Raw genomic sequence first — 71,717 nt, forward strand, 5'->3', positions numbered from 1 at the left:
CTGATGGTTTAGTTTTTGCATTTGCTTCCACAAAACGAGTCCCCTTCCTCTTTGTCTCATGTCAGTTGTTTAAGCTTAAAATGTCCTCAGTTGCATTTGTTACTGTGAGGTGTCACAGTGGCTTGATTGAAAACAGGGGTTTTAACTGCAGAAAAATTTCCAATTATGTTAATCACTTTTTTAAAAGGCCTCTCAAAAGCTTCAATATGAAGTAACAGATAATTTCTTTTGAGGAAGAAAAAAAAAAGAGTCATACAGGAAATACTGTAACAATGGCAAAAATGAGGCAAAAATCTGATGATTTACTTTGAATAATATCCTGACACAGACAGACTGCAGGGAAGGTATTACTCTGCCCCATATGCAATACTTCCATCGTAGCAAAACACCAATCTCAAATTTTGAATTTCCACTTGTGAGTGGAAATCCTGCTTGTTGACGGACAGACTTCAGGGGGCTGTTGTGTCCATATGCCAGCCTGCCCATCACCGCAGGATCAGGCCTCGCGGAATAGCAGGTTTTAAAATCAAAACTCCTCTTGAGCATGCTAAAATGCTGCGGCGAAGTCACAGCTGCTGGAAATTACTGTAGCTCCATTAAGGGCGATGGTGTGATATTGATATGGCCCAGCTGAAGCCCTGCTCTGAGCAGCCCCAGCCCCGTCACCCCACTGCATCCCAGCCGTCAATGAGGACTGGCAGGGAAGGTAAGCAGGAATTCAGCATTTTCTGACATATATTTGAATTTGGCAGGATTTCCTATACTAGCTGCCTCTTGAGAGCTGTCTGGATGTGAGGTGGAGTATCGGCAAGGTATTGGCAAAGCTCCCCTTGGGGGGTGGTTTGGGGAATTTTGGCATGGCACGGCAGGAGCTGTGGAAGCTGCGCAAAGAGCCCGCGCTTTGGGCTTGGTTTCGAAAGTTATTTGAAAGCTTCTTAGATCTGGGAAGTGTGGGGTTTTCTGTTCCCCCTCCCCCTTTAACATGATGAACATCGATGGCAAATGTTCATCACCTGTTTATCAGAGCTCCGACTGCGTCGTCTCGCACAGTTGCAAGGACGTTATTTTTGCAAGAAGAGGGAAGCAGAAAAATGTAAATCAAATAAACATAACAAATGTAAGGCCAGGCATCAGGTTACCAGTCAGTTGTGAAAGGGGGTGGTGGGGGGGAAGCTAATGTGTTTTGAAGTAAAATGATATCTTCTTATGGTGTCGGAACAATAGTTCCCCAAATGGGGAAGCACCTCCACTGGGTGCGTAAGAACACGCCAGGCAGCTCTCTCGCTCGGATCAAGGGATACTTGTTCTCATTAACCAGCATTAGAAACCAGTGAGATGTGGCAACATACCATGCCTTTGTCAACTGTCATGCTAATACCTCACTTTAAACAATTGCTGGTCTTTCTTCTTCTTTCTTTTTTTTTTTAATAACCTTTCAAATGCACATTTTTGTCATACCAGCTCTATGGCACTCCGAGGCTGAGAAGCCTCAGATTTTTCTTCCTGCGTTTCTGATAGAAGGGGGAAGTGTTGATGAAGGTACAATAGGAAGAAACAAATAATGATAACAAAGAGCCATGCTTAGGGAATTCTTTTTGTTATCAGGTCAGGAAGAAGAAGAACAAAAAAAACCATTGCAACCCTCCAAGAATGGTAACACCACTTCAGGATTGATCCATATGAGCTTTCTATTTATAGAACACCTTTCATTCTGAGGCTGTGCGGTGTTTATAAATTAATAAACACATGTGCAAGAATCCCATCATCCATTATTGATGTATCAGCACTTTCAGTTTATGAGAAAGAATTATTATTTTTAACACCGTGAAAGTTTTGGAAAGAATCGCGAAATTACTCTTTGTGTCCCATTCTCTCTGCCCTACGATCAAGACTCTGAAGTGCTCAGTGGCCCCGCAGCTGAGCGTGAGGACACACTCTAAGGTAAATACTTTTGCAAAAGTACTTCTCAAAAAATTAACCGAAGTCACCACGTTCCTAGGGATTGCACCTGACAGAGCCTGGGGTAATCTTACATAAAATCCTTCATAAAATGAATGCTTCCTTAACTCTGAATTAATATGCACAGATGTCTTCAGTCTCTCTGCTGTCTTAAGGCAGATAACTTTGCTTCCTTGCCCGTGGGTCAGTTCTCAGGGATCTGCCTCCACATCACAGTTACAAGGGCGGTAACTGCCACCCTTTAAGGCAGTTTTGGTCTTAGAATGCACTTGGAACATGCCATAGAAAGTAAAGGAATTAATCTAGAGATGCCTTCTTCGGTCTGGGAACACCTTGTGAAACTCTGAGAGGTACTTCCATTGTTTTGATGATGCACTCCCTTGCAAATATTATTGCTGTGCCTGAAATCTCAATGCAATTTGTTGAAGATCAAAACAAAGGGAAGGCAAACTTCTTTACTGGTAGGCAAAATGGAAAATGAGCCCCAAAAGGAGAAGTGGAGAAAAAGCTGACATTTGAATTACACCTACAGCATAGCACAAGCGTCAGCACTGAAATGTGGCTGTAAAACTCTTGTTTTACAGACTTGGGGACTCTGTGAAATCTTGGATTTTTGGTGTAGATCAACTGAGTTTGTAACAAGCGTGAACAGAGCTTGCTAATGGAGCCAGGAAAGTTGTATTAACAAATACAGAATTTAAGCGTGTCATCGTACCAAAACAATGCATTTAGGCTTCAATTTTAGAACCTGTTCAGTGCACACCTACCCCTGCGTGTCTGAGTTGTCAGCTCAGGGTTGGGCATTTAATATTAGACTTTTTTTTTTTTAATTGAAGAATGAGTGGTGCCAGCTGCTGATTAGCACGGGTGAATATGCTCTTATTGGACCATACCCAAGCAATGGAAAGAAGCAGTTTATAGACTGAGAGTGAGAAGGCTGGAAGCTCAAACTAATCAAGGAAGGGAGAGGATTAACAGCCACTCTCTAGATCCAACTCTTGATATTCGGAGTAAAGGCCATGTGATACCGGGAGGGACAATTTGGAAAGTTACAACAAAAGTTTAGGGCTCCGGTGCTGATAACCGAGCCATTCTGGGCAGAGGGTATGACTTCGTTATCTTCGGTTTGTTTATCTTCTTAAGCAGCCTTTTTTACATCATTTCTATTTCACCGATGTATTTGTCTCCATTCACTGCACAGCACAAACGTACCCAGGCTTGAAGTTTGTTTCTGTTTTCCGTCCCGACGAAGGGCTTGCGTGCCTGAAAGCTTTTCTCTCTCCTCCACCTACATCTAATCAAAGATATTACTTCTCCATGCAAATCTTTATTCTCTTTTTACCACCACAGTAGCAAAATGCTGCTGTTACTGCATTGTGATATACTCCACCAAACAACTAACCTGTGCTGGAGTAAATAACAGTCAGATCCCACAGATCTTTCACCCCACGAGTTATAAGAAAAGAGAACATACACATCACGGTGTGCCGTCATTTTGAAAAGGATCCATTTGCAGAAAAAAGTACAAGAACAAAACTGTAGGTTGAGCAAAGTGAGCTTCGAGAAAGGGATATATTTTCTTTGAGAAATCTACATGCTATTGAACAAGCTTCTGTTTGCATGTCTTTTCCTACCCTACGTGTACGGTGATAAGTAAAAAGAGAAGACATGTCACGCTTCAAGTCTGTTAAAGTTCATACACAGCGAAAACAAAACAAAATCAAGGTCAAATAGAAAATCTTTAATAGCTGTACTGTCAACGTGCCTCGCAGGATTTGAAATCTATGAGTTTCTACAGACAGGATGTATAAAACAGTGAAAGAAAAACCCTGCAATTTCTTTCTCATTATAAAAATAAACTGCTCTGTGTTACATGTGCCGCTTAGAAAGTAACCAAACCTTCACATTTCAGCTGAGAGTAAAAATACCTACGACACTTTGGTCTAGGATGCAAAAAAGGAGGGGGAAAGGAGCTGGTGTTGATGAGCGCGAGGCTGGTAACCGAAGCTGGGCTGAGGAGACAGTTACGGATGCAGCAGCCGGGCGCGTTCTTGGGGGGGAGGGCGCGGGGGCCTTCTGCATGGCTACTGCGCCCGGTGGCTCCATGGATTATCTGGTGTTGCAAGAACCCGGCTGCTCGCAGCTTTCTCATCTGTGTCTTCGCGTAGTCAACCGAATCACGCGAGCACGTCGGGAGGGTGGCCGAGGACCAGGCTGCCCCTGCAGCAGGCGCTTCCTGTAAACACGCCGCTGCCGGGGCGAGCGCAGGGGAATCATCTGACACGGTGGGATTTCTCTTTCTTGCTGGTTGCTGAAATAATGCTGAAAGAAGTAATTTGTGCAAAGGGGAAATTCAAAAGCGAGACACAAAACACTGATAAAGCCTGCTCGCAAGAGATTCTCTGTTTTCTAGCCCGTCTCATCCGAACGTGGTGCAAACAGTTTATGAGCAATTTTGTAAGCAAAGAAGCAAAATGATCCTGCTTTTACAAAGAGAAATTGTTGCACAGAAATGAGGGCTGCAAAATTTTATATGGCCCCAAATAATTTTAAAAAGGACTTCTAAAATTTGCTGACTTCGAGCCATTATGTTACGCTCTGATCATGGTTTCAAGCTTATCTCCTTAAAAGCTAAAACACTGCGTATTTACTGTATTTATCTAGTCATGCCAGCGAACGGAGAATTTCATGTAATGACTTGACTGCTAGAGCAGGGGCTTAAAAAAAAACCCAAAAAACACCATCAACAAAAAAACCCTGCCAAATCGTGTGAGCCCCGTGCGAGGCCTTGCCCGAGATCCAAGATCACGCAGGAAGTCGGTGGCAGAGCTGGGACCGAGCCCAGATCCCTTAAATCCCATTTGTGCCTTAACCACACGACGGGCCAGATTTAATAGCTGCCTAAATATGAATCTAAAATGAGAGAGTCACCGTGCAAAAGAATAAAACTTGGTCGATCTCCCGCTGCCTGGTACAGGCTGGGTATTTTGCTGCTCAGGTCAGTGTTTTGAGACAAACATCCACGCTGACCCTCAAAAGACTTTACGTTTAGGTAAAAGCTTCCTGTGGCCCGATCAGCTCCGTTTTCATTCTCTCTGACAGCGAGGGGTTTCTCCTGTGCTCTGTGCGGAAGAGCAGGACTTGAGCCAGTTCATAAGACTTTTAGTATGGATTTTTACATAATGTAAATGCACCTAATGTAATTTAAAAGAACTTATAAATTTAAGTACATTAGGAGTTTGGGGACTGGAACGAAAGTTTTCAGCTTTTGGCAATGTTATTTTAGGGGTTTTTTTCTGTTGTCATGGAGGAGATTATCACAATTTTGGGCATGCTGCCTGGTTCCAAAGTCTACTTTGGGGCTAGGTTTAATATTGCGAGACTGTGTAGTAACATATAGTGCAGAACAGTAAACACGGGTCTGTCAGTCTTTCCTGTGCATTTGTTGTAGACGTTCTTACTTTATACGTAATACACGGATTGCTGAAGCTTCTCCAGAAAGGCAGCAAATATCCTCAACACAAGGCAAAACAGAGGAAGGAGAAAACATAAGATTTATTTTCACAAGGTGGCCCTTGCCTCATATCAAACATTTCCAGCGCCATGAGCGTAAATCACGGAGGTCATTGTGGCTAATCTGTAAAAATAAATTGGATGTTTTCATTTCGGTCATGTAATGTGGTATTATATGATGCATTTTGGGGGGGGGGGGAAGGGAAGGGATAAAAGAAGAAAAGTCTTAAGGTATTCTGAGCCTCTCATTTTTTCCTGAAACAGCCTTTTTATTTTCCTATGTTTTCCACAGAGGTACCATATCTCAGTGGATAAAAACCATAGGGCTTCTGTGCTCTCTGTTAAATCATGTTTACAGTTATCCAGAGTCCTAGCCCCAGTGAAACCCCCCTTGTGATCAAGAAGGTCAGTATATTTCACCTGAAAAAGTACAATCTTTAAAAAGGGGTAAAAAAAATCAAAGAAGGAGGGGAAAGTAATGGGGTTTGGTATGTCACGAGAAGAAGAAATATTGCAAAACCTGACTCTGCAAGTCTTTTAGGAGACATAGTTAAGAGCAAAAGCACAAGTTGAGTATTTTTAAAAGTTTGTGGGCCCTGAAGTTTTTTTTTTTTAAGTCTTCAATATAATGACTTCAAAATGCTAAAATCAGAAGACAATAAAAAGATCAATTTTTTAACAGTCATGAGTTTTAAGAGAGTCATGTGACTCGGGACCTTGGGTGTAGCAAACCTGGTAACTCCCACACCCATTTCCAGCAAAATTCTGCTTTGTTCTTCTCGCCATGCTGCCATTTGCAGGTAATCGATACTTAAACTGACGTAGCAAGTCCCCACTGAAGGGAACTGGCCTACTCCTGTGCTTAAACTTGGGAGTGTTTGTGGGATCAGGTTTGGTCACATAGTACAAATTAGCGTGCAGCAAGTTACGAAGAAATGTGAAGCTCTTGCAATAGAGCCGAATATTTTGCATGCGTGTATAAACACCTGGCTCGGAGGCATCATACTGCAAAAAAGAAGAAAAAAAAAATCGCACTGAAAAAAAAAAAACCCAACTGAAATTGCTCACTGTGCAGCAAGCCCCATACCAGTTTCCTCCTCTATCAGTTCAAAACTCTGACAGACCTAAAGCCCGAAATCCTGTGAAGAAGCAGACTAAGGCAAAACCCCGCGGTCTTGGCTCGCACAGCTGGTTCACGCTGACGTTTTTTAACTCTCAGGGAACTAGTGAGGGTGCACCGGCTACCTATATGACCAGTTGAAGGGCCACGTCTTAAACGTATATATTTTAAAAGTTTGACCTTATCAGTTCTGACCTTCTTTTCATGAAAAGAATTCTGTTTCAAGTTAGTGTGAGGCAAGATTGGAATTTGCCAACAAAGATATTTCATCTTCCAGAATTACCTGGTGAGTAAGTGTATTACCACATTCTGTAATGTTTTTGATTAATCTTTATTTGCCATGTAAGTGACCTAAATTTCAACCTGAGTAGCGTTGCTCATCTTAGACTGGGAGAATGTTTTGAGAAAACTTTAAAAACCACATTAAAAAAAAAAAAAAAGCCCCACATCATTTTAGTTGCAATTATTTTAGAAATGTCCTCCATTCAGGCAGGATGATTTTTATACTGAAGCAAGTAAGCCCCTGGGTGTGATCTAAACCTAGTGATGTAAACTAAACTGACTTTAACAGGTCTCGGTGTGTCTTTGGGGGAAAAACAAGAGGAGAGACCACATGGAAACTCACCTCTTTCTTATCCCATTTACTGCAAGAAGGTGCTAACCTCAGAGTCTAGCAGAGATTAAGCACTTTGCTAACAGTATTACAGATTGCATTTAACTCTTAAAAAGCTCCTCCGTTCCAAGTGGAATACTTAAAATATATTTTTTAAGTCTTTGGCTGCTGCATTTAATTCCATGTAGAGTCCGCACCCCTAGAGAAGCAATGGTACGCCAGAACAGCCGAGGCTTATGACTGTCAAAAGAAATGCGAGATCCATGATTCCTTGGCCTCTTTTGGGTCGTTTCTGCGGCAAATTGCCATCTTTCTGCCCCGTCTCCCTCCTCACGAGGCAGCATCTCGGCGTGAGCGGCTGGGCAGAGGTCGGAGGTCAGCTGGGCTCCCAAAAGCACGACAGAAAGCGGTGGTTCGCGCCACTTCACCCCTGAACGAGCCACCGGAGGAACCCGATGGACGGTACTTAGGAGGCGTATTGCTTTTTTTTACATTTGCAAAGCCGCGGCCGCAGGAGCAGCTCGGACCGATCCGGCCCGTAACGGCCCCTGCGCTTTATGTCAGGGCGATACAAGGCTTTATACAAGCGTCCTCCGCGCCGTTTTGTTATTCAGGGCGATAACCATCGCCCCCATCACCCCGAATCGCCACACACAAAGGCCGCCGGGCCCCGTCCGGGCTCCCCGCCTCGCACCGCGGCGGCACAAAGGGAACGATCTCGCCGCGGCCTTCGCCTTCACCGCCCGCCAGGCCCAGGGCCCGGCCGCCCCGAGTCCGCTACCGGGCCCAACGCCCGGTCTCGGGCCGCCCCGGGACGCGCTGCTCGGGCCGGGCCCGGCCGTGCCGCCCCCCGCCTCAGGGGCCGCCCCGGGGGGCGTGGCCAGCGCCGGCAGCGGGGCGTGGCCATCGCGCGCGGGGGGGCGCAGGGGGCGGGGCCGGAGGCAGGGGGCTGCCCCAGCAACAGCTGCCGCGCGAGCCGTTTACAAACAGTGCCCCGAGCGCCAGCACCGCCGAGTCCGGGCTCCGGCGGCACCGCGGGCGGCCGCCCCTGCTCCCCTCCTCCCTCTGCCCCCGCCTCAGGATGCCGGCCGGGGAGGCGGCTCAGGCACAGGTGAGGGGAGGGCTGGGGGTCAGCTTCCAGGGGGTCCGGCCCCCCCTCCCCTCCTCGTCCCCCCCCGCCCCCCTCCACACACCTGAGGGAGGCGCAGCCCCCGTCCCCTCGGGGCCGGTTGTGTGACTGACCGCGGGGGGTCAGTCCCTTCTGGGACGTTAGAAGGGGATCTGGGGGGTACACCCCGCTTTGTGAGGGGAGGGGGGCTCAGGGCCCCCCCCTCAGAGCAGGACCGCCCGTCCCTGTCCCGGCGCGGCCGCCCCCGGGGGAGAGGAGGAGGAGGAAGGGCAGGTGTGTGGGGGGACGCGGCTTCGGGCAGGGGGAGGGAGGAAGGAAGGAAGGGCCGGGGAGGGGGCCAGGTGTGCGGGCAGCCGGGGCCGCCTCAGCCTCGTCCCCTCCCGCGGCGGCAGGTACCCGGCCCCTCCCGTCGCCCCCTCCCCGGGGGCTGGCCGGCCGCGCCACCCGGGGCGGGCCGAGCCGGGCAGCCAGAGGCAGCGGCGGGCGCGGAGGGAGAGGAGCCCTTCCCTCCTTCCCTCCCACCCACCCCTCAACTTCTGCCTCTGCCCGATTTTCCTCCTCCTGCCCGGGATCGCCTCCCCCTCCCCTGCTCGCCCCCCCCCCCCCACCTCGCGCAAGTAGGTGTCTGAAACTTCCATTGTATACCTGGGAATTCGCTCCTCCATACTCCAGGCGTCCAGCCTGGATTTTGGGGTGGTTTTTTTTGCCGGGTGTGTGTGTGGGGGTGGAGCGGGAAGAGACTATTTCTTTGTGAGTCAAAGATGTTCCTGGAAGAAGGATTTGTAGTAAGTGGCTCGTGGGGTGAAGGGGGGGTTGTTAATGAAAAGTTTATTGATCCGTTTTGCCAGTTTTTGTTTCGTTTACCTTTGTCTTTCTAAAGACTAAACCCTTTCTGATTATTTCTTTGGCATCGTGTTTCTCTTTTTTTTTTTTTTTTTAGGGGAATAGGAAGTTTAGAAAATAAATAAATAAGCCTCAACTGACTTCTTAAGCAACAAAAGACGTTGCCAAGCGAGGACAATAAAATTCTAGAATATCTAGAGATTAAATTTCATTCCTGTTCCGTGATACCCGCTGGACTTTCTGTTTCTGGGTGTGGGGTTTTTTTTTTTGTTTGTTTCCCACACAGAAAACCTGCAGCTAAAGTAAGATCTGTATGTACTCTAATGAGCCATCCCATAAAATGTGCTGTGTGACTCCCAGTAAGTATTTGAATTGAAGTATAATAGTTTTGAAGTGGTGGTGAACAAAAATCTTTATGTTGGGTTATTGATCTGCTGATGAAAGGCGTTTGAATTTGAAAGGGGTTTAGTTTAGGGGTTTTGTGTGTTTAAAGGTTTTTTAAGGCAACGTTTTTTTTTTTTCATTTCTGAAATGACCTTGAGAGCTCTAAAACTACATCAGTTTCTACCAGTGGGTTTGAGGGGGAGGCAGTAGCAGAAGGATCTAGTGAAAATCGAAAATAGAAATAGGAACTGAAGTAGATGCAGTGAAATGTTTTCTTATAGAAGTATGTGAAAAGGGAAGTTTTTGTAAGAATGTGTGAAAAAGAAAAAGAGGGAAATAACGCAGTTTCAGATGCAAGGAGAGAGAGGGAGCATATCATTCTTCACATTTTATTAGGCCCTGAAATGCAGGAGTGATATGATCTGGAAGACACAGAAATAAAACGCCTAACTACAAGTTGAATAGCAGGCATTGACTTGCTGACCAATGCTTACATGCTTGTTGGTTGGTGGGGGCTGGTTTTGTGTCTGCAAAGGTATCAGAGCACAGTGCTATGACAATGGCTTGCAAATGCTTTAACGCCATGTTTTTTATTGCTCTTAGGAGCTCTTATTAACTGTAGGTTTGGGAATACGACTAATACTTTAATTTGTGATGTCCACACTAAAGTTTAAGCGTTTCCTTGGATAATATAAAAGGACAGTTTCAAATAAGTAGGATAAACTGCATTCTTTGGCAGAGGGGGAGGGAAGAGGGAAAGGGTGGAGGAGGTATTTTTTTTTCTTCCCCTTTACTAGTTCTGTAACTGAGTCAATATTTTAAGATCTGTAGCAGGAATGTGGCTTTGTGATCACTAATCTTTCTGTAATGTATTTTTTTAATGAGCAATATCGTAATTCTGTGCAAAATATTTGCATTTTATATCTCGCCGCTCGTTCTTGAAAGCAGTATGAGTTTTCAAGTTTTGTCTTTTAAGTTTTTTGGGTGACGAATATGAAAAACAAATAACTTTAGAAACATGGTTATTACAGTGATTATTGATTGGCTTGGCCTACAGCCAAGTAACTCTTCTGCATGCACCAGAGTTGCTGATTTATATTCTATAGATTCTTTTTCATATGTTAGCCGTTTTGAATCGTTAAACAGCATATATAGCTATTTAAGAACTGTAGATCAGTTTTTAGTTAAGGTTGTTCAATTATGTCTTCATCGCTTTGGAGTTGGTTGAATGACTTGACATGAGATTAAGCACAACAAAAGAAAAGGCAGGGGAACAACAGCTGCCTTCCAGTACCAGAGCACTAGTATTCTTAGCAGTTCAGCATTTTACCTTTTAGCATTACGTGGTGTCAGGTTTAAATGTTAATATTTATACTCGTGTTTACAAGAACCTTAGGCATTCTGATAAAACATCAGACACTCGAATCCTGGATATTCGTGTTTTGGGGTTGTTTGGCTCTTGCATTTTTAAGAAAATTATCTTAAGATCTGATACTGAGGAGTGAATTGATCTCATTAACTTTTCAGACAAAAGTAGCAAACAGTCACCACTAGTTTGTACTTGTTTAGTTACTGTGTGGTAAGAACTTTAAGGTGTGTCCTTAATGGCAACTGACGATTCTTGCTGCGAAGCCTTGTTTATTTTAGGTAGATGTTTTATACAGAATTTCCAGTGGGACAAATTACTACACTGACTGCACTTATTCTTTCTGAAGACTGGCTGTAAGCATAAGAGAATAATTTTGCCATGCTGCAATCAGTGTATATTTTAAAATTGAAGCCATTAAGTTTTGCTGTGTATTTTGAGGCTTTTCCTACTTCCTTTGTTTAAACATTCTTAAACTGTGCATATCATATATGAATTTGAAACATTCATGTGGCACTATTGGGGCCGAATTTAAATTTAAAATGAATACCTATGTCCTGGTTGATCAAAATAGAAAAAACATTTCTTTAAATAAGTGGATGTTTTCTGGTTTTGAATGTGGTAAGAAGGCTATATTTGTATCTTGTAAACAAAGTTTCATATTAAGTAGTCTTTAGAGAATGGCTTCCAGGCTTTGGATTAGAGTGGGTTTTTTTTTTTTTCTTCCTTTCTTTTTCTTCATTTTAAGTGAATAACGTTTTTTGGTTTTGCTTTGTTTTGGTAGGGGTGGGCAGAGCAAAATTGAAGGTAGGGACTAGAAAGAGGACGATAATAAACTTTAGCACCTTTTATCAGACTGTCTTGCACAAAAGGCTATTTCATTTTGGTTTCCCCTTTCGCTAGATCACACTCAAAAAAATTCCCTTTTGAGCACTTACTTCCAATCTTCAGAATGTATCTTCTCGTTACTACTCTATTTTCATTTAGAACTATGTTGATAGATAAATATATTTTATACGAACAAAGTGCTAAGTTATTACAGTGATCAGGGGGAAATAATTTTAAAAGGGAACTGTGGGTTTCACTCAGCCTTTCAAAACTGTGATTACAAGAAACTTTTAGTTACAAAAATCTCAGAGTTTGTAATGAAGAAGCTCTGGGGAAATGTTAAGTAAATTTTAACTTCCCTTTGTTCTTTGGGACTTTTTGTTGTCCTAAATCTTTCTAAGCTGAATCTTGATTAGGAATTCATTGTCCTAGTAAAAGATTCCACACACTGTATATGTAAATACCTCCCTCTTTCCTGTGTTATGAAATGCTGTAACTACCGCTGGCATATGGAAAGAACAGGCCCCCCCTTCCCTAAGGTAAAATGGGCTAAGCTTTCTTTTCTTTGCAAGAAGCTGAAAGAAGAGTTTGACCTTTGAACTCGCCCTCACACTTCCACACTGCTTTCAGGATGATTAAATAACCAAGGATATTTGCCTGTGTCTTATGCTTATTTATCTCACTTAAAATGTTCTAATACTTAACTGTTGAGGTATTGTCTTTAAATATAGCAAGACAGTGCATTTCAGTTACAGCAGGGCTGCCATTTGCCAGCTCAGCCCTCTTATTTTTGAGACTCTTGATTTAGAACATCAGCGTTCCAATCAGATACTCTTTCCACATCTCATAACTACATTAATTTCAAACTGCTATTTACTTTTAATGGACTTTCAGTCATTTCTGATGACCTTTGACTTTAAAGGTGACTTTAGTAACAAAAAAGTTTTTCTTTCTGGTGCATTAATATGATCAGGGGATTCTGCTGACTACTGTATGCATGCTTTTAGAGAGATGTGACTCATACCACAAGAGATTTGCAACTGAATACAAAAGTAAGGAAAAGGATATGACCAAGCTATGTAAGATTCTCAATATGTGTTATATTTTAGGATTAAAAAAACCAAATATGCTTTTCCAGCCTAAACTTACCTAGGCTTTTGTGCCCTTCCAAACAGAGAGCTACTCTCAAAACAATTTGCTTTTAGAAATTAACTTTTTTTTTTTTTTACAGTGAAGTTGCTGAATAATCTTGTTTTGTTGCTGATGAAAATTTATTTATGCCAGTTCTGGGTGTATGTCAGCGAGGAAAAAAGTATTAAAACTTCTACTATTATAGTCATATGACTTTGGTCAGAGGATAGTTTATAGCTTATCATAAATCTAGGTCTTTTCAATCTTCCTCCTTATTTTTTTTTAAGGGGGCAGCAAGATAAGTGGTATGATAGAACAGACTTTCAATTTCAAAGTAAAACAATGTATGTGGTGGGGGAAAAAAAAAGTTACAAATCAAAAATATAGGTGACATACTTGTTTTGAAGTATAATGTCTGAGTTCGTTGCAGAAGATGGAATTGGTTATCAGACTGCCTTGTGAATTTCAAGAGAAAGTACAAGAGGAAGTGTGGTTATAATACGCAGGAAAATCTATGTAGATCAGTGTGACTTAAAGGTTTGAGCAGAAACCCATCCAAGTATAAGTGAATAATTGACTGGATGGTGATTTTCTATGTGCTAAAGTAAAAGTATCAAAGTCTGAGTTTGTTTATGCGCAATGGGTACACTTGCATTTTTCAGTGTAATAAAGTGAGTACAGTTTACCTCGGACAAACTACATCAGGGAAATTAAAGGCCCTTGTATTGTGCTTGCACTTTATCATGATAGTTGAGAACTGGTTTGGTGAAATCCTTGGGGTTATGTCAGCCTCTCTTTCTTTTGGTACGCGTGTAGGAAGAAGCAAATTAGACTTACGCCCAAAGACTGTGATGTTTAGTACATTGTAAGGAAAATGGATGTAGAGGTGCTCTGGAGAAGCCACAATTTCTGTTTAGCTTTAATGTTTGTTTCTAATATTTTTTTTTTCTTATGGTATTAAAATTCACAGATGAAACTACTGCCTGTTTGAAAGGTCAGTTTCTTGTGGATGTTAACTCTCCTTTCTGGGACAGTTTGGCACTGTGAAGCTCAGCATGTTGGACTACAACATTGCATACATCCTTTCAGTCCACTAGTGTGAGATAATGCAATGCTAGGCAATTAAAAAGGCTTTGTCTCCATCAGTCTCTGTGGGCCTCTGGAAGATCTCCCACCTGCATGGAAGAAAGGAGGCAACTATTTGAAGTGTCTATTTCTAGCACTTTTCTATTTTAGTATCTTCAGATGTTAGTCCAGGGGATGATTTAAGTAGAAGTAAATGTCTTTTCCTCGGACTGTGTACCTTTTTCCATCTTTCAAGACTGATTGTTGCAAATACATAATTGTGGGTATGTTTGAAAGTGACAACTTCAAAGTCAGTGCTCTGCAGAGGGGAAGGATAAGAAGTTGCTGCTTTTTCTTCCAAGGTACAGGGGTTTGTACTGTGTTGGATAAGAGTTAGATCCCAAATTTAAATCAGGTGAGAGCTCTAGGGAAGATTAATGACCTTAAAAAAGTGAACTCTTTGGAAGTGACTGCTTCTCTCAAATTCAGGAATAGTGAATGAACCTCTTTTCCTGTTATTTCACCTATGCTGCCCAAAGGGGTGCAACTTGCCTATAATTGCTACAGAGGAACTCCTGGCTGTTGAGTAATAAGGAATTAAGTCTAATTCGGTAAACTCTGAATTTACCACTTCTTTGTAGTTGTGGCTGCTGTAGAGACCTAACATCCTTCTGCCAAGAAGTAGAAAAGTCAAATTTGCTTTTAAGGTCTCTGAAAATACCTTCTTTCAAATGAAAACCAAGACTAAACATTTAAGGCGGTCCATGTAAGGTGAGACTGACTCAACAATAAAAATGTATCACTCACTCCACCAAGAGAGTCTTCTACCTGCTGTGGAGAGAACAATAAACTGTTTTGTAAGGTAAGGGGTCACTGCCAGTTTAAGTGCATGTAACTTCTTGATGTAATGAAATTGCATCATCTTATAGCAGTGGTGAAATGTGTCCCAGACTTATTTAAAATGGAATCACTCTTGTGTCTCTCGGCCTTTCTATGACAGGTACTGGCCACTTCATATTGTCTAAAGTACACTTTGTTTTTGTGGTTCCCGAGAAATTCTCTCCTAATCAGAGGGGGGGAAAAATTTGGCTGTTAGAGCAGTCCTTCTGAACTTAAAAAGTCAATACTTATTTGTAGCACTTCCTCCTTTAATGCCAAGAATTAGTCTCTTTTATATTTGCTCTTGCTCAGTGGAGGAAAAACATGTGCAAAATGATGCAAGCTTATATGTTCTCAGCTTTAAAAGGAATAATTACATCTTTTGATAGAAGAGGCATTCAGTTCACTGAGGAGACACATTCAGCTCATCCATCCTCTGCCAAAACACTCTTAGACATATAGCCTTAAAGAAAAAGGGACTCCACAGGAAAAGGTTTTTTAGAGAAAGGATATCCTTTGTTTCTATTAGTATAGATGTCTGAAATGGGGGGAGGGAGTTTTCCTAATATTGTTCATTATTAACTACTAGTTATTTTCCACTGGTGATTAAAATCCTGTTTGCTAGACTTCAGGGGGAAAACGACTTGCATTTATGTCTCTCTTATCTGACTACAAAAGAGCTTTCAATTTCTAAAGTGTTTGTGGAGAAATGCCTGGATAATAACATTCTTGCATTCTGGTGTATATGTCTCTGTTTCTTCAGTTCTGTTTTTATGAATTAGTGTCGTTGCATTGGGAAGCTCTGTAGTGTTAGAAGGGACTGTAACTGAGGAAAACAGAGTAGCCTCTCTCTTAGAGAGGATAAAAAGATAAGCCATGAAAACCCCTCTGAGTTTAAGTTTAGGATAACTTTGAAAACTTCAAGCCTGAAGGATGAAGACTAACAAGGGGGCTTAAGTTTGCAGATTTAGGGAGTGGAAATTCCAATTTGGGGTCATCTTTTATGTTCTCTTTTCAACCTGAACCGTCTTCGTTTTGATCTTTCCTGCAACTGAAACAAACAACTCTCTTCCTCCCCTTTCCTCCCCCTAAATCTCCGTTTCCTTTAAAGGTACTCATGTTAGTTCTTTATTAGACTGAACTGTTAACTAACTATATTTAAGACCATTTTTACTTGAACACTTGGTACAAAACCATGTGTGGATGAGAACAATGTTAGGTGTATTCACGTGCTCCTGGATTAACAAAGAAATACACTGTGATGTTGTGTTAAAATGATTTACTGTTAAAAGATAGAAGGGAGTAGCTCTTTCCTTCCCTAGAAAGCAATAGAACGCACAGTAATGAAGGGTAAGTTATTGGCTTCATCTAGTGTTATGAAGAAAAGCTGACTCTTCTGCTCTTCTGCAAAATAATGTTTTATCTGTGCTGACTTTTATAGCTTTCCAGTGTTTTAACTTAAGTCATAGGCAGATGGGCAGTTGTATTCTTTCAGAAATAAGGTCACAGTCTATGCAGCAAATAGTGTGTCGTCTTTCCTAGATTTAGGGGCTACCCTTCCCTCAAATTGGTGTAGGAAAGACATTTTTGCCTAATACAGGAGAACACCTTATTGCGTGAGATGTGACTTGTATGTGTTTCTTCTTAAATGGAGAAAGGAAGTTAAGTGGTTGCCATAAAAACCATAATACCTGTGGAAACAAACTTTAAATTTTGTGCTGTGGATATTTGGAAATCTGACTAATGTTTTGGAGCAATTGATAAATTAGAACTTCCCTTTCTGACTAAACATAGGAGCCTGCGAAGGCCATAGCACACCAGTACTGCTGATACAATGGAGCCATTGTCACTGATGGCTTCTGCTAACTGCTACACGCACAACCTAGGACACTGTAGGTGCTATCTCCAGAGTTTGGCGCTCTTGAATGTCGTTAGCAACTACTTAGGGATGGTATTTCTGCTTAATATGCTGTGTGTGTACTAGGTGTGGTGCAACTGGCTTAACTTTATGCAATGATATATATGTATTAAAAAAAATGCTCTAAATAAGCTAAATTCTGCCTCATCTCAGGTTTTTACTTGAAAATTTGAAGTTGTATTTATTTATGCATGAGCTACTCTGCCTATACCTGAATATAGATTTGCCCAGGAAAAATAGATAATGTCCATGAGGTAGTTTTTATTTTTGGTCTCAATGAGGAAAAAGTGATGTTAACTGGTTCCTTTTATTTAGGTTCATTAGGTAGAGCTGGAACAACTATTCTGAACAAGCTAAACTTTTGGATTGAAATAAAGAAAAGGTGTTTAAATGACTTGTGGTTTCCAATAAAGAATCAGCAGTATAAAAGCTATTTCATTAGCAATGCCAAAAAGCAGCAACCTGTTCTGAGGTATAAACATACCAAGAGAAAATAGTGTTTCATGTAAAATCACTTTTAATATCCCGAAACTTCTTGAAACATGAGTAAAACTGAAGATTTTTTTTTAAGTGGAATTGAGAGTTACGTGGAAGTGTCTCAAGTCAAATAGACACAGTAATAATTAAGGTAGTTAATATGCAGCAGCTGGTGCTCTGGCGAGTTTTTGAGTGTGGCTTTCTCATTCTTTGCTGGCACTGGATTATGTAGGACTTAAAACCTTGTAGAACCTTAGTAGGGCAGAGAAAGAAAGTCTGGTCATCTATTAAACAGTGCCTTGAATTTAAGGATCTGCAGACAGTTGAGGTGTTTATGTCTGAGTAGGTATCTTCTAGTATACCGAAAGGTAACTAAGTATCATATACTTAGTTGTAACTCTTCTGTTTTCTCACTTCTGTTTTTAAGAAAGTGTTGCAGCAACTGGGTTAACTTCTGTAATTGTTCCAGCTTGCTTTTTACAGTTTAACAATAGTTTTGCTAGTGCAGAATTAGCAAGGTGTAGTTGTTTTTCCTGGTACTGGCTGTACAACTTTTATTCCCAGTGCTCTGTACTGTTTAAAATGGGAAATTCAATGGTTAGACTTTGCTATTCTCTGATAGGTGTGTCTAGAGTTTTTATTACATATTCATGGAAATTTTGAAATGCAGGAAGTAGAAATGCAATAAAATTACTATTGATAGGTCATTTCCCCAAGAAATCTTTGAGACTGTAGTATGTCATCTTTGGTTGTGTAATTTAATAAAAAGAAATTAAACTACAGGTACGTAATTAAAATTTTCTCTGTTTTAATAATCCATTTATATGCAGCAGCTTTTTGGTGTGGTTCTTAGGTTGTGTGGCAAGTGCAATGAAAACAAGATGTTCTCATCTATCCAGTTCAATCTTTATTTATATATGTTTTGTGGTGTTTATAAATGGGTATCACTGCAAACCTGTTGAAATATTTGACTGAAGGCCATATAGCCAAATATGAGTCGGTTGTGAACTGAAGTTTGCTAAATGCTCAGGCTCTGGACTACTGGAAGAATAAAGTACATCTTGCAGTTGAGAAGAATTTGCCACTTCTGGCAGACCACTCTGGGAAATGACCAGGTGGACTGAGCAAGATGGGTTCCTCCTGACCTGCCCAAGGCAATTGCAGTACCATTGGAAGATGTGAGCCCTGGCTTGTGGTGTGAGATGCCTGTTGGCATTTACAAATGGATAGGGGAGTTGGAAGTCAAGATTTCTTGACTCGCTTTATTGTGAGGAGGGATAGTCATTCTTTATTTTCAACCTTGAGTTAATGTGTAGCAAATTTATCGCTTTTCAGCGATTGGAAGAAAGGATTTCCTGTTTTGTTCTGTTCCTTTACTCAATTTCTCTGACTGATACTGGTGTGTTGTGTCTATTCTTTTGTCTTTTGACAGTGAAAGACAACAGAAGAAACACCAGGTACTGTATTTTTTTGTTGAGCTATTATACAGACCTTCAGCCACAAATAGTTACAGTGCTCGTCAAAACTGCAGGTTGTCCACTTTCCCAAGGAAGCGATAGTACAGAACTAAGACAACTCTTGACAGTTTTGCTGCTGCCTACAGGATTTTGAATAACAGGAATGTAATTAATCAGCATTTTTGGTCCTCAAATCCAGGGCATAATAATATCTTCACTAGGAAGGAAGGTTTTGTTAATAATGGATAAAATCCTAGAGTAGATATTTGGTTTGTAGTCTTAGCATGTGTTAGCTTGTCGAAACAGAGTGTAAAGTCATGCCTACTTGTAAAAGCCATATATCTAATCAGAGTGAAGTGTATAGTCACCAGATCTAAAATTAAGACGAGAGCTTTGTAGCTCACCTTCTGACTCCAGTAGTAATATCTTTTTTTCCTTCTCAGTTTAAATATAGTTCTTTCTAGTTGCATCTGCAGTTTTCTTCAGAAACACTACTTGCAATTTTTTTTTTCCAGTTTATAGGTACTATCTGCTGTATATGATGCTATATCCAAGAACAATAGTTGCTTGAACTGCAAATAGGCATTTCAGATTCCTAAAACAGGAATATCTTGCTCTGCTTTGCAATGCTGCCTAGAGGATGAGCTGTGGCCAGTTCTTCAAAAGTGTTCAGAGCCTCCTATTAAAAACAATGAAAGTCTGAAAAGCATTCAGCAGCTAACAGGTTTGTGGAGGTGTGTAAAGTACTTTAAAGAGCCATGGAAGAAGTCTCCAAAGGCTTTGTTCAGACCAATTGATACCTAATGCAATTTGGATCTAAACTGTTAAGCTCCTCTCATGGTCCGTGTGTTAAAATCATATGTTCTCTATTTATATGTGTGGTTGTGAGGACAGGTTTAGTTTTTTAGACAGCTGAGTAATGTCTGCCTTTGATATGTTTAAATGAGATGAGATTGAAACAGACCTGTTTTCAAAGGGTTTACCAGAGAAGATGTTATTGATTGATTGAGGTGGATTTTTCACACATCAGTGACCAGACTAGAGCCTTCCCTAGATGTGATCTATGCTTGTCCCTTATTCTATTAAATCTTTAAGCATGTGGTTTGGGTAGAACTGTGTGCAGCCGTCCCAGTTACAAGGGTTTCTCTTCTACCCGCATTTCATCCCAGAATGATGTGGACAACAGGGGACTGAGTGTGGATTTCTGCTGTTTTTCATCTGTTTTCTCTCTACAGTGACTTCATTCTTGTTGCTTTATTGTGTATATGTTGTAATGCCACAAATTGGGAAGCGTAATAAAGCATAATCGGCCTTTTCTGTATTTTTAGACACTAGCAAGGAAATAGTTGATAATTAATCTCAACAGTTCAGTACGTGGGACTTTAGGCATTCTAGCATTTGGCTCTGACTGCGTACCCCAGAAATGCTTCTGGCCTTTTTATAGGATGAGTCTTATACCTATTACTGCGAAGCGCTTACCTGTGGATCTGAATGTAAAGGCATTAAACTCTTTAGTTTGTTCATTTTTTTAATCTTGACCGGATATTCATTATAGGTGTTCAGGAGTCTTTCAAAGTTGATGTTAATTTTTGGGTTGCAAATAAATTATTTTCAGGCAGATAGTCACCATTTATGCACATGAACTTTGCTGCAGCATGTTATCCTGTTGTGTAAAAAATACTTCTTAAAACTGCAGTAGAAATAGAACAAAACAGCAAGTTGAGACATGAAGTAAAACATGCGAACCACCACCCTTTGATATGTTTTTCCTGATGTTATACAAAAGGGAAGGCTCTTTGAATACTTCATCTTCAAACTCTTGTTACAGCTTCTCCACCTGCCTATGGCAGGGAGTGAATGCCGGAAAATCAAAAGTCAATGGGGAAGGTAGAAAGGCAAAAGCGGCAATAGAAGCAATTCAGAAGTGTCACACCATAGACTGAACCTGCCTATTACAAAAGATTTTTTGAGTCATTATTCAGAGAGGAAGGGTTAATCATGGCAGTGATAAAACTGAAAATGAGGATAAAGGGCGTAGTTAGAAAAGAGACTTTGGCTGCAGAAAGTCCATGTTTTGTTGCTATCAACTTGTCAGTGGCTTTTCCCCTCTGGCACTGTCTACCCTACTCCCCAGGATCCCTCCATTCATGTTTAACTTAGCACATGATGAGTCTTTGGCCCAGTCCTGAAACAACTCTGCTTTAGAAAGCTAGAATTTTCTTGCTGTTAGATTTGATCATTGTCTAGATCTGGATTAGAGGATTGAACAATGAAGACACTAAGCCCAGGAGATAGAGGAAAAAAAATGGAAGACATGCAACTGTCAAAAATAATTTTATTCTGTGTTAGCATTCTGGTGGGTTTTTTTTACCTGTCTTCAATAGGATCTTGTCTGCATGATAGTGGAAAAGGAGCTGCTAACTTTTCAAATTAAAACCAAAGATTATTCTCAGGGCCAGGCTGTAGTGCAGTGAGTGGATAAAGTGTTTGGATCTATTACTCTTAGCAATGTGTTGTCATGTTTGCTGTCCCAGGTCGTTATCTTGCCTGGGCTTGACTGTTCTGTGGTAGGTAAAGGTATCCAGTATAGTTGAAGGAATGATGTAAAACCTTGGGTCTATAGATAGAGATAGTTGCCTTTTTGCTTCAGCCCTGTTAACTTCCCGTCCATGGCTATTAGAAATACTGATTCTGCCAGCAGGTGACCTTGCAGGGGCGTTATCTGCAAACATGTTTGGGCCACTGAATTGTACAAGCAGTTAAAGTTCTGGTGGCTGATTTCTACTGAAATGGCTTAAGACCACCTTTTTCTGTCTGAGTAGCACCATTGATCAGAAAAGGCTGGAGAAGGTAACCTCAGCTGCACAGATAGCCACATCTTTACCTGCTACAACTACTTGGCATGGAAATCTTTGTAGCCTAAACTATTACATGGTTGTGTTTGAATTTTTACCTTTTCGTTGGCTGAAATGAAACAAGCTTTTCATTTTTTTTTTCCAAATAAAAGCAAGGTGGAAATTCAGATGAATTTTAAAACCCTATTTTGACCATATGTACTCTGCTATAAGAGCTGGAGACCATACTGTGTTTTGAGGCATATTAATTCAAGTAATGTGAATCACTGGCCAGCTGTCTTTTATGAAACAATTTGTGCAAGTTTGAGTTAAATTTTGAATGTATTCTTTTCATTAGATATTCATGTATTTGGAAATGTGCCTCATGCCAGAATGACTCCTCTTCAATTTATATGGTCTTGTATTAGTTTGGTAGACTCTTCCTTTACCCAAAAAATTATCAAGCAGAGTCCTGAACTCCACAATACTATTAATTTCCTGACCCAAAGAGTGGTGGCAGTTAATTGCTGCTAGCAGACATTATAACTCTGACATAGAGATTTAAATTGGAGTTGTGACTAATTATATTATAATCCGTTGTAATCTTGCTGAATCTTAAACCTTCCCTTTTGAGTATAATCAACAAAACACATTTTTTGTTGCATGCAGTTTAAAATGAGAAGTGTTTCCTTTTTAACTGTCATAGTTGGCCTCATGGATGATTTAAATACTATACTACTGTTCAAGAAACAGTATCATTAGTTTATTTCAAACTTTGAGATGGTCTAATTGTACCAGACCCAAATTGTCACAGAGGTGGTAAATATGTGTATGATAATAAAAGCTTTGAGTAGTGGTATTACTGAAGGCTTCTTAATACAGAGATTTGTACTGATGCTTACTTTGTACAAGAACTATGAGAGCTAATTCCAAGTTGTCTAGTCTTGGGGTGGGGGGGGGGGGGGTGGGGGAAGTCTTGCTCAACAGCCTTTAGGGAACAAACAAGTAAAGTTTTACTGTGTCTCTTAAACATTGGTTTCACAGGTTCAAGGAAAGGCTTGCTGCATTTAGTTGTTATCAATTCAGTAGTGTATGTATTGAAACTTGGTTTCAGCACCTTTACATAACTGGGTAACAATAGATTTAGAATAGATAGTAGACAAAGTATTGCTTTCCTGTGGCAATCTTAATACAGAAGCCCAGCTAATGGAATACAGGGATGTTCAAGACCATACTTTTTCAGCTGTGGTAGGTAGAAGAGTGACCAGAGTGCCTTCTAGCTGTCCTTCCTTGACTCATTTATTAAAAGTATACCATTTGTGTTCAAAAGTATTTGATAGTTCTCTAGGCCTAATGTTTTCATTATTTGGGAGACAATACTTTCCTTTTCTTCTGAAAAAACTGACTGACTATTTTCTCTCTTCTCCAGGCGCTGGAATTCTTTGTGGCACTGAACTTGTCCTTTAGTGTATTTTGCCCAATGCAACTATTTGAAATGTTTCTACAAAAAAACTAAGTGCAACTGACTGTTTCTACAGACTTGAAGAAATAGTTAAAAAAACCCTCATTCCGTCACTGAGAGAACCGGTGGATACACTTGCAGTGATGTGTGAACACAGATAAAAGTGAAAAAGAATTTTTTGCTTGTGGAAAACTTTTTTTTTTTCTGGCAGAGCTCTTTTAGCAGACTTGTAAGCACATGTTGGAGTACTTTACAAGTGTCCTTATTGCGATCAGTGAGCATCCCCAAAGAACTGAAACCTTACATTAAAACACGTAATAGGGAACAGAACGTAGGAAACATGCCAACTCAGCCTCTCTTGGCATACATGGATGGACCGGATGGAATAGCCAGTACCGTTGGTGCACAGATGGAGAATAATGATGCCTCAATGACAATAAAAGGAACAAACACAATTTCTTACAAAAGCTTGCAAGAAAAGTTTCTCATGCAAGCTGAGGGATGCATGCCTCTGGACTGCATGTTTTGTGACGAGACTTTTAAACATCCTGAAGAACTCGGTAAGCATGTTTTAACTCAGCATAGGCCCACTCTTTGTGAACCAGCTGTCCTGCGTGTTGAAGCAGAGTATCTTAGTCCTCTAGATAAATGTCAAGTAAGAACAAACCTGCCTTCACCAAACAATGAAAAGGACAGTGAAGAATTTAGTTGTGAAGTTTGTGGACAAACATTTGATGAGGCTTTTGACGTTGAGGCACACATGAAAAAGCATAAAGATTCTTTCATGTATTGGTGTAATGTATGTGGAAGAAGATTTAAAGAGCCGTGGTTCCTCAAAAATCACATGAGAACACATACTGGAAAGCCTGGTTCTAGAAACAAGCACCAACAAGGTTCTGAAAGCCCCATAACAATAAATGAGGTGGTGCAGGAGCATGTAACTGAAAATGTAACGTCACCTTACAAAATTTGTATGGTTTGTGGTTTCCTATTTCTCAATAAAGAGACTCTAATTGAGCACAGTAAAGTGCACACCAAAGAATCAGTACCCAGTGCTGAAAGCCCCCAAGTGACTGCTGAACCTAATGCAGAAGAAATGTCTCAAAGAGAGGAATTTTTGCGATTCTTGAACTTAAGACCAAACTTGGTTCCAGAAAATGACAAATCACAAAAACCTGTGAAATGGATAGCTGAACTAGATCCTTTCAACACATATCAAGCATGGCAGCTGGCTACCAAAGGTAAAGTTGCAGTTGGCCATGGCCAAATAAAAGAACCAGGGCAAGAAGGAAGTACAGACAATGATGATTCATCTTCTGATAAAGAAGAACTCGGTGAAATTTGGAATGCAAATAAAGGTAGCCATACTGAAACTACAGGGAAGTCAAAGGTAAATAAAAACAGCAGTTATACAGGGAATGGTAACTTATCCCAAGACAAATTGAAACATCCCAGTGGTGAAGTGCCTTCTATGGAGATGGATTCTAAATTGTCTCAGAACAAAGAGAAACCAACACACTGTTCAGAGTGTGGTAAAGCCTTCAGAACATACCACCAGCTAGTCCTTCATTCCAGAGTACATAAGAGAGACAGGCGGACTGATGGAGAGACTTCAGCTGCTTCGAGGACATATTGTGCTGATATGATGGCAAGTCTGGATGAAAATGGAGCAGGAGAACGAATAGAAGGAGGCTCTGAAGATGGATCTGAGGATGGGCTTCCAGAAACACTTAATTTAGGTGAGTAGCATTTTGAGCACGTAAGTTTGGAATTGCTGATACTGTATTGTTTAGGAACTCTTTAGAGCCAAAGAATGCATCTTGCCTTTCTCAGTTATCTTTTCAAAACTTCACCAGAGGTATGTAATGTAATGTTGTGGTGGAGGAAGGGGAAAAGAGAAAAATGGAAAGAAAGGTTCTGACACCACCATTTTGAGACCTTTGAAGTTGTGGTATTGGGCCTTCTTGCAGTTATGATTTGGGTTACTGGAATCATTGAAATAATTTTAATAACAATCAGTCTATGAAAAGTCACCGTTTACTTATACCACCCCTCACAGCCCCCATACCTGCAATTGCAAGATTCTTAGTTTGACTGGATGATTTGAGTGTTGCACATTCTTGTCCAGCACATGTTTTTACAAATAGTATTTCTGAAGAAATCATTGCAGTTTCCCTCTTTTCCTGCATCTTGTGAAAAGGACAGAAAACGTCCGGTGCTATTGAGCAGCAGTTAAGATCCTGAGAAGTAAAGAATAACTCTGAACTTTTTCTATCAAACTGCAGGTTGTATGTTTCCTTCTGAACAGTATGTAACTTGAAAGCCTGAATGTCAGAACCAGCAATTTAAAATTAGTTGTGTTAAGGACACACACGCATGTGTATGTGGACATTGTGTATGTAAGAGTGGTATATGTTTAACTCCTCTTCCTTGAAGGGTTGCTGGCAGTTCTCTTTGACAGAGTAGATGGGCTCCAGGTTACCCGGGATTAATTCTGCATCTCACCGTGTCTTTAGAAAAACAAGTGATACTGAATGGTTCTTTAATTGAAAAAGATAGCAAGTCTGGGGACAAAAAGGAATAGCAAAAAGTCTGCTGGCTAATCTGCACTCTTGTGTGTGAAATGCTTTGAGTCTGCATTTAAAGAACAGCCACTTGCATAATCTTAAGAAAAGACACAACGTACAGAATGTCCTGGCACACGCAACTGACTTTTCCATTTCTGGTAATGTGCAGCCCTTTATTTTGCCTCCAGTAACAAAGGAATGGAATTATTACCTAATGTTAACTTGCTTGTTTTGTTTCTCGGTGTCTTATCCTAAACTACAACAGCTTTCATTGGGAGATGCTGAGTCATGCTTATTGAGACACTGTTTGTTATAAACAGCTATGTCTTGGCTTAGCCATAGTTTAGCCATACTTAGCATTGCCAGTATAGAAGCTTTCCAACGCATACGAACTTCAGAGAACCTTTTTAAGCTATCTATTATGTATCTAACATCTTAGTCAAGCAAAACGTCTCCTTCCTTCTCTTCCCACTGAAGCTTTCTAGTCAGCTTTGACTTGGATATTTTACTGAAGTTGTCTTGATGTTTTTTCAGTTCAACCTGACAAAGAAATCATGTTGATTTGAACGGTGTGTTGTGTGTAAGCTTTCGCCCCTTTCTTGTTAGACATTATGCTGTACTTGCCGCCCTCCAGTGGTAACTACTGCTGCCTGCACTGGAGAGGAAGTTTTTAATCTGTGAATTTGTTCCTTGAATACATGTTTCACAGAACAGCAACCCCTGTCACTTTCCTACTCCCATATTTGTCAAAGCTTAAGTATTAATGCTTGTACTGAAACAAGATTACTCATTAAATCGAAGGATGTTGTTATATGGGCATGACACTCCGTTGATTAGCACAGAAATAGTAATAACATTATTACAATTGATAAGAAAATGCATCTTCCTCCCTGCCTCCTTCCCCAAAACGCCTTCCTGTGTTTTGCCGTGGTGCATGGAGCAGGTTTACAGTCTGGATCATTACGCTCACTAATTCAAGCACTCCCTTTAGTAAAAGAATACAGTTTATAACCTATATGAATTTTTGAGATGAGCCATTCTCCATCAAGTTGCTGTAGGTCAGTAAAGATAACTTTTTTTACTTCTTTGAGAACTAGTTTTGCATCTTGTTTGTTCTCTGTGGCTTCTTTGTTACAGTCGCTAACCGCAGTGTTACTTGATGCAGACAGAAACCTTTTTAACTCTTTTGCCCTTTGATTGCTAAGTGTGCAGCAGTACAAAACAAAAGATGCTGGTAGACTGTAGGAGTTGATAACAGTTTATCATTCTGTGTTTTTCCTTAAAAGACAGTTAAGGTAGTTACTTCTAGTTTTAAATGAGACTCCAAGTTTGCATTTGCTCTTCATAATATAGCTATGTTTTCTCCCAAAGATAAAAATGAAGATGGTTTGGAAAGAACAAAAGTTAAAAACCTTGGAGCCTCCAGAGAATGCAGCTATTGTGGAAAGTACTTTCGCTCAAATTATTACCTCAATATTCATCTCAGAACCCATACAGGTAAATGGGCTTCACCTTTGTGGGAGGGAAAGGAAGTCTGCTGAATCCAGTTGGATGGAATGTTTGGTTTTGCTCAAGAAAAACAAGTTGCCTTTAAAAGTATTATTATTAAGAACAAAGTTCTCAAATGCTAAAAAAAATACAATTCCAATTGAAATTTCTTAGAAGGAATTACTTGCATAAGTGTAAATCTTTTTGAATAGGGCTAATCACACTCCTACTGTTAAGAATACAATATATTTTAAAACTTTAATTCTTTCTGCTTTTAGCAGCCTAGCACAAAGTTGGTGGGTGTCTTTTGCTGTGTTTTTGTTTTGTTTTGAGGTGGGTTGTTTGTTGTTTGTTTGTTTTTTAAATAGTCCATTTCCCAAGTACTAAGCTGACTGTCTGCCACTTGCTGCTACCTGGGAAAAAGCTGTGTCTTATTTTTCAGTTCAACGTTTTGTTTTCCACAGCCAGGCAAACTCTTTCTACTTCTGTTAATGTATGTCCCTGTTCCTTTTGAAACAGTGCTATTTATAGATGAACTGTAACATTTGTGTTGTTGAATAGCATACTTGTGGTATGATCAAGGGCTACAAATTGTTGGAGTTGACCCACGGCTATGCTTCTTGCTTATCTCTGCCAAACATATTGTCAGCTACCATCTCTGTACATAGCCAACGTGTGGAAAATACCTTCTTGTAGCCAGAAGATGTCACTGTAGTTAGTAAAAGCAGTAAAATGTAGTTTAAATGACGTAGATGAGTTTGAGAGTTATGAGTATGTGGAAGGGGAAAGAAAAATCTATTTTACCGTTTTGCAACCTACATTAGTTAGTCCCTTGTCTTTAATTGTATTCAAGACTTCAAATCAAATTGTATCAAACTTATTTACTGATAAAACTGTGTTTCAGGTGAAAAACCATACAAATGTGAATTCTGTGAGTACGCAGCAGCACAGAAAACTTCACTGAGGTATCATTTAGAGAGGCATCACAAGGACAAGCAAGCTGATAGCACAGCAGACGTGAAAAGTGACAGCAAAGCTTCATTACAGAGTCAGGAGACGGAGCTCTTGCTGGCTGCTGATGGTGCTCAAGAAACCAAAAATTCGAAGAGGCTTTTTGATTGTGCCAAAGATGCTGGGGGCTGCCCACCTACCAAGCAGCAAAAGGAAGTTCTGTCCTTGAACAATGCAATAGGCAGCACAGTCCTTTTGAAAATGAAAAACAATTCTAGGGAACTGAACAAAGGTTCCATTTGTAACAATTCAAATAAAATACATGAGAATGTGTCCGCTTCTTACCTGGAAAAACTAAAGGCTGAGAAGGAAACAAAGGAAGCTCAGCCCAGTGTTCCTCATAAAAGAGAGAGAGGGGCTTCTGTGGCATCAGAGGGAGATGACGTCCAGTATGTTTGTGCTTTAAAGGATGGAAAAAATGTGAATGATGTGCGAGAGTGCACTGAAAACTACAAACACAAGCCTATGGTGGACTCTCAAGAAAAGCCCTTGAACTTATCTGTTGGGACTTCACAAGAATGTTCAGTGATTTCAACTAGAGGCCCACTAGCATCCAGCACCTGTCCATTTTGTACTTACAGAACATTTTACCCTGAAGTCCTAATGATGCACCAGAGGCTGATGCACAAATACAATCCTGACACCGTTAACAAAAATGGCTGTAGAAGCAAGGCTCTAGCTAAAGCCAGACGCACTGGGTGCCCTCCAGCTCTGCTTGGTAAAGATGTGCTTCCTCTGTCTTTTAATTCAAAAAAAAGTAAGGCTTCCCCATCTACACAGCAAAAACTGTTGCAAACAGGAAAAGCTAAACAAAGTCACCCTCCACAGAACAAAGCCCCTCTCTTTTCAGTGACTGACTCAAGCAGCACAGCCCCGAGTAACCTCAAGTTTCATAAACAGCAAAGTAATATTGGAGCTCAGGCAAATAACTATAGACAACCTCAGCAAGAAATGCACTCCAGTTCCAGTATCTCTCCAGTATTGGACAGAGTAAAAAGATCTGAATCTAAAGTAAAAGCTCTAAGTGTCCCAGTGTCTCAATCTGGTGTAGTAAGCAGCAGTATGAACGGGGCTCTCGATTCTCACCTAAATGAATCTGCCTGGTCTTGTCATCGAGGAAGAGACTATCTTTGTAGTAAGTCTGTGAGCAATGTAAATCTAGACTATGGTGAAACGTCTGCTAAACGAATGAAACCTAATCTGTTAGCTATTGAACATACTGACTCTCCAATGGCTAATTACAGAAGATATGAAATGAGCAGATCTCGTGTTGCAAACAGATATGCAAATCTGCTACCTCAGGAATGTTCTCGCACCAAACCTGCATCCTCTGTTTTGCCAACCAAACAAGGGCTTCTGAATTCAGATGATGTTGATCCTCCCAATGTATTGACTGTTCTCAAACCTTACGAGCCGTATAGCTCTGGATCGCTTTACGGTTCTTGTGGATCTAGCAATGGCCAAGTAACCAGCTCTACAGTAGAAGGTACTGTATCTCCTTCCTAGTTAAATGTCTTGCACCATTACAAAGGAAGGTGAATGAAATATAAATAAGTGCATACCCGCCTTGAAACGGAGAAAATTAAGCTGTACTTAGCATTTCATCAAGTCCAGTGATGCTTGGATTTTGAATTAAAAACCCAAGTTCAGCAAACTCCTGGCTTGGGGAATTAGGCATGGAAGGTCTGAATTTTAAAGAGGGATTTAAAGTTCCTCAAGTTCCTTCCTCCCCCCTGCCATGGGTCTCTGATAGCCAACATGTATTGTTTGCTCATCAGAGCACTCCAGACGTTAACTAATACAGGATATGGAATGAGTCTTTCTGCTTAATACACAAGAAGTCTTGGAATATTGGAATATTCCATCTGGAATATTAATAAAACCTATTACCAAAAAATCCCAAATTGTCGTGGACAATTTTTCCCTTCAGTTGCAGAAAAGGATGTATTAAAAATCATAAAACTATTATTTAAATATTATAACTGTGTTCTTCAATGGGTTTTTATAATGTTTAGTTTTTAGTAGGAACAGAATACTTTGTTAAATCAAGGCAACGTATTCCTGCTATTCTAATTATGGTGTCTCAAAGCAGTAATGCTTTTTGGAAAATTCTGGGCCTAGCAGAGATAAATGTTTTGTGATGTAGTTGGAAAACTTTGGTACTTTTATGAAATACATGCTTTCTGTGTTTTGTTCTTAGTCAGCATTTTCAAAACTTAGCAGGAGGCCAAGATTAAAAGGTACGAGGTGATATTTAAGCAGTTGTCGGACTATTTGTAGACGATGGTATTTATGACTGAGCTGAGGTCAGTATGGACTTAGCTATAAATACAGGGCTCTGAATTTTGAAATGAAGACCCTATTATAAAAATGAAATGTACGTGTGTTATGTAGTCTTAAAGTCTCTGCTAAATTCTTAGACTCTGAATATTCCCATTCTCTGGAAGCAGCAAGATTATTCTTCTGAAGTAGTCAGGGTTCATAACAAGCCGGGGTGTGTTACCTTAGGTCAGAGTGAACTGCAAAATACTAAATCTGCATTTAGTTATGTGGCAAAAAATGTATTCACTGTGTTCTTGTTTTTGTTTGCTTGTTTTAAAGTTGTGGGCATCATAAATATTCAGGCTTGCTAGTGGGTTATGGAAGGATGAAGGAAAGCGTTACAGTTCTGTTTCCAGTCTGGGTAGAGAGTGGATAAAGGAAAAGCCAGCATCACAGTTGACTCACTGAAGTGGTTGTGAAATGGAGTTAATTCTTAGTTTCATGAGGAGTGTTGTCTGTGTACCATGAATTGCTATGAGGAATGTAAAATGGGCACTAGGTTATGCATAGAATGCAGAGGGACAGGCAGAAGGACAAATATTATTGCTGTCTTTTGATTCTACTACTGATCCTAGTGATCTGAGAGAAGGAAATACATACAAGGTTTCTTCTGAGCACAGAAGTCATTCATGCAGTTGTGAAATTTACAGTGTTCTGCAAGGCTTTTTTTAAAATTTTTTCTTTTAATTAATGGTTGATAGCAGCTAAGAGCTTCATGTGTGATCTCAACATTTGGTGGAGGATCTGACTGAAATTAAGGACTGTTAATTTGCATTGACCAAGGACTTGTGCTTCATGACACTACTATCTGTTGAGCAGACAGAACATTCATGATTTTGAGGGAATGCTCTAGATGTTGTATAAAAATCTATATATTTTAATTAGAACAGGAAGGGGAAAGTTAAAGTCTTGCAGCTTTAACCAGCTAGACAAGAGAAGTCTGTACCCCCATGACTAGACCGTGGGCAGTGTCTTGCTCCTTTACAGCATTACTGTACATTGGGGGTAGGGAAATTCTTTTCTTTTGCCGGTAGTCTTGGTGAGGTTAGCCTATTGAAATAGCAGTTGATGCAATACTATTTTTAAACGACAACTTCATTGGAATCCACCTTGTTCTTCTTTTGAAGAACACCTGTCTGCCAGAAAAATCTGTGGTAGGCTTTTTCTTCCTCTTCTTTGCTACAAGCCTGGAGACAGTAGCCTGTAGTCAAGAACTTCATACTGTTTCTTGTTATTTAGAGCTCTCAAAAGTATGGCTGCAACTAATTTGATGGTATTGTTGTCATGGAAATAAAGATTTCATTGTTTGTTACACAGTGCTGTCTCAGGGCAAGAAAAGTAACTTTTTTATGACTGTTACCTACATTGGAAAGACTTGTGAAACAAGACCCCCTCTGTGGGTTTTCATAGCAACTTCAATAAAAGCCCTGTGCAATAAAATGTAGGCTTTTAAGGCTAATTTCCTAGTTTTCTGCTCGGAAGTACCCAACCAAAACCTTGGTAGCTGTTTGAGAAGGTGGAGGGTAGCGGGCAGGCAAACTTCTCAGTATTAGGGATTTAATGTGGGTGGAGACAGTGAAGGTGAAAGTTTCTGCAAATTCTTTTTTTTGTTTAAAAAGCTGAAGTACAACTGCTTGTCTAAGAGTTGCAACTCCTCAGAGATGTATTTTGTAAGATATCATATGGAAAGTAGTGCAGGTATAGACCTGCAGGTTTCTGTAGTCTTTTTATCGAACTCTGGTGATAGTATAAAACATGATGTCAAAACCTTTTTTAAGGGTCCGTGTGCCTTGTGGCAACATTATTTAGGTCCTATGAACATGTTATGTCGCATGTTAAATGCTGGATCAAGTTGTCATGAGAATATGTTCCACTTGGCAAACTTGATTAAAGCATGATGCCTTCCGTTATTGCTTGTAAGCTCTGCCATTCTGTGTTGCCCTGAAGAGACAGAAACATTCTGAAACCACTCAGTTTGTGTTATTTTCAAATTAGTTGCCTTTGCAATGGCAACGTGCTATCAAGGATAACCTGTTGGCTGATTGATCTGGCAGAGGCTGCAAATTAAAGACAATCGCTCATGACACACTCCAATGGCTTCGTAGATTCTGTTGAAATATTAATTTAGCTTTGCCATTTTAATTTAATTAAAGCTTGCTAGGTTTTTTTAATGCTGCATTTAAAGCTTTCATGGAATATGGATGGCAGTTGGGCTTTTTGTATCCTGTGGGAGTAATGATTCTTGACTTTTTTCCTTGATTTTATGACGTGTTTTTGACTGCTTGCTTAAGCTAATAAGACTTAATATGGAACAGGCATTGATTTCACATATATAAATCAGAATTAATGGTCTCAGATAAACATGAAATTACCTGTACGCTAGACTGAAAATTGCTTAAAAAAGGTCTTCAAGTAAATGTGTATTAACACTCTTTTAAGTGTCACGATTGCCATATAATCTATGACGGCAATAATGTAGTATACCTGCTTTTCCTCTCCAATACTCATATTCAAAAATTCAATTTTCAAACAAATATGGAAAGTGTAGGCATCATGCTGTAGAAGGTACTGCGGCACAAGTGAAGCCTGCTGTGTGATGAGTTAAGCAAAGATACTTCTTTCTTGCAAATAAAATGAGCAAAGTCTGGAGAGACGGACATCACACATATACAGCTTAGAACAAAGTTGTTAAAGTAATATTTGTCATTCCTCTGGTATTTGGTCTGGGTACTGAATTTATATGAAGTCTTTTAACAGGCCTAGGGATATCTTGTCTTGGCCTCTGCTCACGAGATGATTTGTGGTAGTATCTGTGGCATTCTGGGGTTCTGGATGCTGACGTAGACTTGCTCACAATTGACAGTCTGAACACTCCGATTAGCAGGAAATAAGTCTAACTCTTCTAAACTTATTTTTGTCAGGAAAGAGATCAGTGTCATACCAACACTTATCTAGCAGTGTGCTACAAAAGCGAAGTTACGAAAGTTTCATTGGTAACGCACACTTTCGACCAAGTGACAAGAAGAATTGATCGTTTACTTCAAGAAATGGTAAACAAACCTTTTGAACTAATTGTTACTTAAATGTTGCATCATGTACTCATAACATCAAAGGTTGCTGCATCCTATGATGGGAGGTTATGAAAGTCTGAACCAGAATAGCTGAAAATGCAAACTCCCCATCTCTTACGAAGTGAACCAGGTAGTGGTGTAGCAGCATTAGTTATTTTGAATAGCGGTAATGGCTTGCATAAAAAGTACATAGGTACTCCTTTTCTAAAAGAAATGGAAGGGCTAACAAGAGATAAATATATTAATTAGTTAAAATACCAGTGGGAAGTGTTCAACAAAAGGGCTTCCCCCTTCAGTCAGTACATGGGGGTGGGGATATGTTGTGCAGAGAAGTAGAGATGAGATGAGGTGCCTAGTATCACAGCTCATGGCTCCTATGAGAGGTTATGTTGGTTAGTCCTTCCTGAAAATGTAGACATTACTCATCTTGCAACTTCTGAACATTGTGAGGATTGCCTCAAACAACAAGACTCTTGGTGGATTATTTCATAGGGAAGTAAGGATTTCCTGCTAGTTCCTTGACAGTTTATCTTTGTGTACTGGCGAGGTTGTTCCATATAGTTTTTCCTTTGTTTGACTGAGGGGTGGGTGCCTCTTAGGGAAACAGGTCAAGTGAAAAGAATTAGCCTGGTGTTCAGTTCTGTAGCTGTATCTCAGAACTTAACCCCACTGTGTTAGCAATATCCTTAGCTGCTAAGGAGATAAGTACTCTGTAAGACTATAAATAAATCTATCTGTATGCTTTTTTCAAACCCAGAGCTACAGATAATTTTCCTCATTCAAATTTAAGGAGATACGCCCTGAATGCTATAGCACCTGTACCAGCATGTACTATTTTATGGAAAGACTTTACATATCTGGGGACAAGAGCTATCTGATGTCTAGTTGACAGCTTTTAAAATACTTTGCTTTATTTCTAGATATTCTTCTAATCTTACTGCTTTTATTGTCCCCCTAATAAGCATATTTTTGTCTAGTTCTTCTTTTTTAAGCTAATTCAATTTCCTGCCTGTATTTCTGCTTGGGGCTTGAGTATCTTCAAAACTAGACTTGATTGCCAGCTTTTATTTGGCAAATAGAAGACACAGACCTTATACAGCAATAGCAATTTCTAAATACACATGCAAGGGTGCAGAACAAATTCCCTTTATGTTTTAAAGATACTCCTCAAACAAACAAACAAAAAGTGTTGTACTATTTTAGAGTTACATATCACAAAGCTATTTTCTTTTTTCCCCCTAGGTCTAAGGACACAAGTGCATGTTTTATGGAGTTATGCCTGCAGTTCATCCCTTGAGGAAAAATGAATGGTGAAAGCTACTGAACTAAGCTGTGATTGTACTGTATATAAAAACACTACAGTTTTATAATATTGGTTCTGTTAACATTTTGTACCAAATAGCCATAAAAAGTAGTCTAAACAATTGAGTTATGAAGGTGTGTGGAGAATGTATATCTTGACATTGACTTTTGAGTATTTTTCATTAGAATTAATTGACCAAATATTAGGTAGGAATTATATTTTTACATACTTGAGCGCTGCTGAAGAGTTTCTCTTTGAAAGAATATATATTCATTGCACCTCAGGTAAACTGTAGATACTGAAGTTGAAATCCTGTTGGCTTAATGCTCCTTTTTCATAAAGTTGAAAGTTTCTCATCTGTTTTTTTTTCTGTTGAACTATGTTAGTTTTTTAAAACAGCTTCCAAATAAACTGTCTGAAAGTGTCCAGTTTATAAATGTTGTGAACATCGAAGCAACGGTGCTGACATTATGCTGATCCGCCTTGTGTGTGTTAGGACCATAATGTGTTGGAGCGCTCTATTTCCCTGGGGTTGTTTCCAGCATATTTTTAAACGCAAAGGATGAAGCAATACTTGACATTTGGATTTCGGTGTGGCGTTCTGAAATACGGTTGGATTCTTCTCTTGGCATTGGTTGCTGTTCTTCAGAGAAGTCTCTTAAACAAACATCTCTACCACCATACAAACTTTCACAGCAGAAAATACCTAGGACTTGCATGAGAGACGATACTAATCTGAATGTTTAGTTTTGTACTAAACTCAGTACAGTTACTTTTAGAGGAAAACTACTTTGCACCTTTGTCCAAACTGTAAAGTCACAAACAAACAGACTTGCAATATGAGTATGGGATCTACAGACTTCAAAAGGGATGTGGCTATGGTGTAGCCTGCTTGACTGTGCTTGGAAGCTTCTTGATGTCGAGTTTTAGCATCTACTGGGTGTTTGAAATAAGTGAGAAATAACCTGTAAATGGGAGAGTATCTCCTTTTATTTTTTTGTGAAGACAACAAGAGTTTTTTCTAATGCACATGCAGTTTAATTTTTCTAAAGGGAAGATGGCCAGTTACCAGCCAGTAAAGCAGAATTGTTGCATATTTGGACTTGCATTCCTAGTTGCTTCTCATAAAGCCTGTAGTTAAGAGTTAATTTCTTCTGTACCTGGCTTTGACTTCCATATATTTTTAGTAAAACAAAAAATTAAAAATTTTGCACTGTTCATTTTGCTCTCTTCCCTCGTACAGCAAATGTAAAATAGCAAAACCTAGAAACTCTTGTTTTTTCATTATGCAACTTGAGATGTTCCAGTTGTATGTCTTAGTTCCTGTATATGGGACCTATTTTTAATGTCTCTGTAAACTGGCGATGTATTGAAGTGCTGTGTATCAGGAAATTGTACACTATTTACCTTTTTTCCTGTTCATAAGCTGAGCCATATGTACATAATCTAGATTTTTGTTTTCCTAGTTTTGCACTTTTATAGCCTATTTTTTGAAGATGAATTCACTTGGAAAATGGTTAATCTATTTTTTTGCGTGATCTTTCAATGAGTCTTATAGAGTGCATGCTGTAACTATCATCTGTGTTCCTTATGGGGTTCTGTGATTAAAATGTACAGGGCTGGTTTTTAAGATATTTCAGCAAACAGACCTAAGATTTGTTTGTTTTTAATCTCCCTTCGTGCTGGTACAGTTTCCCTCAAGGCTTTTTTTCGTAGGTATCTTGGGGTTGGAATTGAAAGATGGACATGAAGACTCTATTTCATGGCAGCACAGCCCTGTACTTCAGAATACACTTTGCCCATCAGTATTAACTATTGGGATACTACTGGTTTTATATGTTTCTTTGGAAATAACAGTGCATATATAGAGGTACAAATTGTTGATTTTTTTTTTTGTTTGTTTATGTATTTATTTCATTCCATTTTGGTTTATTTTAATTGTTGAAACCGGAAGTCGTCAAGCAGTAGGCACACATTACTCATTTAATTTATGATATATTTCACTTTAGTTGAGTATATTATTACATGTGGATGTAAATATAGACTTGGTGTTTTGCAAAACTGGTTTCTGCGTCTTGCTTTTAAAGCTTAAAATCAGTTGCCTGGAATTTTGTGTTCACTCGACCTTTTGTCGCACTCGCAGGGCTGGGGGAGGGGAGAAGGAGAATCTACCAATAACCAAACTCAGATTCATGCCCCGTGCAGTTCCTTGTGTGAAAATACTGAGTCACTTCCCAGAAAATCTGTCTGTGAGGTTTAGGAGGAAAACTTAAAATCATGAAGAAACCTTTTGTTTCTTCTCTTGCAGTTATTTTCCTTCAAGAAAGGAAATTGAGTTATTGTGTGCATTCTTTGTGGTAATAAGATAATGAGGGGATCATGGGATTTTTTTTTTTTTTGGCGAGGCTTCAGAATTTGTATGGGCTTAAACTGGTTTTTGAAACCAGATGCGTTTTGAAAAATGTCTAGGTCTGATGCGTTCTTGGAACAGAGGTGTCAGACCTCACCAACGCCTTTGGAAGGCGGCTAGAAGAGACTTGTCAAAGGCAACTCATCTCTGAGAGAAAGGGAGCTCGTCAGCCGAGATCCCCAAGGCAAATCCAACTGCATTTAAGGGTGCTTAAATGTGACCAGAGCCTCCTTGACATCACAGGTTAAGCGTTTGATTCCTGTGCTAGCCTGGCACTTGTTGCCAGATGAGGTTTAGGGAAGTAGGTTAGACTTGACTTTAGTAAGAGCAGTGCTGTTGGGGAGGGTAAAAGCTTCGAAGTGGGAGCTTGAGAACCAAAGGAGGTGTGGGGGTCTGGCACTTGCTCTGCAAATAGCAAGTTCTTACAGTGCCTTTGATGCACAGAGGTCTCGGAGCCTTGCTGCTGAAGGCTTTCAGCTGGGCCTGTGCGGCGCTGAATGACACCGCCGTTAGGCAGGGTACAAGAAATAAGCATGAGCTTTGCAAGCCATCTTTACTAGGACCCGTGGCTTTTCTTTAGTGCCTTGTAGGAGTGCTAAGGGTCGTCTTTTTGCCTTTAGTAGTTTTGGATAAGCTAGACTGACTAAGAGACAACAGGTGAGTGTTCCAGTGACTTTAAGTATCAGATGTCTACATTGCCATACCAATTTGTGAGCTATGCAAGCTGTTGAATGAAAAGTCAAATTAAAGAGGAAATCTCAGTAACTGACTGAGAGGGAGGCGGTAAAGATACGGAACCAGTACAAGGATGTTCAACCAAAGGTTGAAAAATCTTTTTGGCTTAAAGTCTCTTGCATCTTCAAACAGCGTGGGATTTTGGATGTGGGTTTTTTTGCAGTGCTGCCGTGTCTATTTTCTCATATAATTGGTTTCTCATCTGTGAGCTACATTAATACTGCTAAAACTTCCCCGCCTCCCTATTCCTTTGAGGTAACTGTTATTCCCAGCCTCAGCTGGGTTAATCAAAAGGTTGATGCTCTCTTTGCAGGGAAGGCCAAGACCAAAACTAAATGGAGCCATGAGTAAAGCTGGGTGGCTTTCCACTGTTGGTGTTGATAAAGCCGCTGTAGCTGCGGGGTTGGTGGGACGTCCTCCTGGCTCCGTGGCCTGCTGTCGTTGCCCCCTTGTGCCGATGAAGCCCTGCGGTAACCGGTTTGCAGAATAACCTGCCGAGTGCCAGGCTCTCTCTGTGGCCTCCAAGCAGAGGATCGGAGGACTTCAAGCAGTGTCTGACACGCTGGAAGGCATAGCTACAACACAGCCTTTCTCTAACCGTTCAGCTCAGAATTATAAACGCTTGTTTGAGGGATCTTCCTCCTACGCTTTTAATGAATTACCAGTTAAGATACATAGTCAGACTGCTGTATGTCTTAAAATTACGAAGAAGCGACACTCATTTTCTCGTATGAGAAAGATCTAATATTAAATCACAAAACAGTTTCCTCTTCCCTTTTGTGAAAGAGGAAAATATGCAAGTGCGTTACTGAGCAGATTTCTCTGTTCATTTGCACACACTTAAGAAAAGTGCATTTAATTAGGATTAGCGAGTCTCTGAATTGCAGATGGTTCTCAGGGGAAAAAATAGTTATGAGTGCATTCATGACATTAAAATCAGTACATTTAATTCAATTTCATCTTAATATTAATTCATAATATCTAAAGTAGTAGTTCCTACAGAAGATATTCATATGATTTGGGATTACTGGGGAAAATGAGATCGAGCATTTCCAAACATGCTACAGTGTGATTGCCATGCGTAATTATGCAGATTAACTACATGCTAATTACAAGAGTGCTCATTTTGACATGGATTGTTATCGGTAGCAAGGGTCAGTTATACGATATGCAGTTTGATTTAGTTTGGAGTTCGTTATTGGTGGATACCGAGTCCGGTATTAGGCCGTATGTGAAATCTTGTGCAAGTCGGTAGCTATTAACAGCCGTTGGTGTATGAGCCCAGAGAGAGCAGGCTGCTGGGTCGAGCGTGGTGTTACAAAAGAAGGAATTCTGTCTTGTTTAACACTTTTCAGACTGCCATGTTGGCCTCAGTTCTGACCACGGATCTGTAAGTATGCCATCTCCTTCTTTATGGAGCTAAACGGAAAGGTGTGGTGTCCTCCCGGATCACCCGTTCTTAATTTTATTATTGGCTCTAGTTGAACTGAGCCTGATCTGCTTAGAGCAGATACAGCAGCTTTATATTCCTGCTGTATATATTTGTACGACAGCGAAGTAACATACTCAGCTCTGGACCAAGCTGGATCTTTATACAGGATAAAGGTGCTTGGAACTGGGGAACTTTGGGTGTTGGTAATACCGCTCCCTCTTCAGCAGTTTCCTCCCTTTGTTTCTAATGAGGTTATCCCTGGCTCCCTACGTGCAAAATGTCATCACTGGTGGCTGCCAGGCTGAGCCGGGCTCTGCAGCCTCCACGAGTCCATCGCTTCCCTCCTTTAACACTTCACAAGGCCCTTCAGGTTCTGCCAGCCAAGGGAAGGTGGTTGCCTCCGGGCTCCGGCATCATCCTTCCGCTTGCTCTTATGAATGGTGGGAGCTCTGGGGTGGCTCAGCAGCCTTGTGATGGAGGGATGTTGTGGAAAAGACAATCGCAGCCTCGTGTTTCCTCCCCCCAGCGAGAGCTCGGAGCGCGCTTGGGCATTAGATGGCAGTGTTCGCAAGGAAGAGCCACCAGGACGGAGCTGAAGGGGGAGAGGAGCCGTCAGGAGCCGGAGCAGCTCGCGATGCTGAAGGTGCTATATGTCTTAAGGCCAAGTTTACTTTAGATTCCTAAATTAATTAGCAATTGCATAACATAAAGTAGATAAAAATAAAACAAACACAGAGCTGCCCCAGAATAGACCATACATGCAGAGAGATGTTGACCTATTTAAATACTCCATGTAGCAGAAATCACAGTGTAACCACAAAACTTCACCGACAAGCGAGATGAACCAGAGGAAATCTGTAGATACAGAAACGTTATCTCCGATTTTCTCTTCTCACCCTATCAATATTTACCGAAATGTGTTGCTGCAGAGCAGATTTGGTGTGCAGTTTAGCTGCTGGCTACCATTATTTTTGACTGCCCAAGATTTTATGATTAATTAAATGATGCATTTTATAATGTGGTACATGTCACTATGAGACAGACATTTCTCTGCGTGAAGCTTAGGTACAAAACTATTTGCATGAGCAAATCTGGTCTAATAAATAGTTATGGAACCCTTTGGCATTTAAAACTCATTTTACACATATAAAATGTTTTCATTAATCCCCTCTGAAAGTCGTGACCTAATTACTGATTTTTTTTGTCTTGTTGAATAATTACTTGTAAAGAACCTTTCTGCAATTTCATCCCTCCATCTTTGCTGCAGTTTATTGGAAAAATTGGTAAATAGTGAACTGGAGGAGCCTGAGTTACCTGTGTGAGCCGAGGAAACAACAGGCTTCTTGGTTTTCTGATAATTCTGGAAAATCAGGAAATAGTTTTCACTTAAAGCAAAAAATGCTCCCTCTCATCAAATAATAAAAAAAAAAAGTTCACATTTTGTCATGAAGTGTTATTTCAGTTTAGGGTACTTCTGAATTTTTAATATATATATGTATGTTCTCAAAAAGCTAATTAAGCATTGCTAAAGAAAGTAATTCTGAGCAAACCGAGTGAAATTTTAATGTCAAAGTTGAGCATAAATAGTTTGGGGAAAGAGACGCTCAGAACAACTGAGTGAAATTATAATTAATTCCAAAATACATTTTCCCCCCCCCGCTCCGTGTTCTGCCAACCGCCTCTCCCCAACCCCCCCCAGGACCGTCCCGGCTCCTCAGCCCGCGGGCCGAGGTGTTAACGCCATCTGCCCACGGGGTTCCGTTCTCAGTTAGACGAGGAGAAGCAGCTCTGCGCTTCGGTTCGCTTTATTGTCCAGGTAAGATATTTTTTTTTTTCCCAAGGCTCAACTTTTTGGTAAACTTTAGCGCAAATAACACCTTAACGGAACACACCTTCCCAGTTCACGTCCCAATGCCAGCGCCCTGCGCTCGCTCCGTGCGTTCCACAAAGTCAGGATTCGTAATTTCTGCTGCTTTTTGGTTTACCTTCAGCGTTGTGTTTGGGTTTGTGTTGCTTGTCTCCTTCTGCTTGAGGTTAAACGATAATTGAGCTCAACATTTCTAGTCAAATTGGGTCTTGTAAAAGTCTCTTTTAGCAGAACCTAAATCTGGGCCTTTGACGTTTTGACAGAATCTGTTTTCGGATTGAAAAATTTCTTTCCCGATAAGAATTTTGGTTGTTTTCCTGTTTGACTCCAAAAGCCTGAGCCGATCATCTTTAAAGCATTAGCACAATTGCTTACAGATGGACTTTTTATTTAAAAAAAAAAAAAAAAAAAGTGATTTCCCCCTTCTCTAACCTAGCATTATTGCTGTTTTCCTAAAGGCAGGGGCTTCTCATTTTGTCGATTTAAGCTGAGTGCACGCCGGGATGGGTCTGGCCAGAACTATTGATATTTCATTAGTTACTTCAGAAAAACAAGCAAACAAAATTCTCAAACACTTGTAATGCTGTTTAGTTCTGGTCAACTAAATGGGAATACTTGAATGTCCTGGATTTGGATTTGGTTTTTGTTCTGGCTTTTTTTTTTTTTTTTTTTTTTTTTTTACTTGACAGTGATTTTTGGCACTGGGATTATAGAGCCTGGTCTGGAGACACCTTAATCGCTCCTGAATTGCACCACGCCACTGACCTGCACGCTCCAGAAGCCAGATTCAGTGAATTTAGTCGTGAAGGCTTTAAAAATGAAGATCAGTGATAGCCTACCAGCAAAAAGGACTTTTTGGTGGAGAGCCAACTGAGGAGCTGTAGCTATACTTGCCTCATTATAAAGTTGAGTGCTAATGTAAAACTAGCATCATTTTTTTAAAAAGGAAACTTCATATTTAGGGTATATTTCTCTGGGCAATATTTCTTTTATATAATGTAATGTTTCCTTTGCAGTAGCGCCTGAAATGTCCAACGTCAGCCTCGCAGCCCTGTTCTGCCTGCTCACTGTTGGAACAACCACCAGGCCGGAGTTTCTCCAGCGTTTCCGAGGTGCTGTTCATCGCCACATCTCTACAAAGTCCCGAAATATGTTACATCCAGAAAAGCACCATTTCGACAGCAAAAGTATGTCTTTTTTGTGTTAAAAATGTCGTAAATACCTTTCAAGCGACAGTACCATTGCAGTAAATATTTCCAGTGCGTGGGCGGTCTGTCTTTCCCAAATGCCCGTGTTAGAGCTGAGGTTTATCTGCTCGTCTCTGCAAGAAGCCTCCTCCTCCTGCACGACGGCCCTTGAGACACGGATGCACTTCATGTTTTAGGGATTTAGGTGTATTTTGCCGGACGACCAGAGGAGGCATCAAAGGGTTTAGCCTGGATTACTGTTTGGGCTGCAGAAAACTGCGAAATTCCAACATTATACAAAAAGGAGTGGTCTGGACCTTGCTCCCTGGTGTTCCAGGTACCGCACAGCCCCTTTTGTGCCTCTTCACCTCCCACTGGATCCTCCTATTGATGGAATCCCAGGTGACCACGTCCCTTTTCCTGCTTATCGTTGATGGTGCCACGTGCGCTGCCGATCACCAAGAACAGGGCACATGAGCAGACGTCACTTGAGGAGGGCCCTGGTCAGCCCTCGTGTACACATAGCCTAAATCTGGCAGTTTTTCGGTGTGGCTGGTTAGTTCTGCCTGCTGTGATAAAAGCCTGGCCCCGTGCACAACTGCCGACACCGGCACGCTCCCGCTGCCCGTGCGCACCAGGGGATGGAGGAGGAGCGGATCCCCCAGCTCCCTGCCCTGGGCGGGGTAAGCGCCGGCAGCCGGGGGTGCTGCATCCCGGGAGGAGCCCCATCATCACCCTCAGGGCCTCGACTCCTTCCCATGAACAGGGAAACACCTTCCCAGTAGTGGGGAGCGACTTGATACAACCTGAAGTTTTATACTCTGGTTTGCATTGTTTTTCTCCTGATCTTTGTTCCTTCTCTTTCCACGAAGGCCGTTTCCTTTGCAGCTGCTCCTGCCCACAGCCTGAGGTCTGGAGCCCAGTTAAAAGCTCCGTTTGGTCCAGAATTGCCTCTGAGCTGGGGCCGAGGAGTCGGTGTGAGACGGGAGCAGATGCCGAGGGTATGTGGGCTTGCCTTTTGTTCCTCTAAACTTTTGTTTTCCTGGTCATAAATCTTCCTAATGAGGTGCCCTGAGTGACAGGAGCCTCTCCAGCGGCTGTGCCGGCTGCGGTGTGCTCGGCTGCCCCGGCCCGACTCTGGAACTGGGGGTATTGGTCACCTGCAAACTCCCAGAAAAGCTCAGCTCATGCCCAGCACAAGCGATGGCCCCACACAGAGGGGTCTCCAGCCTGGGTACCCCCATGGCGGGCAGCGGGGCGGTGAACGGGGGCCCTTGGAGACAGATAATCCCACTTCTGGTGCAGCAAACCCCAGCCCCTGGTCCCAGGCTCTCCCCTCCTGCCTCCCTCAGGCCTGGTGATGTCCCACCCAAAGTCCTTCCTACCATGACCTTGGTGCCCTCCTGGAGACAATCGATCTCTCCTCAGCACCCGGACGTCACTGTCAGACCAGCCATTTAAATTGTAAAACATTCAGCAAAGGTAGAAGGTAGACAGAATTAAATTTATTCCTCAATTGTTGAATAATGTAGCATTCGTGTTGTACATAAAAGAATCACAAACGACCCAGCCTGATTTTCCTATGAAAACATTTAACTTTTATTAAATCAAGACAGTTTTAAGGAGCAGCAAAAAATGAAAGCAAAAACAACAATTGAACCAGGCTTTCAAAGTTGCCCTGTAGCCAAAACATCCATCTGAGAAGCTGAAGGGTTGATTTTATTTGTTTGTTTGTTCTTCTGTTGGAGTGTATCACCAATAATTAAAAAAAAAAAAAAAAAGAAAAGAAAAGAAAGAGAGATGCAAGTTCAAACCCTTGGAATAAATTAGAGCAGTCTCTTAAGCCTGCTGAGAGCTGCCTACAGCTGGTTTGGCAGTCTCCACCAGGATGGGAACGCCGCGGCATGGGCAGGCGCTGGATCCTGCCCAGCCGGCTGGCCCCGCGGCTCCATCCGGGATGGAGGGGACGCGGCTCCTTGCGGACCACGGTCCCGGCCCCGCAGCCCCGCGGGGTGGCCCGGGCAGCCGTGTGCAAGGGCAGGAGGTGAAAACACGCTGGAGTGACGCGTGTATCGCTGCTCTGTGGAGCCATCGACATGTTTGGGGGTCAACGCCTGCGCGCCTTGCAGGTGAGACTCCCCTCAGGCCAGGATTTGGCCCCGTACATATAAAACATGCCTAAACCATTGACTGTTCTTCCCAGGAAAGTGGCAGAGGACCCTGCGTGCTGGAGTTAAGTCAGAAAGACTAGACAAAGCCCTGGGGAGCGGTCTGCGGGGAGCAAACCTGTATTGGCAGACAGCAAGATAAATTGGATGATCTAATAGTCCTTTTCCATCTCTAAGTTTTATGATTCATTTGTTATTTTAGCCATCTATATATATTTTTTATTTTACCCTAGAGGGGTTTCTTGAAATGTGTGCAATATATTCTTTTAAAAAAAATAATCACTTAAAAAAAAAAAAAATCAGTGTTGCAGGATCCAAGGCTCTGTCTCGTAAGTGTGTTCACTAACGAACTCCCCGGCGTGTAGGAGTTGAAGGGTGGCTGGTGCAGGTCAGCTGCGGGGCGGTGTGGGTCACACCAAGGAGGTGGTGACGGAGGACGAGGAGGGTGCGGAGCCTTCCCTGGCTTTGGCTCTCCGCGTTGGGGGTGGGTGGCTGAAGAAGGGACAGGTGGTGCCCTTGTGGCCCTGGTCCTCCATGACAGGTTGGAGAGACCCTGAAGGGGGCCTGGGAAAGGCAGGAGATCTGAGGAGAAGGATGATGGCGGGGGCGGGGGGGACGACACATCCATCACTTCCCTCCCCTCTGACTGGGGCCAACCGCCCTCTCCTTCAGTGACCGGGCGGCGCGTGGCTGGGACGGAGAGGCTGGGGAGGATGCTCTGCTCTGGGGACGGTGGGTGGCTGGAGATGGGCTCCACCGCTCATCGGACATTTTACCATGGCGAGGAGGAGCAGCGGGAATTAAACACGGCTAACAGGTGATACTGTACCCATCGAAACTCAATGAGTACACGTCTCGGTGATCTCTGCCACCCAGAGCTTTGGCTCCTCGGCAGTAAATAACCCACCGTGGCCGGGGCAGCTCCGGCGTGTGCTGCGGCAGCGTGACACGTGGGGACCGCGCGGGGGGACACCGCATGACAGGGGACCAGGGAGCGCTTAGGGAAAGTAAGTGTTAAACAGAGCCATCCGTCGGAGGTGGAGCGGTGGCGAGCAGGGTATTTGGTATCTCAATCATGCCTGGTTTATGGCTAGCGAGCCTTGAATTTGTGTGACAGCAGCCCAATGCCTCGCTGTAGATTACACCATAAATAACCCCCGCACGGAGTGGTCAGAGGAGGGAGAGAAAAAGATCTGTAGAAGCAAATGCAGGGTGGTGTAGTTGGATATTTTTTTTTTCTTTTTCTTATTTTAAGTGATTATTATTTAAGGGAAGGGAGGCTGCTAGAAATCGTTCGTGAGTTTTACTGAAACAGGCACATTCCTGTGGTTTTGTACTCCCACAGTCTCTCCAGGTCAGTCTTTTTCTTTCTCTGCAGAGAAAGAAACGGGGGGGAAAAAAAAAAAGAAAGAAAGAAAAGAAAAACCCACACAAAAATCAATCCATCAAATGTCATTACAGATTTATTAAGCCTGATGTAGAAAGACTTTTAACAGTAACATCTTCAGAAAGCATAAAAAGAGCACTTCTGTTCAGTCTTGTGCTTTGAAAATCTAAATATATTTTTATCATATAAATAATTCTTTTCATGTTTTAAGTGCATCTGTTTTTTTTTTTTTTTCCTTTTCAAATTTCCATTTTACAATTGGCCAAAACTGAAGTCTGCATTGACTGAAATGAAGCCATTTGCAAAGCTAATGATGTTGTGAAGCATGTCTATGGTGAACCATATCAGCTAGATTTCAGAAAGGTAGTTCAATGAGTGCAGCATTAAAATGAGGGACAGCCTCCAGCAAAATCATAATTGAACACACCCAAGTCCTTAATGTCTGCAGTTGGGTTTCCTGATGCAAATTACGATAACATTTCAGATGTGAGCAGTCGCTTTCCAATAGCTGCAGTGGAAAAGAGACATTTTATGCCACAAAGGAAAGAATTACCATGTTTAAAAATGTAAATAATATATGTATAGAAACCTTTTTTATGGAAATGAGGCATTCAGGATTATGTGAGCAGTTTGGGCTATTTTTTTTTCCTTTTAAACACAACAGATAAAGATGTGTGATCTATTATTCAGGGCTTTAATTACAGTTCTAAAACTGCAGTGATTTTATTAAAAAAAAAAATCCCTGGGCATAAAAAGTAATGTTTTCTGTGGTAAAGTTGAGGGATTATTTTTTTTTTTTTACAATGTATTTACTGTGGTAAAAATACAGAACAAAAAAATCACCATTAATAGGTTTCAATGCTGCAAAATCATACACAGAAATACATCTTAAATGCACTGGAATACAGTCATCTTCCTGTAAATCTGGAAAGGCCTTAGATAAATAGGTTTGACCTGATTTAAATTTAATGAGATACATAGTCCTGATTGTTAATAATTGGTTTGGGGGAACCCAAAACAATAAAAGCAGTAATCTCCTCTAGTATAAATTATACGAATTTATTTAGCAATCAACCAAAGGGAAAAAAAAAAAAAAAGCCATTAACATTATCAATTTGTTTAGTTTAAGTTAGTTTTAATAAGCAAATAATTTGAAGCAAAATTGCCAGCTAGGCTTTGAGAAAGCCAGTAAATCCTGGGGAGATGCTTGTCTGCCATGAGGCTTTAGGGCCACTAGGTGGTACGGTCCTCCCAGCAGAAAGGGGTTTTGCCATCGTAAGGACCATTCATAATCATCAAAACCAAGTGAAACATGGTTTGATTAAAACAGCCTGTTGGCTCAATAATCTTAGTAATTTTAAAAACATCCTTAATGTGGAAGAAGAACACTGCAATGTCAGAAATGGCCTTGGGGCCCATTATAAACAGCAACAAAATAAATAAGGAGGAGAAATGAGAGGTCATGAAAACAAAATTAAGCTAATGTTTCAAATTTTGACAATTATGAATTGTTCCTCCAAGAAGACATTAAAAAAAATATTCAGGCACTATTAGATAAAATACAAAGAGAATAATTGTACATGTATGAGTTTTCCCATGGGACTAAGCATGCTTTAAAAGCAAAACTTGACTTAGATTTCCCCTCTTCCCCCCGCCCCCCCCTTTATAGCCAGCGACTGGGCAGGTCTCATGCAAACACAGACTCGCTTCTCAGAGTTCCTCCAAAAACTCATCTCGAATTCCTTTAGGAACCATTAAAAGATGATGACCAACAAAACAAACAAACAAAAATTACAAGCATATTTTCTATACCAAAAAAAAAAAAAATATCCCCCGTTATGGACCAATTTTTTTTTTTTTTTGTAGGAAACCGAAACAAGCAAATATAACAAAATCTGTGTTCATAACATGGCAATATAGTTAATATATACAAATATGTACAGTATAAAAATGCATCAAAAGCGTAACTTTTCATCCAAACAAGCTGCAGTGCACAATGAAAAGCAGCTTGGCCCCCCCGTCCACTCTAAGTATACAGGCAATATATTCTATACAGCATGCACTTGTTACAAAATGAGTGCATAAGCACTGAAACATTCTACAGATAAAGTCGCCGTGAGTCCTCTCGGAAAGGAGTCCCATTTGCGTTGTTAATATAAAAAACTGTGTTTAATCTTTCCTTTTTGCGATTTGTAGTATATACATTTTTTTTCTTTTTAAAGAGAAATGAGCTTTCGAGTCTTTTTTTTTTTTTTAATTATTTTTTTAAAACAAAATTCTAGACCTAACACCACGGGTCACAGATGTAACCTGAAGATGCTGCCAATAACAAACTTACTATATACCACAAGCGCTGGGGCAGAGCAAAACTGTCAAATTTACTGTTATGGCCAACTAATGCTCTATTATTTAAAATGGGGGTGGAGCTCGTGATTCGTGCTGACACATTCAAGATAATAAAAAAGCAAAACAAATGTACAGAAAAAAACAAACAACCAACCCCAAACCAACAAAGGATTAATAAGTGGTGCCTGAGCACTGGACAAAAGGGCATATTGTACCAGAGACATACGACAGTGAAGTACCCTGAGCCAAATAAGAACTGTTTAGCTTGTCAGCTTTTGCAACCTGTATTGCACATTCCAGCATTTGCTGCATGATAAAGCCAAAATACTGCGTTGTACATCCTGAAGGTATCTGCTGTTCCGCTTGGGGCCAACTGTGCCCGGCTGCTGCTTCAGCCACAGGCTTGTCGCCTGTTCAGAAAGACGGGGAGCGCTGCGGCGTGCCCCCGTGTGCGCAGGGGGTGGCTATCTGTATATAGCTGCATATCTGCCTAGATATACACAGGTAGGTCATTTTTGAACGTTACACGGCCTGGTTCGTAAGTGAAAACATCGCCCGTATAAATATTCCACATTTGAGGCAATTGCATGGAAGTTTGAGCACTGTGACTACATCCCTCACCTGGGGCTGACGCCCAGGCGGGGACGCGGGCTGCAAGGGAAAGCGGTCCTTGCATTTAACGTAGCTGCGTTTCTGCAAGATGTTATTTTCATTTTCTTTTTAAAATATTGATTCCCTCCCCGCTCCCCCCTCTCCCCCCCCCCGCTATCTCATCTAAGAAGTTCAATGAAAGAATTTTTTGTTGTCTTTACTCAGATCAAAAAAAGAAAAAAAAAAAGTTTGCTCAGCTAGATGGTATGAACCCGAGTGGAGATGTACGACCTGCCAGGATTAGTATTTAATCTGTTGTCTCAAACAGGGCTTTTTACAAAGGCCTGAAGACATTTCATGAGCTGAGAGTGATGGTGAACTGGAAGTTTATTACTCTGCAGTTAAGTCCAGTGGTACAGCTATTTCACTTTTAAAAATACTCTCAAAGAAAATATTGTACAGACACTTTGGTTCAAGAAACAACAGTGTCATCTTAAACTTCATCTACTCTTCCCGTTTTTTGCCAGCATAGTTAAAACAAAAAAATGGCCACTAGTGTAGACTGAAGTATACCGGGATAAAAGTGCTTGCACTGGTATAAAAGTGGTCCAGCAAAGCAAAATAAGCTGTACCAGTATAAAGTGCTTTATAGCGATACAACTGTTTTTACATTAGGACTTTTACCGGCATAGACACATAAATAACAAAGTTTGCAATCGCTTCCCTGACATAACTATAAAACTTCTGAAGTGCAGACTGTGCCTTAGGTTTCAATCTGCACGAAGCTGAAGACTCTTTGCTGAAGTTCTTTTCAAAACCATCTAAACGTGTGGGGAGTCCGAGGTCAGGACCGTGAGGGCAGTGTTTGGAGCTGCGTGGGCAGAGGGTAAATACACTGAATTCGAAGGAGTAGCTCTGGATTTACACCTAATAACCGAATTCAGAATCTGGCTTCTGGTTTTTAGAAGTTGGTATAAATAAAGCCGAAGGAGGGAGGCGGTTGCGGGGAAGATGAGGAACGCGCTGGCGGGACGGGCGCGCACCTTCTCTGGCCTGTGTTCGTTTGCAAAGGTACGTTGGCTTCTGTTCTCACTGTAATCCCACTGTCTTTATTTTTACATAATATTCCTAAATTCTGTGTGCTTGTGTGAAGTCAACCACTGCAGGAAATAATTAAGAACAGAAGAAAAAAGAAATTCCAGGAAGCATTTCTCTCTGGAATCACTACTTAGCGGCTCATCTGGGGCCATCGGTATTGACTTCAGATTCTGATAAATTTGGTCCTCAGACTGGTGAAATGTGAATTGAAATCTGCCTTAAGATGCGTATCATTTATGCTTTAGTTACAAGTTTCACAACTTTACATTTGCTGGGGTCCAACCTGTCAGTTTGTACCTACCAATGTCCAGCTCAAGCTCTTCAGCACCGTCACTGAAAGCAGCCCTTCGTTTTAGTGACATTCAATAACCTCTCGCTGATCGCTTTCAACTGACAGAGGTTTGGCAAAAAGGAAAGTTGCAACCTGTGGGATAAATTGTGATGGGGAGCAGGAAAACCAGACCGGCGGGACCGCAGTGTCACTGACCCTCTTGTGACTTGGAGACCTGACGAGAAGCTGGTCTGAGGTCTGCCTTGGTGGTCAAGAATTACAACTCTGTGTCGCTCCTAAACACAGCTTCCTAGGAGCAAAAATAATATGTCCGGCTGTACTGTAAGGAGGTGGGCACATACCAGTAGGGCTTTTTCAAAATATATCGAGGTGGTTATATCGGTGCTCTTGCTTGGGGACAGATGGCCTTTAAAGCCTGCTGTAATTGCAACATATTGATCTGGAATCTGTGATCAATACTGTCTTTATAGAGAGAGTTTTAAATATAAATTGCGTCGTATATCTGTTTGCGGAGACAAAAGCCCTGCGTGACGGAGATCCACCTCCACTCAGCCGAGGCGCTTTCTCCTGCCTGAGAGCTACGATGGCAAGTAGAGAGGGGACAGGGATGGTGGCCTCAGCCCAGCCTGGCCTCGGGCGCTGAGCAGTCATGGCTTCGCTGGGAAGACGCCTCTGCCAAAAATCACGTTGCCGTCTTCCATTCCCTTGCGTTTCCTCAAGAGGTTTGACCGCAGGATGACGTTCACAGCGAGACCAGCGGGAGGGCTGACCTGAGCTGCTGTGCTTGAACCAGGGCAGCGCCTTCGCGGGAGGATGGGCCCGGCGGTAATTAGCAGAGCGCGACGCTGGTGTCTCCCCGCGGTACCTCTCACCCAGAGGCTGCCCCGGGCCAAAACTCCGTGACTTTTGTACTTTCCCGATCACCGAGGGCAGCTTGCTTCCCGTGCAAAGCCTGCACGGATGCTTCCCAGTGGGAATATCCCCTTCTATTTTAGGAACTGAACCACGGGTATAAATTAATAAATATAGCACTTCATCAAAACACGATTAAGGAAAGAAAAAAGACCAAAAATGAGGGAAACAATCCTTGCCATCTGAATGTGTGAGAGTTGACTCAATAGCCTGTAAAATTGGCTTGGAAGGCTTCAACTCCTATCGTGTTAATATATAATTATTGATTTTTAAAATGACTTCTTATATCCTCCATGATCTCTAAAAAAGCTAGGGAGGTCAGTCTTGTAAATACTTTTACAAGTAGGTAATAAAACCCATGATAAGTTGCATTGACAAGTAATTACTGGGCAGGTTTGTTAGCGGATTCTTAAAGATTTTTTTTTTAAACTAACAATTATTATTGTACTGATGACAGCCATTTTTAAAGTTAAGTGTCTTTCTCCCTCTCAGCTTAAATAGTAAGAGCCTGGGAAAAACACCTGAGACTGATCCACTGAAATTCTTACATATTAGGCTCCAAAGAGATGCTAATTACGTCTCCCCCTTTTAAAAGAGAACATTTTTTTTAAGCTGATATGGCTTCTTTTGACATAGATGGTGGCGGGAAGGGAGCTACTGTTTGTGAATAAATCTCTCAAAGCAGTGTGTAAGGGTAACAATTCTTACTGCTTTATTGCAGCGCAAGAGCATAAACAGCTTGGATATGTGGTGTATCAATATGCCACTTGTTAATAAGCAAGGACGTGAATCATAAATATTCGCCTGTTTGATCACCAGGCTTTTAATTAATGTTTTGATGATCTCCAATAAGAATAAAAGTCAGAACGATAGATATTGAGTAGATACGACAGAGAAAAGATGCAATGATTTTCTGTGTTACCTGATTTATATGACAGATAAACTATCAACTCATCCAGATTCGTACAGAGAAAGAGAGAGGAGCGACGTACATTTTCTCTTTTTATATTGTATTGTAAAAAAAATAAAAAATCACTTAATTCAAATGTGTACCTAAAATGTTCCCAGAGGACAGCGATGCAGGCAAAATAATCAAGGTTTAGCAGTGTGTAATAAAGGTTTGTGGCCAGATTTTAAATGAAGTAGCTTTTCCTGCACTTGCCTGTGCCGGAGCGAAGGTTCCTGAGCAAAACCCGCTGCTGGGCCGGCCAGACCTCCCTGGGGGGACCGGCCCTCCCAAAAAAATTGAGAGAGGTTTTCAGCTCGGGGGTCCCAGGTGCTGGCATGGCTGGGGCTGGGGTGGCTGGTGGTGGGACCGTGTTTTCTGTTGTCACCACAAGCCCTCTGCTCACCGGCAATGGGGCACCAGGGACGCCTCTTTTCTGCCAAACCTGAGCAGCAGCCGCCCCACGGAGCTCCAGCCCCAGACGCCGCAGGCTGGCTGGGGCCGCAGGGCCACCCTCTTGTGGGAAGAGGCCTCCTCACTCCCGGTACCAGCCTGCGTTGGCTTCCCTGTGGCTCGGCCATGGCGTCAAGAGGCAAAACATGCATCACAGAAGGTTTCTACCCAAGCAGATGCCAAAAGGCGACAGGGCGCAGGATTGGGGCTGTCATAAGTTGGTGGGAACTTCACCTGTCGGATGCCACAATAAGCCAAATGTTTTTTTTAGAGCATCCAAAAGCTTGGGGAAAGGAGCGGGGCTGGGGGTACGTGCATGGTTCCTCCCAAGGGGCATTTTACTGCAGCGCTCGCTGCCTTTGGATCCGTGCCGCAGGACCCACCTCGTGCAACTTCACTTAATAACTCTGAACTGGGCTGTGCAATTTAACAGCTTCTGAGGAGCTCGATGCTAATGCATTGATTTTGCTTTAATAGAATTTTGTTGTCAATGGCCGGTGCTCAGCACGGTGCAGGCTTCAATCTTAACCCATCTGAAGGCTCTGCTCGTTTCCAGTTGAGCTCCGTTCATTTCCAGTTGAATAGGTTAAGCAAAGACAGACCTCACTGTTCTCAATTCACTTTATGATCCTCCCATCATAAAAAATAATATCAGCACCTTGCTTTTCATGTCAGAACTACATTTGAGCTGCTATTCCCTATGCCCATGAGTAAATCCCATAAAAGCCGCCCCGTTGTACTGTCGCTATTTTTCCTTGTGGATGATTGATTGATGGATGAGTGCTGACACTTCAATGAAGCTATTTCGACTGCCATCTCAATCCGATGATGTGAGGGGTATATTTTCTGTCCATGCCTCATTACTTCAGAATGACATTCCTGGAACTTCATTTACTTTTTCCCTCCTTCCCTCAAGCGCCATATTTTTTCCCATCTAGGTTATGCATGCCATAAAAAAAGCAATTTGCTATTATATGTGGCATAAGGGCAACACTTTCCCTAGGAGGTAAATAAGAAGGGCCTTTTTTTCTCCTCCATGTTGAGTTTAGGGATCATGTCAAAATTTCCCAAACAGTGCCCAAACAGGCCCTTCTGCGCAAGCCACAGGGAATGCAGTAAACATATTTAGTCTGAGTTTGTGAATGCTGCGCTTCAATTATATCCTTGGACTTCTAAAATAAAACAACAGTAAGAGACACCCCAAAGCCCCCTCTCATTTGAGAGAGATCCTCTTCTCAACTTGCGCCTAGCGTACTTTGAATATTTCGTTTGCAACGGAGTAGCGATTTACGACTTGATCCAGGCTTATTTTTCCTTGGAGAATACGGGAAGTTCATCGTTAAATGCAGAGATGGATTTTTTTCTACTGGAGGCTGCTTTCGCTGCGAGGAAACGCGCAGCGAGAGTAAACAGGGCTGTGCCTGGATTTCCGAGCAGTGCACGGGGTGACGTGAGGCTGGCGACATTAGCATATCCTGGAAGATTTTGGGAGTTGACTCGGGACCCGATTTTAATCTGTGTAATACAGTATTCCCGTTAATAATAATGTATAATTAAGACATCCGTTAAAAATCCATAACGTTAATTTAATGGAGAAAATCTAATACAGTTCTATTGGAATTTTTACGTTAAATTAACTTTAACGGGCTTTTAATGGATGTCTTAATTAGATCTCATTATTAACGTGAATATTCCACAAATTAAAATCGGGACCTCAAAGTTTTAATGAAAAAAGTTACAAGCACAAATTTGAAATGGCCGTCTTTGTAGCCCCCTTCTCCCCAGGTCTCGGTTGACTCGAGGACAGCTCTGCTGCGCAGCCCGTCCCCGCCGGCGGCACTCGCCAGGCCGGACGGAGGGCGCGAAGACCAGATTCTGATCTCATTTACAGCGGCATAAATCCAACGTACCTCCATTGACTACAACAGAGAGATTTAGATTGACACTCACCTAACTGAGAAAGGAACTCTACTTTTATCTTTTATATCTATATATAGATATTTATATAGCGATATTTATATATAGATATACCTATATTTATATAACGTTCAATAATCTAACAATAGTACTTTTGTTTAAAAATCACTCCATCGCATATGTCTCGTCATAAACCGTAATGGAGATTTAAATATATATCTATATCTGAGGAATAAAACAAACTGAAAATAATCCATTTTAAACAAATCTTTGGCAGCAACATGGTTAAGCATAACTATTTGAACAACTTGCACAGAAGATTAACATTGTTCAGAGGTTTTTTGGCTCAGAATCTGTTTTAACTTAATAATTCTTGTACTTACTGTGATGTATTGATCCCTAGTGCAATGACTGGATTGGGCAACCCAGGTGCAACAGTAATAGCTGCACAGAATAGAAACATTTCCTTTAGACAAACTATCCCAAAGGGGTTATAAATAGGAAATGGACATTACCATGAAAAGTAAAGCTTCCAACGTGACTGCATCTTGTGTAGCACACTTGGACATTAAACTATGAAGAATTTTTTTTTCCTGTCAAGTGTTACAAATTGACGAAATAAGTACATCAATGTTCTCAGTCATTATCTTACTTCAGTGGCACTTTGTTTTAGTGACAGCAAAAAGGGACAGCGGAGACCAGACAGCCCCAGTGCAGTTTATCAATGAAAATCTAATATTGTCCATAAGCAGGGGAGTGGAAATCAATACTTCATTACCAAATTGTTAGTGAGGATGAAGAAGAATAGCAGGAGTTTTTTGGCAGTCTTCTCGGTCCGGGTTGTTGTGAGTTCAATGTCAGGATCGGAGTGACACGTAGAGGCGGGCTGGGTGCGGGAAGCCTGGGCTGGAGAGCTGGAACTAAGGCATTCGTCCTGCAAGCAGAATAAGGATAACAACTATCGTTACCGAATTTCTCATCACAATTCAAGATTTTATTGAATATGTACTTTTATCAATAGAAATTTTGGGAAATGAGTCAGCTTTGCTTTACGTTGTCCACCCATAGGCTCACAAAAAGCAAGAACACGGAAATGTGAATAAAAAACCTCAGATCCTTACGTCTGCAACTGGGCAGGGATTAATGGGTAAACTCCAACTGATGCTGTGGCTCTGCCTGGCCCACTGAGTGTCTTACTCTGCATCTCTGCTTTTCCCTCATGTTGATTAAACCTGGACAACACGATGACCCTCATTCTACAACCAGCCAAGAATATGCCCTAAAATCCTCAGGGTGAATTGGACATCTTGGTACCCACATGGTGTTTAAATTACTGGCCTATTGCTGTGTTATTTCTGGTTGTTAAAGCACCTCCCCGGCACTAAAAGCCGCCGTTCTTCCACTGTACCTCTTCCATTCTGCAACTACTAAAAGTGCTAAGTGACTCAAGTTGTGAAGTTACTTCTACACGGAGACAGAAGGTGCTTGTTTAACTTAACTTCAATATGTGGGTTTAAAAGTTCAGCCTAAAGTTGAATTCTGTTTTGCTTATAACCTGGGAGAAAGATACTGAGAAAAGCAGTAGAAAAAAAAACAACTGGAAAAATAGGGTGAGAAATGAGGCAGGCAATAAGTAGAGTGAAAGTCAATCTGGAGAGAGCACAGAGCAAAAAAGACCAGCAGCGGGCAAAGAGAAATATGTTACTGAAAAATATATTATCTGTTCAAGGCCACGGACATTTCAGCAAACACAACTCAAATCCTGCGGTGCGTTCCCTATGTTCTGGCTAAATCAACTGGAAATTCAGTAGTAGCTTTATTTAAAGTAAAATAAACTCAGCTTTTAAAAAAAATCCATATGAAAACAAAAAGGTACATTGACTTCATGCTATTTAGTTTATAATTTGGTTTGTTTTACAATATCTTCACCTTTTCAGTTCTCACAGTGATGCTGAGTTTTGCATTGGCAACCCAAACCTGCTATGGAGAATTGTTGGAAGGGAAGAAGAGGTTTTGGCAGCTGAATGTAGAGACTTTTGGCAACTGAGGATGCATGGAAGTCAGTTTGAAATTGTGGTGAATACCTTAGATCATTATTCCCACTTAAAAGATATTAAAAGCAATCCATGTTGACACTTTAAAATGTTGTCTTTAGGTTTCAGAAGTAACGCTCCACAGCAATTCACACTTTGCAAAGCTATTATTTTTCACTGCAGAATGACAAAGTTGTGTCAGTTTACACCTTGTTCAAATTTTAAAGAAATCCAGAAGTCTGACTATTGTAACGCCTAGAGCTGAAATACAGTCATGCCATGAGCTGGCTCTGCTTCTGCGGCCAAGTTCTCAGCTGCAGAATCGCCCTCTGCAAATGGCCTAAGTGCAGACCTCGGAGATGGCACAGGCCTTTGACTGTACCTTTCCGAGTAGATTTTTGCAGCCCTCACCAGGATGGAAAGCTGCCCACGGCATACCGAGTCCTGCCTTGGATCATATCAGGCTCTACAGCAGCTCTGACACGAAGAGCATCTGTCTAACTCATGGGTGCGGGACACAGACTCTATGGGCTGGTCCCGCATAGGCCAACGTGAGAGGCAGTGGTGAAACAGCTGAGTGCAGGAGCAATAACTCTTGATTAATTCAACTCTGCCTCCAGAATGTCGTTAGGACAATTAAGCAGCATGTAGTATTAAATCTGGGAAGGAGTCTTGGTTTGAAGCAAAGTAACTGCAGAGTATTGGTTCCCTGCCAGTGGGAAATATTTATCAAGGGCTTGGATTGGAAAACCGAAAAGCCAGACTCCTGCCTCCTTTTCTTTTGATTCGTTGTGAGGAAGGTCCTTGTATTAGACCAGCTGTAAAATTCCTGGTTGCTCCCACATCATAAGGGGAGCATGGACAAAGCAACATTAAGGACATCGTTAACCCTTGGCAGAGCTCTTCAGAGGCGCATCAGTCAGGGTGTAGGTCCCTGAGAAACTCCTCTGGCAACGAACCCGTTTCAGAGGTTCTTGCCCCTTCCTATCATTTCCACCCCACAGTGTGATACCATCCTCAGCTGCCTCCCTGCAACCGTCCGTGGGTCTGCACCACCCCAGCCAAAAACTGGGTCCATCCCTGATGTGTTTCACAAGGGCCCACACAAAACACTTCCAACCGGAGTCCCCAGTGCGGGGCTGGGACCGCACAGCCAACGGGGAAGGGTGGAAATCTCTCTTCCACTGGTTTTGCTGCTGGAGGGAAGATAAGATGGAGCAAGGAACCCGGGAGCTGGAGGGGATTCTCTGCACTGCTGCACGTGTGCAGGCAGTTTTGGTTTAGCACTGCTATAAAAGCCACTTGTGACAATTGTATAAATTTTTGAGGCTTAGTGTCTATGTACTTGACTAATGGTAACATCCATGCATGACTAAAATCAATTGGGACTTGGCATTGATTTCAATGGGATAAGTACTTCACCCCTAGGTCTTTTGGCCAACCAGTCTCCATCCTTGGGGTTTTTTTTTTTTCCATTGATATCACTGCAGGCTGGGACAGGACTTTGGGAAATTAATTAGTGTGAGCCCTGATCAATAAGGGTCATAGTTTATGTATTTCATTATCAAGTCTCGAAGAGATTCAGGGAGTATGTGGAGAGCTTGTCACCCGCAGTCTAGGGCATAGCAGTTTGGACATTCAAACAGCACTCGATGGGCAAAGTTTGTTGCTTCCTGGGCATTTGTTGAAATGTAGTTCAACCTCTACCATAAAGAAAACTCCGTAATCTAAATTATATTATGAAAATGTGGTGGAGGGTGTTCGCTATGCTGATGTCTTGTACAGCATATGTTAAATATCAGTTGCAGATACTGAAGCTTTGCTTTTATTTAACATTAATTATCAAGCCATCAACGGATGTAAAAAGTTGTATCTATTTTAACGCGGATGTGACAGGACACAGGATTCCTTCTAGCAATCACCTTCCCACTCCTTGTCCATGGCACAGCTTCCCTCTCCTCATTCAAATCTTGCCGTAAAAACACAGCTGTGAAACCTTTGAAATAGGAACTCTCAAACATGTCTGCAATCTGAGACAACTGTCAACTATATGTCAACAGGTCATCGCGCCTGTGTCCGGCCTCGGCGGGCTGGCACCGCGCTGCTCAGCTCCGCTCCTTAGCCCCCGCAGGGCTGCGGCTCAGGAGAGCAGCGGTGAGCTCGCTCTGCCTTTCACGCGCACACTCATGCCAAATTCTGTACTTTTCTTTGCTCTCCCTACTCTCCTTTTGCCCTTTTCTCCATGGCCAAAAGCCACACTCACTGAACGACGCAGCTTCCAGCAGACACGGGCTGTCTGCTCACGGGGGGGTGTTCAAGTCCTTCGCTTGGGGATTGCTGTCACTGTTTGCTTTTTGGGTTCTGCAGAACACTGACCGCTTCCGCGGCACGGTCCGAAGCGTGATGGTACTCTAGAGCCAGGCTGATGACAGCAGGCTCACGCGTTTATAATGCTTTTTTTTTTTTTTGGTATTTCCAGATCTTTGCTAATATCATTTCATCATCTTCTGTTAGTGGAACGGAATAACAAAAATGACAATACGTATCTGTGATCCACCCACCAAAGGCCACAGGAGTCTATGGATCAAAACCTTTTCATGCTGCAGCTGTACCTACAGTAATAAATTGCAGGACTCTTAAAAGGCCAAATAGAAAGACACAGACAGTCCCTTTGTGGTTACCAAACACGTTATCTCTAGATGTCATTTTTGACCTACTTTTGCTAGATTTTTACAGCAGCAGAAAATCTGTTCCTTAAAGAATCATGCTCACGTGCATAATACCTAGATAGGGAGAAAAAGCAAATCTGGATATATTTTATTTCATTTAGGACTCCTCTCACCATGAATTACAATATTACAGACTCTAAATGCCTTCTCGTTACCCATAATTATAACTAAAATTATATCAATCTAAACAGTAACTACTCAAATGATTCATCCTGATTGTAAGGAGCATGCTCTCTTAAGTTATGCCTGCCCATCCATTTTAAAGCCTTGCGGCAGGAATAGCTTTCCAGAAGGTCATTTAACAGCACATTAAATAAATAAATAGAACATATTTGTTTCAGAAAACACACTCTGGTAGGGTAGGAAAGCATTTTGGGAGAGGTAAGAATAACCCTTGTGAAAACTAATACTTTCAGCTCTTCCCTGTTCTTGCTGAGGGTGCAACACCCGCCCAAACACCTGCAGAGGCTGCACATGATGCCAGCAGAAGGTCCCTAAAGTTCTTCATAGCGAGTGGTGGTGTGACAAGAAGCTGTGCTATGCACTGCCCAGAAGTCACCGTCAGCTGCCCAACAGGCCGCAGCAGAGCTCAGGGAGAGGAGGACACACCAACACAACTCACCACGGTCACCAGCAGGTCCCTGAGCCGCTCGCGTCCCTGCAGAAGGCACCCGCCTTTGTGTATTCAACCTGATCCATCAGACGCACGGAGAGGGGAGAGTAGAAAAAGGCCTCCTTTATTGTAAAAGTAAAACGTATTTCTGTCCCGTGATCTAAGCTTATGAGAATGCAGGACAAGATAATGGAAAAGAAATGTGGGCTCAGATGTTCCTGGGGTGTGTCTGCCTAAATACAAAACCGTCTGACTGCGGTAACACCCAGGTGGAGGAATTTTGAGACCTCATTGCCTGGGATGATGGAAACTACATTTAATAGAAACTTGAAGTCATTAAGTTGCTTCTATCTCAGAAAACTCTTTGTTGAAGATACTTTGCTAAGAGGCTAAGGCCAGGGCCTGATAAAAGACCTCTGGATTTCAGCCGCAAGGTCATCAGAGCATGTACCTGCAGCTGGTGCAAAGCACCTCATCTCCAGGAGGTCAATGAAGTTGTGCTGATTTACCTCAGCTGGCCTGGACCAACAGTTTCGGGGTACAAAAGAAGAATCTCCTTGAAATCTGACAAAAATCCCAATAACCTTTCACATTCTGGGTATCCTCTTTTCAGAAACTTCTGATGGCCGTGCATGTAGTTTTGTAAGACTTAGATCTCTCAGCTGTGATCCTGGTTGAGCAAAACTCTTAAGCGTATGCCTACTCGTGTTGTGCAGTGAGCACAGTGCCCCATCTCTGCCAGGGGCTGGGGACTATCGGTACCAAACACCGTGCTGGGCTGCGCAGATGCAGCAACGCTGGCGTTTTAGGGGCTTATCTGTGTGGGCAGGTCTTTGCAGGCATGTCCGCGGATCAATCATGCTACCTGAGCGATGCAAAAATTCTTCTGCATGTATATTATATTTTATGTACAAATACAAATATAACGTACGAATATAAATATATTTTTATACGTAAGTACATATATGCATTTCTAGACAAACAGCAGCCCCATCAGAGGTACTGAGCACGTGCAGCAGTGCCCAGCTCACTCGGGTTACTAGACATCCCTGAACAAATACAGTTAGATCCTCCAAATCCACCTGAACAACACGGCTTGTGAGAACGCCGACATCTGTTAGCCTCGCTCCCCAGAGGGCAGGCACTTGCTTCCGTGAATGACTAGAAGAGGATGCGGGAGTATTTTAAAAGCAAGAACGATGAGAGACATCCCCAAAGGCAGAGGCAAATGGAAGATGCGGTGAGGTGAGCGCTGCTGGCTGAAGCAGCCCCATTTCTCCCGCCGTGTACGACCACTCACCGGTGCCGGCTGTGCGGTGCCACAGATCAGGGGGCTATTTTGGCTGAGAAAAATCATCAATAATAATTTTTTTTGTTTCCTGATAGTTTGGGCAATCCGGGTCTTTGCTGCCCAGCTACGGCAGCGCTGAGGGGGCAGGGAGGGCGCAGGGGGAGCAGCCGGCATTGCTGCCAGAAGCACTGCACGCTGCTTCCTTCGGAGGAAGGGAAGAGAGCGGGATGGGTGCTAAAACCCAGAGATCTGGCGCGCATAGCTTTAGGCAAATCATTTCACCTCCCCGAGTGCCTCAGCTGTTTCGCTGATAGACAGAATCAGATGAAAAATCGGGGGCTGCAGCTCCCCGTGTCTGCAGAGAGACGCAATGAAATCCCGGGCTGGTGGAGAGAGCGGGATTTGTCCCGCTTGTGTTGAGAAAGGCCAAGATTTCACCCCGATCTCAGCTTGGGCCTCAAGGTGACATAGGATACACACATGTTCAGTAACAAAGGCGAGCACATACGACACCTAACAGGCACAAAGAAACATCCTGACACTTGACTGGTCCCTCCTAATCGCTTTTGCACACAACCAAAGCCCAGTAGAGGGGTATCTGGAACAGACACAGGCTTGTAAAGAAAAAAATAAATCAGATAACATCTATTTTTTGTTTTTTTTCCCCCCTATAAATAAATGATAGTCATCAAATCACAATGTATTTGAGAGCACGTGTTATTGACAGCCTATTCTTGGAGGAAAAAAAAAAAAAGTGGATTTTTTTGGCAAAGTTTCTCTATTTGCTAAAGATTAAATTGTTCATTGTACAGGGCACCATCTGCCCTTGGAGAGAGATTTAGTTGATGGCAGCTGCAACCAAAGTGTGGAAGATAGAGCTGAATTTCTGGTTTCTTTTCAACTAGCAACTGTCATTACAGGTCACATGCAAACTGTGTCATTTTCTGTGACAAGCAGGTTCTGTAGACTTGGGTGCTTGCTACATTTTAAAATGCCACCTGTATAGATCCCAGAAGAGAAATAGCTTTTGTAACACACCTTGAAAAAAGTGAATTTAGAGCAGATAAGACAAAGCAATTATGGTTCAACCGTGGTCCAAGTCTGGACGCCGGCAGTGGGTTCAAGTCCCGGGTTTACGTGGCTGGATGTCAGGACGTACTGGTGGGTCACTTAAAGCTACGTTTCCCCAAGTAATTTAGGTGCTGAAAAAGGTCGAATTGTCATCTGCAAGTGTTTACTCAACTGCCGCATAATTCTTCAATTGCCTCCTTGTTTCCCTTGTGTTGTAATTCCCGTTTAGATTAAACTCCACATTTTTTCAAATCTGAAGGTAATTTCTTAATCATCAAACTAGAGGCTATTGCAGGGGGGGTTTCTCCCAACCCCACCTACTGAGCGTGTCTAGATCCATGGCAAAATGATAAAGGATACTCGAGAGTGGGGAGATGCTGATCCTATCTCTGCGTTCAGAGCTTTTTTGATATTACACAAAACTTGTCACTGGCTAAAGCGAACCCCTACAGGAAGGAATTTGTGCCTCTTCCCTCTCTCCCGAACAACATAACTCTTCTGCAGGAGAATTTTGTTCCCTTTCTCCACTGAACAAAATGGGAGGGGAGAAGTTAAGAGCACAATGGTACATTTTATTAGGACTAAGAAACAAAGCAAAACAAAAAAGCAAACTCAAACCTCTTTCCTTTCATCCCTGCCTTGCTATGAAAGTGCCTTCATATCTCCAGGCTTGCTGACAATATTTCAGGATGGAACATCACACACCGTCTCCTCTGGAACAGCAGACATTGTCAGTGCTGTGAGACAACTACTCTCTGGATTGTACTTCACAAAGATCCTGTATAAAGCATTTCTATAGAAAAAAGATTTTTGAAATTTGTGAGTCTCTCAGCCTCTCAGACAAGGATGAGTTCTGGTTAATTTTCTTCTGATGATTTCCACATTTGCTGCAAGAAAAACAACAGCTACTCTTGCCTTAAGACAGACTGAACTAGTTGTAACATGCCTAGATACAATTTTTTTTTTCCCATGTGAAAGAATTTGCAGGATATAAATTTGTGCCCATGTTTATTCTGTTCAGTTTAACTTTTTGGTCTTCTATCCCATTTTGTCACGGTAGAATGGGATCATGTTTTGAAATAGAAACTGATGGTGCTGGTAAATCTTTAACAAATCTGATGTGATTAAATCTATGTTTTTGGACAAAAACTTTTTCTTTTTTAAGGGGTAGAGTCTTTGCCTTTACAGAAAAATATTGTTTATTGTTCCGGGTGTCAGCGCATCTTTTGGATTGTTCTACGATGTTCCCAGGCCACCCAAGCCACACCGCCCCGGGAAGGCTCACGCATCCATGCCATGTCTCCTGCTGTGGAACAGAAGCACACTCAGCTCTCGCACCTATTTCCACCCGAGATTTGCCTGAGTTCATGTGCTTTCAGGATTAGGGCATTTAAAGAGACATCCAGAAAAATGCTTAAATTCTAAGACGATGCCTGTTTGAAGAAAGCATTAATCAGTAGGAGAGGAGCGCTGCTTATATGCGTTAGCATGCGATATGCTAGTTTCTTCTTTCTTTGCGAGGAAGCACTTAAAACACAAATTCCCACCTTAAAAACCAAAGCAGCGCGCTCAGTGAGAGCTACAAGTAAATCACCTGCTCTGTGGTGCCAGAACTGCACATGCTCTTCTGCTGCTGATTTATCTACAAAATATATCACATGCCAGTTACTTGAATTAGGATCATGGGGAGAAGGGAATCATTAGAGAGTAGAAGAAACTCTAACGCATAAAGAAAACTTCTCCGTTTGTCTCCTCCGCGATGCCTGTTTCATTTCCTCTTCATGCACTGACAGTACCGATGAGGCAACGGATGCTGTAATCCTAAGCAATTGCTTTTGGGGGTAGCATCATTAAGGTTGCAAATGTTTGATACAGCAAATCGGTTTGAATTTCCAGGCAGGCCCTTTCTCCCTGGTCGTTGCAATGTGTTTAGCGGTGCTGGTAGGTGAATGGCACAGCCCGGATCAGGTATTTCGCTCCTGGTGCTGTTTCCTTTGATATCAGAGCGCCTCGAAAAGCCAGGTAAATTAGACTCGGAGAAAGGGACACTGCATCTTTGAGTAATGAGGCTGGGAAACAGGGAACACATTTTCCACTAGCTCATGTCTCACTGTATGGCATTCCGATTTCGTGACACTTCATAATAAATCATTGCTTATCACTCACATGGGAACATAACATGGTTCAAGTTAAGATTCGTTAGTGATTGTAAAGAAGAAACATGAATTGCTCTGTATCACGGCTTTTTGATCATCTTTCTGTCCACTGCAAGCATTTTTTTTATCGTAATATTTACAGTAACTGTTGTTTAAAGCATAAATAAAAAGCAAGAGCAGAAAATATGAATAATGAAAATAAATTTATTTGTCTTATTTGTGTGTTTATGTAAACATTTGGCAATTGCTTTGCACAGCAGCTTGTATTCAGTGTCACAGGCTGCTGCACCAACATAAGTTTCTAAAGCTGGGATTTTAAATATATATATGTGTGTGCGTATATGAAAAAAAAAAAACAACTAAATGTCAATACATTCATTTTCTGGAGGAGAAGGTTCTAGCAGGCACATCTAGAGCCTGCTTTGTCTACTGCAGGGGGAAGAGAGTCTGATCCCATCCTGCAGTGCTGTGTCCCCCTGGACCGGTCGGACACCTGGTGGCATCAGCCCGGAGATGAGGGACAGGCTGAAGCAGCTGTGCCCGGGGTGAACCCGGGATGCTCCTTGCCACCCTGACCTCTGTGCCTGGGAGCCCATCACAGGCTGTGGGAAACAGGGCTTCGTGTCCAGTACGAGGGATGTCCGAGAGGGGGAACATCTTGGCTTCAGCCTCTGTCCCTGCAGTGGTCTCAGGGACGGCAAAGCGTGAGCTCGAACGGGGCCGGCGCAGTGGGTGTATTTGGCTATATTATATTCAGGCAGGTCACTGCCTTCCCTGGCCTTCAAGAGATGGATTCTTTCCCCTGTGTGCTGTAGTTCACAGCTTTTTCATCCGCAGTTTAGGGAGAGGGGTGAAAAGCTTACGGGTTTCCAGATGACATCAGTAGTGCTTTAGGGGAACACTAAGTGTATTATGAAAAGACCTACTAACTGAAAAAATGGGAGCTTGCTAAAATAAATAACTTTAACACACACGCAGAAATTTTTCACCAAAAGGAAAAATATTATAAATCTATTCCTTCCATTGTGTTACAAATAGTTTTACTTTAATTTGTTTTCTTTACCTTTTGGGTTTGATTGTGGGAGGTACCTAAAACTCTGGGATAACCCGAGAGAAATCAGATAAGGTAAATATTTGCTGCAACTATGGCTTTGATTATTCCCCCTTCAGTAATTTGCTATTTACTATATTAATCAACTATACAACGTGTCATTTCTACTGCTCCCTGGCTGAATAATTTCCAAAACTACAAACAGCTTTCAAGATAGTTGCCAGACAGGCGCAAATTAATACTTTCAGAAATTCTTCCTAGAAACATTTCCATGAACAGAATTTTTCGCACTCTATATTGGTGTAAAGGGAATAGAGCCGGGTTTAAAAAAAAAGCCAAATTATTATTATTTTAGACAAATTCTCGCCGCCTTCTTTTTTCTGGTTTCATTCCAGTGGAATATTGATCTTTTATCAAAAATATAAAATATGTTAACGTTTACCTTTGCTAGAAAAAGTGGCCTTGTAAGAGAAGATGGCAATGGAAGTAAGTAACTGTTTGCAGGATTAGGGGCTTAATTTAGTAGTTACAAAAAAGGAGAGACCTGATTGTCTTTTACTGAGGCAAATAATCCCCTTGATTTGTGGGACAACTTGTCTGAGTAAAATGGCATATGACCAAGGGACTGTAAATTCGGTCGCCTGATCCATCTGATCTCTCCCTGGCACTCCAAATCGCGGGTATTTGTGGCTATTCCGGCCGTTCTCCCTGATCCCCAGCACGCTCTCTCTTAAACTCAATTTCGCTTCTTGTGTTCATGGTCTAGGTTTTTGCAAGACTTTTCCTTGTGCTCAGAAAAACCCCAAACCATATACAATAAATGCATTATGCACAAAAATGCAAAATCCCCCAAATAGCAAGTTGCTAAAAGAAAAAGCTCTGTTCTGGTAAAGCACGACATCAGATGCATTTATTATACCTTACTTTTCACCTACACTAATAGATGATTATATACAAGAATTAACCCCCCCAAGTCTTGACCAAGGAAAAAGACATAGTTTTTCCTAATATATATGATACAGACTCTTAATCTGCTCTCACTTGAAGTGGTATAGTGAATGGGATTATTCTCCATTTATTTTGGCTTACACGAAACTGGAATTTTTGCCCCATAAGCTTCCTGTAATTTTTGTAAGTGGAACTGCCTTTGTCAGCATTCTCAATATTTCCCCATGGAAATGGTATTAAAAAGCAGCACATTTGCCCTACAATATCATGTTTTATCCTTGAGAAATGAGGATTTATGGTAGATTTTTTTTTTTTTTGGTTCTCTTTTTCTGTAGGAAAACGGCTTAATAACAATCTCAAACAGAGCCTGGAAGGAGACGGTGTTTCTCCAAAATGTTAATTCTGTCGCAAACCATGCCTGGGTTAAAAACAGATATTGAAACAGGGGAATAAATATTTGACAATGCTGTTAAGGCAACTTTGCTAACGATTTTTGAACAACCTCCAACCGAGGTCTAAATGTCTGCAATATCCATAAACAACTCTATACTGTCCAATTAGGGAGACAAAGACATAGAGTCCTGTCAGGAAGATTTGCATGGCTAAGTGTCTGAGATCACAGAGACGATGAGGGATCGTTCGGAGTGATGGGGGATGCACAGAACGGATGACTATCATTACGATATTACAGAGGCTTACACCTTCCCAATTACTGGCAGGATTCATTAATTACTGCTGCATTTCCCTAATAGAATCCTCTCTCTTTGGCTTATCGCTACCTTCCCTCTGTCTACGTAAACCCACAACTCAGCAGTCGATCACCTATGAAAAATTAGACGGTGTAGCTTCCAGTGGCCTATTTAAAATGAAAAGGCAACTGAATAAGAAATAAAGAACAAAAAAAATAAGGGCTGTAATGCAGATATGTGGGAGCTACAGAGGCGGCATCAGATGGGTTTGGAATTCTCTTGCTATTGAACTGTTTGAGAAAAAAAAATAAATCAGTGGCAGCTGCAGAGAGAAGCATCATGGTGGGTTTAAAAGCACAATGAAAGCGTTTTACATAGATGTACGTACACACACAAACTACAGGCAGATTGCAAAGTGACAATTACTTAAGGCCTGCTCGGCTGAAGTTTCACAACTAAGATTGGTGAATATTACCGGGGCTCGATGCTGTTGCAATCGACTCAGCCCCATTAAAGATAATGGCGTGAGCATTTCCATGCTGTCATCGTGTTACTATCAACAGCATTATCAGTATCAACTGCTTTTACAATTATGCACAATGGCTCTTCCTGCACAAAGACTTAGCAACCACCAAACTCGTTTTCTTTTTAAATACACTGAAAAGAGTGCAGATTTCAATCCTTCATCTGTTCACAGATGAAACAACATTTCCAAGTCATCACTGATAGCATTTTTTTCCTCCCATTCTAAGGATGGCCAACTGTTCTCAGCGATTTCTATTACATTTCCTACCTATTATTTCATGTAATGGCATTCCTTAAATTTTAAATTAGCTTTGAAGAATAAAAATAATTGAATTCCTGCTGTTTTGTGTACATAGAGGGTGACAGGAGCTAATGTGATAATTTAAACTGTAAATGAGTCTTCACTTTGTGTTCATTAATTACAGCTAATTACTGAATTACAAACCTTCTTGGTTCGGCACTGTTATGTATTCATGTAGCATGTTGGATTTCCAGCTGGTAGAAAACTGTTTTATAGACTTACAAGCTGACACACCAAGCTACCACTGAAACAATTCCGTTTGAAAAATAAAGGAAGGGTGGGGGGCGCATAACTGCTCTTGCTCTTTGAATTAAGTGAGCGATGAGAAACGGCGCTGCAAACTTGAACCTCAGGTGAGCGAGCATCTTGCGTCTGTAATTAGAAAACATACGCTGCATCTGGGAGGCAGAAACGCAATGATTTTGAGCTGCCACGTCGGGTGAGGAGCGCGAGTCGGCCCTGCTCACACCTGTTTTACACCAGCGCTAATCCCCCGATTTAAACAGTTACTCTGCTTACTCTGCACACCGTGAGGCAGAAACGCCCCCCCAAACGGGGCCGGTGCTACTCGCACCAATTCTGCAGCTGTACTCATGAACAGCAGGGCGGTAATATAAAACTGAGCATCCAAGCAAATGTGCATTGTATCCCATACGTAAGTGCTTATTGTTCCTCGCTGAAGGATGGGTGCAATGGTATAGGGCTGTCTCGAGCATTTACTCAACATTCTCTGCACTGAATGGTTCTGTCCAAACCTCTCCTTTGGATACCTTTTGTCTGCTGATGTTTCGTATTGAAGCTGATGCACTACTTGAAGTCTCTCTCTCTGCAAAGTGAGCAGGAGGAGCGCCACAGTGACAAAATCAGCCATGCTAAGGTTTTACAAGCTACAAGATTCAGTGCCCAGAGAGAGAAATGGCAAGTGGCAAAACAAAGAAACCACAAAACCTCATCCACATTTCTGATAAACACATAGACAGAAGATACAGAGATTTCCCTTTTATTAGCAATTGCATTTTACACTAGTTTTAACTGCTCTGTTCTCTTTTAACGGACCAGGCCAACAGTCTCTCCAGCTCCTGCAGAGCCCTGCCGTAACCTGGCCGACCCACGCGCCTGCGCCAGCACATCTGCGGGCAGAGCCTTCTCCTGCAACAGGTAACCAAAGCCCTGCCGCATGCTGAAAGCGGCAGCCATCGCAAGAAACTACAGAATCAAATAATTACATTAAAACCGTTTAATTGAATTATTCCACGACATACTTGGCCTTCCAGACCAGGGACTGGGAAGACCCGAATCAAGGGTCCTGCCCCAAGGGGCCGATGGTGGGTCTGGAAAGCAGATCCTTCTAGGAAGAGCAGTGTTTTGTATGGCCTATACTGGAATAATTTAGCTGAATAATACATAAACAGCTAGAAAGGAAGAGCTGGATTCTCAGCTGATGTAAAACCGTGTAGCATCATTAATTTCAGGAGAGTTATGTTGATTCACAGCAGCTGAGGATACGGCTCAATAGGTTTGTAATAATAAAGACTTTGATGAGAGGCCCCTGAAAGCAGGAACACTAATGTGTGACTGCTCGCATAAACACCAGTTCAATGACAAGGCTTTTCTGCCTAAGAACTAGTCTATGTCTTCAGGTTTAATGATAAGTACTAGTCTTTTGTCCTTAAATAATCGTTTTCATCTGGAGAATGGCAAAGTGACTTGTTCTAACACCAACAGAAATTCAGTAGTAGACTTAGCGGTGGGATTCACGTCATGTCCTATTCCCTCATCACTGTCTCACGCTGCCTCTTCTCTTTCAGGGTACAAAAAGAGATGGGGAAACCAGGGGAGAAAAGATGTGCAGGCAGAAATTCCTTTCTTTCTGTGGATAGTAACACTCTGCTATCATATAAAGATAATGACTTTCATTAATCTCCTGTAGGCCTTTCATCGAAGGGTTCTTTTCACTCCACGTACAGAGACCACTTAAATGCTACTCTATGTTAAGCAAAAATGAGAATTCTTGATATCACGTTTAAAAAAATGGTATGAGAAGTAACACCGTGCAGCATGGTACCTGTAGAGGCTCGACATGACTGTAGAGGTAAGACTGCCGTTCAGCAAGTAATCAGCCACCATTTCTAGGCAGAGACTCACCCAACTTGTTTTCATGTCTCACTCCTTTTTAATCTGCCAGTTTCCAGCATGCAAATTTGCACTGAAAGTAAGCATTTCAAATGTGCCAGAGGGAAGCAGGGGCCTCACACCTATTGGTAGATTAGTGTGCCTAATGCCCTTTGGCATTTTCCCCCCCCCGCCCCCTCTTTTTTAACATAAAGGCTGATTATTCCATTAGTTGAACAACTTGGAAGAAATGACAAGGAACTAACAAGAGAGTAACACAGTATTTTCTATTTGTTTTCTTCCGTTGCAGTAGTGCTAATTAGAAGGAGTAGTTCTTCATATGGTGCTTTGGGGAATGCTGATGAGAAGCGCACAAAAGGCTGAAGTGCCTCTTCTGTACAGCATCGGATGCAGCCAAACACAGCACCCTCTCGATTGTCGTTACCCTGATCTCCCACACCGTCTCAGTGTCTGGGGCATTACGGCACTGGCTGTATAGACCGGCCTTTCTGAAGCCTAAGCCCTCACTTAGAGGTGAGTAATAGCGTGTTAACTCATAGCTTATGATAATAAAATATGTTTTCAGGCAGAAATATCCAACCTGCTTGGTAGTGGTGGGACGGGAGGCAGGAATGATGTGGGAATAATTCTTTGGAGGAGACTCGGTCTCTGTGCTGCCTGTGCACCCCTTTGCCCGCAGGGAACGGGCTGTGTCACTCGCCATCCTTCCCGCAAAGATCTGCCTGGGTGTGACCTGCCTGGTTTCAGCTCTTTGGACGGGCTGGCTTTAGAGGTGGAGAAAAAGGGAGAGACTGCCCTAACTTCCCAAATGCCGCCACCAACAGCTTCTCCTTCAAAGATTTTCACCCCCTCTCGGACTCGGGAAGGGGTCGTGGGGATGAAGGCTGCGAGGGTAGGACAGCACCTCTTTCCCATTCACCAAGGTTTGATTCTCTTTATGAGCATGATCCGCCAATCCGTAATCAAGGGTTAATTTCACAGCTCACTGCTTCATCTAGCATAATATCCATTCAGACTAATTAAATCTGTCTAATAATGTGAGTGTCTTTGTCTTTGTTCTTTCCATTCTTTGTTTTACACCCTTCACATCTCATCTCCAGAACTACACGCCATCACACTCTGCTTGACAAGCAGAATCCATCCCTAAAATTAAAACATTCCTGACCTATCTGCGATGACAAGGCAAGCAAGCTTCACAGCGCTGCGGCCCATGAAGGGAGCTGACACATTTGTTTTTAATTTCAAAAGAGTAGAAAGTGAAGATCTGACCCTGTCAATCAGGCCCTGTGACAAGTTTAATCATTGCTGCCCCACAAAAATCACGGCTAAATAGGAATGCAAATAATGTATCACAGGGCTCTTATAAATGCTAATCAAGGAGAAGTAATCAACTGACAATTTCACTGATCTCCTTTCTGAAGAAGTCAGTCAACGCACTGTCTCTGGACCACAAAGAGAAGAAAAGACAAAAGGCATAGATGCCGTTTCCCAAAAAAACCTATCCTTTTTCAGGGCTTTCTTTTTCTTTTTTATAGAGAAAAACAGAGAATTCGCTCTTTTTGATCCTCTACCGAACTTTAAAGCAAAGCTGTTTCTCAGGAACTTGAACAGTTATATGTCAAGTGTACTTTATTAACAGTACCCTCCCAACCCAGAGACAGCACTTGGAAACTTCTGCTAAAATAAAAATCTTCAT

General features: G+C 41.8%; 2 protein-coding genes across 6 annotated transcripts in view; one reads left to right on the forward strand and one right to left on the reverse strand.

Moving 5' to 3' along the window:
- The first annotated feature begins 8,149 nt into the window (after nt 1-8,149).
- ZNF217 (zinc finger protein 217) lies at nt 8,150-36,791 on the forward strand. 3 transcript variants are annotated; one of them, XM_063350060.1, is made up of 6 exons: nt 8,150-8,316; nt 22,946-24,717; nt 26,917-27,042; nt 27,938-29,530; nt 33,288-33,416; nt 34,680-36,791. In XM_063350060.1, the coding sequence occupies exons 2-5, from the start codon at nt 23,319-23,321 to the stop codon at nt 33,395-33,397; spliced, it is 3,228 nt and encodes a 1,075-aa protein (XP_063206130.1). In that variant the 5' UTR covers nt 8,150-8,316; nt 22,946-23,318; the 3' UTR covers nt 33,398-33,416; nt 34,680-36,791. The 3 variants fall into 3 exon arrangements, with proteins under 3 accessions (XP_063206130.1, XP_063206131.1, XP_063206132.1); XM_063350061.1 differs by lacking the exon at nt 8,150-8,316 and adding an exon at nt 8,591-8,607; XM_063350062.1 differs by lacking the exon at nt 8,150-8,316 and adding an exon at nt 9,102-9,119.
- Nucleotides 36,792-46,017: 9,226 nt separating this feature from the next.
- Nucleotides 46,018-71,717, reverse strand: part of TSHZ2 (teashirt zinc finger homeobox 2) — a 231,752-nt gene continuing 206,052 nt past the window's right edge. For 2 of the 3 annotated variants that reach the window (XM_063349968.1, XM_063349964.1), the window contains exon 3: nt 49,048-55,415. In XM_063349968.1, the coding sequence (XP_063206038.1) occupies nt 55,414-55,415 (2 nt within the window). In that variant the 3' untranslated portion in view covers nt 49,048-55,413. Of the gene's footprint in view, nt 46,435-49,047; nt 55,416-71,717 lie in introns of those variants that run through there. The other variant, XR_010073041.1, reaches the window with a different exon arrangement.

Source organism: Chroicocephalus ridibundus, chromosome 12, assembly GCF_963924245.1.
Source record: "Chroicocephalus ridibundus chromosome 12, bChrRid1.1, whole genome shotgun sequence".
In the NCBI taxonomy this organism is placed as follows: Eukaryota; Metazoa; Chordata; class Aves; order Charadriiformes; family Laridae; genus Chroicocephalus; species Chroicocephalus ridibundus.

What these genes read in the sequence shown, in the direction of transcription:
- ZNF217 (XM_063350060.1), top strand. Translation starts at nt 23,319, where the DNA reads ATGCCAACTCAGCCTCTCTTGGCATACATGGATGGACCGGATGGAATA. An exon ending in TCCAGAAACACTTAATTTAG is followed by an intron (nt 24,718 to 26,916) that starts GTGAGTAGCATT and finishes TTTCTCCCAAAG; the next exon opens with ATAAAAATGAAGATGGTTTG. An exon ending in TCATCTCAGAACCCATACAG is followed by an intron (nt 27,043 to 27,937) that starts GTAAATGGGCTT and finishes ACTGTGTTTCAG; the next exon opens with GTGAAAAACCATACAAATGT.